The sequence below is a fragment of the Lepidothrix coronata genome, unplaced genomic scaffold (genome assembly GCF_001604755.1).
Source record: "Lepidothrix coronata isolate B3197 unplaced genomic scaffold, Lepidothrix_coronata-1.0 Scaffold73, whole genome shotgun sequence".
In the NCBI taxonomy this organism is placed as follows: domain Eukaryota; kingdom Metazoa; phylum Chordata; class Aves; order Passeriformes; family Pipridae; genus Lepidothrix; species Lepidothrix coronata.
The window spans coordinates 1,315,552-1,387,640 of record NW_016690253.1 but is presented as its reverse complement, the minus strand read 5'-3'; positions in this window follow the sequence as shown (position 1 = coordinate 1,387,640).

The following is a 72,089-nucleotide window of genomic DNA, read 5'->3' as shown; positions in this document are numbered from 1 at the left end:
CTCAAGCTGGGTGGTAGTTTTTCTGCTCTTAAGTCACAGTGTGCTGCTGTCAGGGCATGTTTTAAATTGAACTTCGCTTAACTATGGAAGGGGTTGTAACGTGGGGCTCAGTCATTAACCACAGACATGAGCATAAATATGAACACTTTTTTCACTTTAAAAGGTGTCTGACTGTTAAGATTCCTTGCTCTAAAAAGTATGATGACAGCCTGTGGCCTATAACTACAGTCTGTATATGCGCAGGCCAGAAAAGTTTCCTCTTTAATACAAATGGAAATCTGGAGTAGGCAGTCAGGTAGATTAGTCTCCCACCAATCATATTGATCTATGCTTTATATTTAGAAGTAGTTTCTGTTTTGCTTTGTTGCTCTTTCCAGGAAGATGTAAGGATTTCTTTTTGTCTTTGATGCATCACTGTCATTTAGATCAATGTGATGAATTACTTTAATTTCAATAAGTGTATGTATTTGGACCTGTTGCAGAACACCAGAATACATAACTGTATTATTTTTTTAAAATATCATCTTTGCCATTGGAAAATTTTGCTGCCTTGCCTATACCCATTAGAAAAACCAATTTCAGAGTTCTCTTTGATTCTCTGTTTACAGTACCCACACATGCCTGTATACAAAATGGTAGGACAGAAATATTGAACTCCAATAGAGAGCTGGGGATTTAGAGTGCAGTTCTTTACTAGTAAGTGCAAAATACTGCATGCAGGACAATTGAGTGACAGTCCTAAGGCCTCCTGGTATCCTTTGGAGACTCTGCTGTGCTCCATTTAGGCTACACAGTGCTTCTAAAGTGTTTGCTGATTTTACCAATAAATGTTTGTCAACACTCATGACAGGGTGTTGGTTAATCTTTGTCTACTTTTATATTTTACACAGTATCACCCACTGATTTTAACAGCCTGACTGTCCCCTCAAATAGGAAATCCAAATTAAACTACCCTGCATGGGTTACCTGGTAGAGCTTCACTGCCCATAGCAGGGTTTTTGATCCTTTCCTGAAGTGTTGGATTCATTTGGGTTTTTGAGCACTTCTGGGTAATTTTCAAGTTTAATTATTTTCCTCTTTCATGAGTTTATCACTGCCCATGTGCCACTAGGATTCTTCCGCCTTTCAATGCATTGCTTTTAATATTTATCACCATGCAGGTTGGCCTGCTCTTTTGTCACCTGATTGCTCAATACTTTGAGGTCCTTTTGAAGTATTTTTTTCAGTCAACCCTCATTTTTTAGTACTCTGAAACACTTTAGTATCATCAGTGTATGCTATTACACCTTTATTTACCTCTTTTTTGCCTTCTTTGATTCTTTCTCCATATTAAATACAACTTTCTTTAAACAGTAAACATTTTTAAATCTTAAGAAACAACCATCAACACTGACTGAGTTTCTGAAAAAAAAAAAAAAAAAAATCAGTCTCCTCAGGGCCAAACCCCTCTGTTGTTCGAGTATATCTATCATGGCTTTATAATGTTGGAAAACTTTTCTGAGGGTTGTATCAAGTATTTAGCCTCATATTCTCAAGTCTTCCAGCTCTCACTCAGTTCATTAACTACATAATGAAAAAATGTGAAGCACTTGTAAATACAGTACTAGTTTTTGCCAATTCTTAACTGCTGCTGGTCATGGAGAATAATTTCTGATTGGTGAAAATGGGAACACTGCAACCTGGATGCTGGAAGAGGCTGAGCTATTTACCTCCCATAAGACTTTGCTGATTAGGCCTTCTGGTATGTTCTTTGTGGATGTTACTGTGAAAGCAGCAAATAACTTCAAAGTTTCTTGATTTCAACTCAATAGTGCAAGCAAATGCAGCTAAATAGCTTCCAAATCAGTGGTGCTTACTACCTAAACGGAATATTTGGGCTGCCATCACTGAAGAATTTAATTTCATTCTTTGCTGACAAGTCTAGCAAATTTTATTTGGCACTTTTGACAGTATGTAATATGTAGGCAAAGTGTGCTGTGTTTGTAAGAGATGCCCCACATCATATGAAATATTGCCTGTCGTTAGAGCCTCCATCAGTCACGGCTGAGTGGCATAAATCAAATAGAACAAATTCCCATTTTTAGAATAGGAATTGTTTTAGCAAGTGCGCCATCACATATACATATTGTGCTGGAAAAAAACAGAAATAGAGCAAGTATTTGAAATGACAAACATAAAACTGCAAATAAAACTGACAATAAATGTCAGTATAACAAAGTGTACAGCCTATGTCGTTGCAGAAACCCTTAATATAAGCTGATGTGACTTACAGTGAGAAGAAATGTAACTGTTAATAAATATAAATACAAACAAACCCACCAAAACTTAGAGCCAATTTGGCAGCTGACATTAAGTTAATATTTCTTATGTATTAGCATGTGATTCACAAGCAGGAATCTTCTTTTGGTGCTCCTCACAAATAAGACAAACAACTTTCAGTTTTCCAGGCTTTTCAGATGACACACTGCAGGTTCCAGCTGCACTTCACATACCAGATTGTGATATTTTTGGGAAACACTATTTCAGTAGCAGCTCCGGCTAAGAAAGGATAACTATTGTTTATGTGATTCAGAATAAAATGTTGTGTTCTCAGAGAACTATAGCTGTTGAATCTTGTATGCCATGTTATTTGAGCAAAAAGCCTGTCAACATCTATGAGATGTGAATGTCCATCTAACTGCAAAATTTAGCTACTTAGACGATTTTTCTTTTCTTTTTCTTTTCTTTTCTTTTTTTTTTTTAAGCTCTCAGTGGGGTGTCTTGCCTTTCATGGACAACAAGCAATGGCTTTTTTCAGAGCCGGGGAAAACTTTAACCATTTTTTGCCAGCACAGGTAGACATTCTTTATATACAGATAACAACAAGACAAAATATTTCAGAATGGAGTTGTAAATTCTACTCATCTGTATTTTGTATGGAGCTGGCTGGATACTTTACATCCTCATGAATCTTCCTCTGCCATAATCATTTGTGAATATACTTCCATGTGAATTACTGGCATTTCTGTATTTTTCCAAAGGCAGTGCCTCACTGTAATATTTGATCAGAGAACAAATGACATTATTACTGAACTATTTTCAGCTGTGACAAAATAATTTGAGGGCTGAAGGCTGACGTTCACTGTCAGCTATTGATGCAGAATGCAAAACATTATGAACACTTCAGTTTTGGTCAAAGTGGTTTTGTATATAAGGGCTTCTGTGCTGTAAAGAGGTACAGCCATAACTGTATTCAGCCTATATGAAGAGTTCTCCTATACAGATGAATAAATTTTGGGTCTAAGACTAGACTTCGAATAAGATTGGTATGTTTACTGTGAATGTAAATAGTATGGCAGGTATTTACATGTTTATTGAGCTATTTATTAAAAAGTTGAAAGCGTGGAAGCACTGACAGCTGGCTTTTATTATTGCAATGCATTTACTCAATAGAAGTCAAAATCAACAAAAAATTATTGTAATAGAAATGCCATTTTATGCCATACAAAAACATCAGTGGGAATAATTTTATGAAAGGAAAACATAGACTAAAATTGTGTCTGGCTGATAACATTAAAATACATGCAAAACATTTAAGAATCAATGTTATTTTATACATTGAAGTATTTGTATTAGCAGTTACAAAGACCAACATTCTGATATCAAAATAGTAGTGATAGCTATGCACACTCATTCATGAAAACTGTTCTAAAGAAGTTGTGAAATTCCAATATATCAAAACAGGATGATTGCCAAAAAAAAAAAGAAAAAGAAAATAGGCAGTGCCTGGCCTATCATGTAATTGAACCACTGATTTCAGAATGACAAGACAAAATGCAGTGCATGGCAGCAAGCATTAGAAGTACATTATTAACATTATAGTCTCTCCTATGTAGAAAATAAAATATTAGTGTATATGTAAGAACCCTGATATGTGAGTTTAGGATACAGATTCAGAGTGCAACTAAAATCTTTGGAAAGACCTACATCAATTTGAGTCTGAATTTTGAAAACGTTACTCCCTAACTGAAAACATGGAGATCTGGAATATTTTTGGAAAGGAAAAAAAGCAGTTTAATTTTTTGGGTTGGATTTATTTTTTTGGAAAAGTCTTGTCTTTGTTAATGTAAGTAGACAGTGAAATAAACATTCAGGTCCACAATCACAATCTTTGACTTGGATCTTGTATTGGTTTATGTGCTGATTTTTGGAGCAAAGTTTTTGCAGCATAATTCTTCTGAAGCTGATACTGTCACAAGGTTAATAATTGAAAACCATTAACAATAATAGTTGTAGGAGTGGAAGAAAAAAAATCATTTGTGATCACAGCACGCTCCTACATACATTGACTGTCCAAAGAGGAAAAGAGATATTCAGAGACAAAAGAAACATGAAGTACCTTGGGTCTGTTACAAAATCAATTTAGTAATCAAATAATTGAGCCAAAAGATACAAGGAATGAATAAGCCTTTAAAAAACTTGGCTTTCCTGTCTAAATAGTGAAAGGACTTGGGATAGGCCCTTTTTGGGAGATAAATTTAGTTTGGCTGCAGGTAGATCCGTGACATCCTAAAATTATATACTTCTCTTCCAGTAACTTGCATGAGAGGTCTCCCTATTTTTGGTTTTAGAGAAAACTGGGACTAGTGAGAACCAAACAGATGAATGTTTTAAAATGCACTCTAATGCCTTGCCCTACATAGAGTCACAGGTGCACAGAACAGAACAACTTCCAGAGAAAAGTTGTCGGGCAATTTAAAGTATCTGCATCATTAAAACGTCAGATTTTTCTATGCTGTAAGACAGGAGATTTGAAAGTGATATCAAAGGTACAGGATGAATCGCTGGTTCCACAGGTTCTCTCATGCAATTACTAGAAGGACAAGATGAGAAAGTGGAGGAAGATGTGAAGGAATAAATATAGATGACATTGCAGAAGGTAATAGCAGCTGTAACTGGGGGCAGAAGCAGAGAGTAATGATCTTTTAAAGAAATGGTTGACTGCTATAGGCATTTTCTTTAACTGATTTAACTAAGCAACCTGTTTACTGAGCATTGTGACAAACTGAGCTACAGCAGTGTTCACAATTCTTTTTATATGCAGTGAGAGGTTTCCAGGTAGTGGTCTGAAACTATAAAGTCACCTATGTGTTATCCTTTTTAAAAGCAGCACAGGAAGTAACTCCAAGATATTTCTTGCTATCCTCAGGTGGAGTGCTGAGCCTGCAGACAGTCTAAGCCTAAGGTAGTTCAGGTCAGCCCCAGGAAAGGAGATTGCTATAACTCGCAAAATCTGCAAAATCTCTTAAATTCAGAAAGCTGCAAGAAAGTTGGACCTGGATGTACCTCTTATTTTCTTTCATACATCCTTATATCTCCCCTGTCCTGCCACTGCTCTGGATATCTCAGCAGTCTAATAAGAGCTCTCCTAAGAAAAACTGCTTGGCCCACAAAGATTTTTTTGTTAGGTCTATGTGCATGCTGCTGACATATGATTAAGTGGTAAAGTCATTGAGTTCCCCCTGCAAACCCAGGTTCTTGCACTAAGCCAAATGCATACAGGGATAGGGAGTGCACTGTTGTTTCAGCTTCTGGACATGGAATGAAGACTATCCATGAGAAGCCCCAAAACAAGCTTTAGACCACCAGAGTGAGATTCGCTGCTGTTCATAAGGAAATAGTTATCCACATTCTTCTTTTATAAATCCCAATGAAAGCTTATGTAATGTAATAAACAGAAGAAAAAGAATTCCTTAGGTGAAAAAACAAGGTTGAAAAGAGCTAATCTGATAAATATTCCAGGAAACCACACACAGATCCATGTATTAGTGAGATAAAGAACAAGCATCAGCAGCATGTTGAGCACATCTGTGCTCAGTTTGAACCACACAGGCACCTTGAAGCTAAAGCTCCACAGGACCTTTTACAGAAGGGAAGGGTTTGGCTGAGAGCCTGTATCTAGATGATGCCACAAGTTCCATTCAGTTTAATGAGCATTTTAATTTATTGAGTCCACCTGCACAATAAAGTAAAAGCACTGTGTAATAAATCGAGTCTGAGCTCCCTTTTCACAGGGTTTAAATTCAACGTGGCAATACATTTTCTGCTGTTTCCGTTATGGTCAAAAGAGATAAAAAATCAAAGAGTCAGCTATTTAAAATGGACAACATAAGAAAATCCCCCTAGTTTTCTCTTTGTAGATTTCAGTTGCATTTTTTTTTAATTTCATTAATTTAAAATAGTTTAACTGAATGAATGCTTCATGCACAGCAGGTAGGTAAATAACTGATTCCATAATAAAATCCTTGCTAAAATATTCTATGCATATGTAATATCAGGGGCTGCTAAAAAAAAAAAAAAGGACTAGTTTTAATCAATTTAAATGTATTAGCATAAAATATTAAGAAGTTTGTGATTTTTCTCCCCCCCAACTTTTATCTTACTTGTGTTTTATTATCAACCATTGGTTGATGAATATGTTGGTGATTTAGCACAATTTGGCTTCATAGCAGTGTTAAGGTTGTGTTACAATTTTGGATTTTCTGCCCTGTGTGACTGATAAAATTGCTTTAATGGATTTTTATGCCTTCAGGGACCATACAGAGTAAGAACTCAATTCCCTTACAATGACAGAATAAAAGAATTATTAAATGGCTGCTTTTGATTTCTGACATGATCAGAGTAACTCATGTTGTGCTATTACTATCATTTGAAGATTTTGCCAAGCTAAAGCATTCACCATAAATCCAGTATGCTTTGACCCCATAAAATTCATGTACAGAGCAGTCCTTCACATCTGAATCATGCTTCTGCCTACATCTGATGCTTTGGTTGTTTAAAAAACCCAACCCTGCCCATATCTGCTACCATTCCAGTGTGGAGCTCAAAAGCATCTGAAAAAGTCATGATGGATTTGGGAGATCAATGACAGGACAACAAAAACATGGGTTGTCCATAACGTTCAGTCATTTTATGGCAAATTAAAGCAGCAGAGTAGTTGAGAGGACACTGAAGATATCTGTACACCTCAGAGTTCAGGAGAGCTTTTGACCATGAAATAGAGATGAAAGAGTTAATAGGGAATACACAGCAGACCCATAAAACTCCACAGTGGCAGTCAGAGAGTAGGTGGGAGTCAACAGTGGTGTGATAAACGTGATCACGTGGAGCTGCACATCAGTCACTGGGGGACTCCAGCTGGGATACACTACTCTTGCCATGCAGCAGGAGGCAAAAGCTGCTGCCCAAACAGTGCTAGTTTTAGATCTCAGGTAGCTCTGAGATCTGTCTGCTTGTCAGACTCACTGTTAGACTTTATCAAATGTTAGTGCTAAGCTAAAACCAAATAATGCTGCTTTTGGTGAAGTGGCATGTTTTCTTTGTGGAGACAGCAAAATGAAAAATGACCAAAAATCATTTTGGTTTGTTTCACAGAAAGGCATGATTACAATACTAGTAGTGAGTTAGCAGGAGAGGTCTTTCAGGGTCAAGAAAGACTGAAATAATTGAATAACCAAAGTAGTCTTATTTTGTTCATGTAGGAGATCCTTATGGAATAGAGTTTCAGCCAGGTCACTGATAAATAATTTAAAAAAAAATAATTCTTATATTGATCAATACAGTAAATAATTAATTTGGAGTTTCCAGAAACAAGATGTATTTTTCATATGAACTCTGAAACTGTGCTTGTGTAGGAGAAATTTTGCAATGAGAACAAAACCGTCGGGGAGTGCTTTGGGTGTATTTTATAAACTGTTATGTCGCACTGTTCCATAGCAAAAAATTAGAGGTAGCACTTTCCATAATTTTTTTATTTTCAAGAATTGCATCAAAAATACGAAGTCATCTTGCTGATAGATTACAGCACTGGTGTGATACCTGTCAGAGGGGAGCTGGTTGCAGTGTTTCAATTGCATTACAGTGCAGGTGCTCTTGGGTGGTAGGCAGTTGACTGGCATGAAGTGTTACCTGGTTTATATAAAATAATCACTCACAGTGACAATAATTAATGAATCTTTGCATGTAGTAAAGAAAACAGTTCAGATGGAATGTAGTTGTCTTTCCAAGCCCATTGTAATCCCATGATCTTGTCCATAGTCCTGTTTTCTTCTTGTTAATGGTGCAGTTGGTTTGAGTTTGGCTGACTGTCTACACAGGACTGTTTTTACATTAAGGAGGTGTGACAGCAACTCTCATTTTTGCTTAAAACCATTCTTGATGAGGACTGTGCTCACCAATTAGTTCTCAAATGGGGCTTGCTGGGCAGATTTTGAATTTTCTGTTAGTTTGGCTGATGCTGGCTGGCTGTCCTTTGCCACAGTGCCACTTTTGCCAATTCTTGATGTTTTAATTTGGATCTTTAGGACTGCCTCTTTTCCCGCCTAAATCCTCATCTGAGACATCTTCACACTTCTTTGCTCAGTTGTGAGCTTTGCTTTTCCTTTCCTAGGTAGGCTGTCAGTAGCTGGGAGGTTCAGTTTGAGCAAACTTACTGTTTCTGTAGGCACTTCAATTTTATTAGAAGAGATTAAGTAAACCTATGATTCTTCCCTTCTTCCACTGGTTCTTAAATTTAGGCAGACAAATAATCCTGTTTATCAATATAGGTAAAAATATATATAGATATATAGAACATTTATTTTAAGTGGTTGTCAATGTGGCAAATCTGTGAAAACTGTAGACAGATAGGTCAGGTAACCACAAATGCAACAAAAGAGATCACATAAAGCATATTTGTGGGGGAGGACAGAATTAGTTCTTCCCATAATTACCAGGGAAGTCCTCAACATCTGCTCCATATTAAGATCCCCAAAGCCTTTAGGCAGCAATAAAGTTACTTATTATGGCAGATTGAGTCTGACTCGCTTATTGTACTCCAGACATTTAAATTATGTTTGAGCATCACATCTGCCTGTCTATTGACTACTATTAAAAATAAGGTTCATGTTTAATTACCTGAATTGCTTAAGTGTTCTTTTATTCTAGATTCATATGGTAGACTAAAAAAAAAAAAAAGAAGAAAAAAAGAAGATATTATTCAAACATAACTGAGATTTTAACTAGATCGAGCTCTGGCTTTCAGAGGTTTGGTTTTTCTTTCTGATTCTGCTCCTGATTCTGACTGGGACAGCCACTTTTTCTTAGTCAGGTAGCTTATATTAGGGTAATGACCTCCTTTCTCTGCAACCATGACCTTGATGAATTGAGAACTCTCTCTCACTGTACCTCTCACAAAGCCAGAGGCACAACTGTGGAACAGATTATTTTCATGAAGGGATGAGGATTGTTCTTTTATTTTTTGTTCTCTTCCCTCTTTTTAGCCTCTGATTGCACCTGCAGTAAGTGCAAAGTAGAACAAGCTCAGGGCAGCTTTGCAGAAAAGCTAATTCAGTTGTAGGCTCTCAGGAAAGAGCCAGCACAATTCCAGATCAGTTTGCAGAGATTCCCATTCCCATCTACCAGGGCTGCTTAGAGCTGTTCTTAAGTGACAGTCAGAAGGTTTGGCAGCTGGGGAAATCCTACATGTGGCTGGTGAACCTGTGGATATGCTGTGGTCATATTAATAGGCTTTGTGTCTGCAGTAAAATCAGAAGGACTCTGTTAATAGGTAAATCCTGATTTAAGCTGCACATGAAATAATGCCATGCCTTTCCTTTGGCAAAGGTGTGAGGGGACAGTAAAGGAGGGTTCCCCTAAGGAAATCACTGACTGTGATATTTGTATAACTTATCTGTATAGCTTTTGAATAATCTCTGGTATTATGGAAATTGCTGTCTGTATATCTGAATGTGACAGTTCATAAAAGACTGTCAGATTAGCTCTTGTCATGTCAGACCCAAGATAATTTGCACCATTAGAACGCATTCATGCCCTACTCTCATTTAACCTCAGGACAGTTGGTTACTTGGAGGAACTGAGAGAAGAGGAGAGGAGAAAAAAAATATGTGTATGTGTCTTCTTTTTCCCCAAAGAGGAAAAAATGGAGTAGGCAGGGTTTACAAGACATGTTTCCTAGAATCACATAGGAGAGAGAATGAAACAAGCACAGAGAAAGTATTAAACAGATTACATGAGATATTCTTGTGGGTTTTATCGTGTAAGAAAAATTAATTATTTACTCACAAGCCCTGAGCAACGATTTGGACTGTACCTTTATTTCATGTCACATGAGGACAAATCAAAGTTCCATGTAGCACCATACCCATCACGTCAAACCGTATTTATCATCCTCCCAGAGTCAAAAAACCCCTCAAAACTTTTGGCAGGACTGTGGTAAGAGCTGGTCTGAAGCAGAAAGACCCCAAAGAAAAGTGCAAGAACTGCTGGAAGGAGAGTTCCCAGAAGGTGTTGCTGGGCAAAAAGTTCCTGTTTCAGCAACACTAGCACAGTACCAAGCTTAAAATATCCATGCAGAAAGGAATTGAATCTCCTAATCACAGTGGGTGACAGAGGGGGTGTGTTTGGGCCCTGCCATATAAGCAGTGGTTTCAATTCACTCGCAAAGACAGTGTTCTCTCCAAGTCCAAGGTCTTCATGTTGGCATAATACCAACCTATTGTGCTTCTGTGTGTGCATGCATGCGGTGTGTGCAAGTAAAAAGAGAAAGCTGCTGGTTTTTGAATGACCAAAAAAAGATCAGTTACTTAGAGGTGGGGGTGTTAATGCTGCAGGAGCCTGGAAGGTGGAGATTCACAGTTGGAAACTGAGGTGGGTAATGATGGCATTTCAAAGCCATTCAGTGAGCTACTTAGCAAACTTCCTGTTGGTAATGATTTCTTTACAAATGGCCTTATCCTTTGAATTCTGTAAACACTTGCCTGTGTTACAAAACAATATCACCTGAGAAGAAAAAGTAGATTTAGTTATAAGCAGTAAGGATCTAGTTTTGTAGGAAGGGTGAGTTTTGGGTTTTGGAACTTTTTTTTCAGATTTTCCTCCCTGTCTATCATTGCTTCACACAGCATTCCCCAAGAGGAGAGGAGCGTGTCCAGGAGCTGTGGTGAGCTGGGGGAGGGTGCTTCCTCTGATCTCTGTTCTTACAATAAAGATGAGAGCTGCAAGAAATTGCACTAGTCAGATCTGTCAGTGGCTATGAGGAAATAGATGATCATTCTGTCAGCTCTTAGCAGCATCTTTGGTGATCTCCCATATTACCAGACTTTTGTACTGTTGTAAAAGAGAGAGCTGAATTGTGCTTTTGCTGGTTCACAATTATGGCAGAGGGTGTTTTTCTCCTCCAGAATATACTTACTCAGTTTCAATCAAGAGTACTGACCTTTCTGCTAAGCACTGAAGAGCTCTGAACAGGGAAACAAAGGGGAAATGGTGGATGTAGAGAGTTTGTACGTTGTAGAAAATGCAGTGTAAATCAAGGCAAGACTTTGATTTCTGTTATGTCGCTTTTCTTGCAAAATCTGCTATGAGACACAGAATAGAATAGAATAGAATAGACTGTTTCACTTGGATCATCTCATTCAACTGCCTGACCCATTCAGGGCTGACCATGTTGTTAAGGGCATTATCCAAAGTCCTCTCCAACAATGACAGTGTTGGGGCATCAAACACCTCTATAGGAACCTCTGCCACTGTTTGACCACCCTCTCAATAAAGAAATTAATTATATTAATATAAAGTCTGAATTATTTAAAGAAAAGGAAAAGAAAGAAAAGAAAAAAAGCTGTGATGCAGTGATTGTGACTGACATGTGCTTAGTGAATAGGGTGGTGGGAAGAGGTTCACGTGGCCCAAATAACAATTTGAGATTTTTGCCTTTAGTTTGCCCTGTGACCTGAAAAAATTCTCTCCTTTTTGTCTCTCTGTTTCTCTCCCAGCAGTTTATCTTCTCTAGTTAAAGATGTCTTTGTTAAAGGGAGTGGCTCTCATATTGTGCAATGATGAGGAATAATTATATTAATGTCTCTAGCTATTATTATAGACTAGATAACATCTAGTGGAAGTTTTTGAGCCTGGAAATTTTTTTGGAAGAGTCCTTCTAATAGTTAATGGAAGTTTTGTGTACCTCTGTCTTGCTGAGATTTTAGGCATACTTAAACAGCAGCATAGTTTTAATTACAACAGAATTAATAACATAGTTTTGTCCAGCAGTCCAAGCCCATGGTTGCATAGTGAGTTCTGGCTGTGCTGAGCATTCTGACCATCAGGTTTCTGTATCTATATCTCATAAGGCATTCTAAGAAACCAGTGGTAAAATGAAGGTACTTTTTCAGTAGCTCATCTAGAAAGAAAAAGAGTCCAACTGCTTTGAAATATGAAACAAAAATGATTTTATCCCTTTTGCTTATGCTCCTCTGCTAGTTGCCATACTGCAGAGATTCCATTGAAAAGTGCCACTGGGATGTGTTGTTTTACACAGCACAGCAGGGTGCAATCTGCTTGCCATGCCAAATGCATCTGGCAGCAGGCAAGAGTTTTAAAGTATTTACCCAGGAGGGACTATTAAATGAATGCAGTCAAGTACAGAAAAAAGGTTACTCTGAAGATGCAGGGTTAGATTGAACCCTTGCTGACATTAAGACAAGCAAGGCATGGGCTGATTTTGTGTGGAATAGACAGTCCAATGGGAAGGTGTAAGTGATGGTGTCCATCATCAACAGGGCTCAACAAATAAGCTATTTCTTCAGCTACAGATATTCACTGACTTTGAAAAGGCTTCCAGAATACTGGGAATAAGAAAAATGTTTAAAAAATTCTCCTGGTTCTTATAAAGGATTTTGAAAGAGATCTTTCAGCTTAACCACAAAATGCCTGGAAATGTAATGGTTAGCTGCATGGAGAAACACAGATGTCTGCTCTGTGTAACACCTGATCTGGTTTTTAAAACTTGGCACACCTTGAACTTGGTAAAGACATGTTTGTTGCTGCTGTTCTCTGTTTTATCTGTAGGTATTATGAGGATCTGACAAATTTATGTGAGCGTTCTTTTGCATGGCTTTGGCATTAAGTGAAAGGAGGCAAAGTTGTGTGTGTTTAAATAAAATTGAATAAAGGAGCTAATGGCTGAGAGGAATGTCAGAGGAGAAAAAAACCTGTGAAATTGTGGTGAAGATCAGTTAGAAGTTTGGGGCTGCTGGAACAAAACTCACAACATGGTTACCTACGGTGAAGAAAACCACTCTTCATAGAGATGCAAAGTGAATTAGCACTCAGCTAAAGCAATATAAAAGCAGGTTCTATACATGCAGTTAATAAGAGAGAGGAGGTTCTTAGGCTTTTCCAGCATAGCAGGTGTAACATTTTTCTTTTTATAATGCAGTGTTCTCCTCTCACATTAGGGATAGCTGTATTCTAAATTTGAAAATAATCTAGTTACATTTTGATTAGAAAATCGTCATAGTAACTTAAGGGCAATTATTTCTAACTTGTCCTGAACTTGTCTAAATTATGAGAAGATTAAATTATGTTTTCATGTTTATATTGTTCAAACAAAATGTTGCTCTTTGTCAAATTTATCACATTTATTTTATTACAACATTGTCCTTAATTGCTAACAGATGTTCACAACAAATTTTGAGTAAATAAAGTAATATATGTATTTCTTTTCAGAAACTAAGGTGAAGAGATTGCCTTCATTTATTTTATCAGCAGTGTTTCTGACACCATAGAATAAAAAAACCTACAAATTTCTCTTCCTTTTTTTTTTTTTTACAGATGAGAAAATGAGTTATGTATCCAGTCATTGGATCCAAATGGAGATTGCCACTCTCTAACTCATTCATTAAAAGTCACCTGGGTTACCTAGATTAAAACAGAGAGGTATCACTCCAAAACAACCTGTTGCACTGGTAAAGAAGCTGGATGCAACATACTTGCCCCTTCTGAGGTTTTTGGCCCCTGTAGAGCAAAATTCTATAAAAATAATGGCAACCCAATCATCACTTACTTTCCAAGCCAGATTCTCTATACAGAGAAAACATTAATTTGACATGTTGTTCTTGCATAAGAAATATCGGTGACTGAGATGCTGGAGATAAAAAGTATTTAAACTTTTCTTCTGATTTGCCTCAGAACCCATATAAGGAGTCAGTTTGCAAGAGTTTGAGGCAATTCCCAAGATTGCCCAACCCTCATCAAGACATGTCTTTGTCAGGCTCTCCAGACTTACAAGAGTCACTGCCACTGGAGTGTTTTTGGAGTCAGCCTTATTCCAGCAGAATATTCTGTCTCAAAAGTTGGTAAAGCAAATGGAAACGCTCCCAGAGATTTCAGTGGGAGCTGGATTGTGTCCTTGCTGATCACCATGTGCAGGCCTGATCCTTTCTGACTGCAAAGGAAAACTCTGTCTTGTAAAAGAACCCCCATAAGGCAGTGATGGCACTTTGGCTCGTGAATCATACATGTTTAGCTGTTGTCACTCTCCTTAATGTGACCAAGGCTGGTAATTATGGAGCTGAGTGCATGGCAATATTTAAGTCTAGTCTTTTAGCCCCTAAAAGTAAATAAGTAATGCAATGAAACAGGAGTGTATGGCTTAAACAGAAAAAAAAAGGTTCTTTACATATCCTTCCAAAGAAATCTTTGGCACATCTGCAGCAACTCTGAGCTTTCTAAATGTTTAATTTCACTTTTGACAATGCGTTTTAAGAGGGGAGAGAGTTTCTAATGATCGTCTAAAATTTATTAAGCAGCATGTTACAAAAGCCTTTCACTCATTTCCATCTCTCTGAGACCAAGGTGTGTGTTCATGTAAAATGCTTATGAATGTCAGGCAAAAGTACTGACACAGAGAAGAAGGAGGAAAGACTCTCCAGAAAGTGACTTAAGAAACAAAAAAAATGCAATTTTGTAACAAAATATATCACAGGCTGGTTATGTGATGTTGAATGCAGCTGATCTAGCTAATAACTGGCCCTCAATTTTTGGAAAGAAACTCCATTCATAAATATCAAAGAAATTTTCATTTCCTGTATAAGTAAGGTGATTATATTCTTCCAGGATAGGGGACACAAGGAAATGAGGAAAGACACGACTGCTGAGACAGCCAATGCAGAAACACAGAACACAATTTATATGTGCATTTATTTTTGTCTTTGAAGAGCTTTCTTTCTCTTTGCATCTGGAGGTGGTCACAGAAAGTGTCTTCAGCCTGAAACATAATTTACATCAATATCTTCTGCGAGTGGAATTAAAATACAGCACTTGTAATTTTGAAAGGCATTTTAATTATTGAAGAAAAGATTGAAATAATAGAAGTTAACAAAAATATATCATACCTGACAGTTGTTCATTATTAAAGTGTGAATGACCAACTAGGAAAGTAAGTAGCATTTAAAAAAAAATAAAGTTAGATTCTGAGAAGTTAATTAAAATGCTCTTGAATTTAATTGAAGGAAAAAAGTAATATGAGTCTGTGTGTTAATAACTATTATGAAATTTAGAGCAACATGTGATCCTGGAGGCCTGAGGGGCAAGCTGACAATTAAAAACTAAAATAGAATAATTAAGTTTTTATTATGGCAAATAATGTGGCAGAGTTTCAAATTATCATCTGCTACTCTGTGCCAAGGATAGATGTTTGAAAAGGATCAAAATCAGGTGGGAGATGGTTAAGAAAAGTACCTAGGAATATTAAAGGATTTTTCTGGCAGCTTTCCTTTCTGTGTGATCTTTTTGGTCTATATAAATATAAATATATAAACAGTCATGCACTGATATGGAGTCACTCACACTGATTTAATACTGTACTTTGTCCAAAAAGATTTCCTTTTTTTTAAATCAGAGGTTTCATATGGAAGCTTCCTGGGAGGCCAAAAGCTAAAAATGGCAGCAAAGATGCCATCCTAAGGCTTATTAGTTTCCCCTTTATATTTCTCTAAGAAGAGTGTTACTGACAACCTATGGAAGTATATTGCAAAGAAAAGTGTTTAAGAGATTGTGACCATCCACAAAGGGCCACACAGGTTAATGTGCAAGTTAAATAGTTGCTGAAAAGAGAAAAGTAGAGCAGCTTAATGGATTGGAAATTGGTTGAAGGGGAAAAAAAATAAAAAATTGAATAATCTTTAATGCAGCCTTGGGAGAGGACTTGCTATGATGTGTTCAGTGAAAACCTTGTTTCAGTAAAGTATGTATGTGCTTGGAAAATTCAGTTTAGAAAGGGTAAAGGTGTACAGAAGACACTGGAAAACATTTATGGGGTTGAGTGTATATTTTTATTCAGAGGATGTTGCAAACACCAGATAAATATATTCAGGGGGGAGGTTTCAGAGAAACTTCTTCGTGGTTGTGAGAGTGGCTACTGTCGTGATTCACACAGTTCTTGGGGGAGGTGTACAGAGACATGCAGTTTCATAACATTTAAGCTTGGAATTGATAAGGAGGAATCCTATTAATGTGCAGAGTCAGAGTAATCCTATTAATTATATAAGCACTAATCCAATTAGTTTCTGAGTCCTCAAGACATTCCACCAACATTTTCATCAACCTCCATAGCACTGCCATTAGAGACCACTGATGCTCCATTTTTGCTTCCCAAGAGTGAGACAATTAGTACAGTTATGAGTGCTCTAAATGCTATAACCCATGAAACCAAAAATGCCTATTTTAGTTTGCTGCTCCTTACCATTACTTGACTATCCCTCCTGACCTGTTTTATCTTGTTATTCTATGTGCTCCAGTGACAACAGGTCAGCAGATACCATGAAAACCCACAGGTTCTTTTGATTCACCAACTTTTCTCCAATCCTGACTTCCCTCTGACTTAACAAGGATTAGACAGGACAGTAATTAGTAGAACTGCATGGCACCACTTCTAATTGAGATTGCCAATCAGAGGCACAGTACTGGAAAAGGTGCAAAAAATAGGATTGATCCTCTGAGCTGACTTTTCTTGCCAGACCTTCCAGTCTCTTATTCAGGTGGCTGGGAGAAACAAACCTCACACCCCCAACTTTTTGATATCAAGACTTATGGAGCTTTAGAGTCCCACACAGTGTTACAATGCTTGTGGATATAAAGCTGCTGGGTGAATCAGTGATTCTTTACAGTGTCATGTAGGTATCCAGCTGCCTCTGGGCCAGCATGAGGACCTGTGAGGCAATGTTGAACCTTATAGCCCAGAACTGTTAGAGAGCCCTGCACCTCTGTGTCCTACAGCTGCTCACCTAAGAGAAGGGAGGTGCCTCCATGAGAGCTGAAGAGCTACACTGACTGTGTAAGTCAGAAACTGTGTATGCATCTGTCAGTAATTTAATTTTCAACTCGTTGCTTTCGCAGACTACACCATGCAGTGGAAACTCTCCTTGGCTCTCCAGCACTCCAGGTTCTTGTGGGTGGCTCTCATGTTTGATGTGACTAATGGTATTCTTATCATCCCTCTATGACTAGTCCATGTGAATGTTTTTCTGCTTTCTAAAGTTCTGTTTAATTTTGAGATGGTTTGTCTGAAATCAGGCTTTGAAATTACATTAAGAGGAAGGTGATAATTGCTTTCTTGCATGATAGAACAGAGCACATTTTCTCTAATGATTCCCAGGTTTTCTTGAATTAAGAGATGTATTTGAGTAATGGTTCACGTTCCAAGGTTGCTGTGGCTTGTTTGGCCATATCTGTTTCTTTTTATATGAGCTGTAACAGTCAAAACTATTATTTATCTGACTTTCTCAGATGCTGCTCCTCAGGGTGATTCTTCTGTGAGTGACCTGTGATTGTGTCTGAGAATTATGACATTTTTTGACAAGTTGAACATGTCCAGTGAGTGTAACTATTCCCGCCTGTGCAAGTGGCTTCATTCTCCTGTTTCCTCACACTGTGATATTTCCCATTGTATTTATGCTTTAATAGACACTGGTGCTCCTGAGCCTTGCAAGAAATGTTTTAACTGTTTACCTTTAATCTCTGTTGCTTTGATACAGCTATCTTTTACAGTGTCAATGATTTAGAGAAGTTTAGCTGCCCAGTGTCAATTTAACAGATTCCTTTCTCTTGTCTCTTTCTCCTTGGACGAGCACATAATGTAAAAGCAACTCAGATGGTAACAATTTTAGTTCTTGGCCTGATATATCAGTATACAAATGAAGTCAAGCAGATGTTTGCATTAACATTTAATTGAATTTATAACAGGCTACCACATGTTACATACATTAGTCATAAGCATTAACCAAAATAAAAGAAAACATTATGCATGTGCCCTAAGTGGCAGCATGACATGAGGAGGGGAAAAGATCCCTCAGCTGTTGAAATTGTTGCAATCAGTGCGACGTGAGGTGCAAACCAGCTGTAGCTGTTCATGCTTCATTTCCAAGCGGAAAGGGGATATGGCCTGTTGAAGTTCACTTCAAGGCTTGCTTGAGCCCCTCACGGGGTAACTGAAGCCTTGGCAAAATGAAGAATTATCACAGTGAGTCTTGGTGTATTTTGGAAAATTCAATTCAGAAAACCTTTCTGGGCTGGACATTTTCTACTGGCATCGCTTGGGGGCCTCATTAGAAGAATATTTTCTGCCATTAAAGAGACACACAGACTACCTACCATGGGTGAGGAAGACATCCCAGAGGATCCCACATTGCTAACAGCAATAGGGAGAGATGGTTTCAGTGTAGTCTTTGAGTGTGCTGGGATTGGCTCCCATGCCATGATTTCTCTCTTAGCTGTGTTTCCAATATATCCCACCTTTAATTCCTGCCTATATGAAGCGACTCCTCATCTACTGACTCTTTTTATTAACCACTGTACTCAAAAATTGCCAGCACATGTCAACAGGAGGGTGTTAAGCTTTTCCTGTTTCCTCTTTCTGTGCTGGAATGCTGTCTGCATACTCACTGATCCTTTTTTGGCTTTAATCAACTTTAGGCGTAGCATTTAATAGATCAAGGCAATTGGTATATCTGACATCCCAAGGTTTGTTCAAGATCAATTCAAATCCCACATCCCCCACTTTCCAGTTCTGCTGTGTAGATTATCCTGCTCTTTCTAAGGAATAGGACTGTTTTCAAATTAGATTCTGAATGAGTGTGACCAAATCCTAATGTCAGCCCATGAAATACAGTTACAACTGAAAAATGTCAGAATCCTGCAGCTTCCTGTCTGTACTTATTAATGTTCTGGATGCTCAGAACGCTCTCAGAATAGTATCTGTCTTATTATTTAAACTAACAAATTGTATCATATCAATAACAGCAGTGCTCTTATTTTACCTAATACATTAACTTAACTTTGTTATCAAGTTCATTTCTCTAAGTTGTCAATAGAATTTTTTCTCTCTGTCACTTTTGGAGCCTGAAAAGTGGATGTTAGTGATCCAACTAGTGTGAAGGCAAGGAGCAACTGGTAATAAGAAAATTATTAGAATTATTGGGCTGTCCACGACAGCCATAAGATCCATTTACCAGAATTATAGCTATTTATGAGGAGACTCTCAGTAATACTTCACCCTTTTGTCAGCTGAGTATTATCTATCTACAGGAAGGCATAAATACCTCTCATGTTGGTAGCAAACCTTAAGAAGAGATTATGTTCAGGAGTAAGTGGAATGGGGGTGTTTTATAATTCTAGGAACTGCGAATCGCCCTTTTATCTGAGTGAATTGTTAAATCACATATTTCAATACCCCATGCTGAGCACCAAACCTGTAACTCAAGCATCCTGGGAACTGATGAAAATTCTTCCCCCATCGCATTTATTTATGTGTTCTGGTTGCTTGGTTTTCTTCTTGTGTTTTCTTTGAGTTATGTTCGTGTCAGGTCAGCCAAATTCACAGGTTTACTAAAGAAATCTTTGCAAAACTATGAATCAACAAGATACATTAATTACAGGAAGTGCAAATAATTCACTACCAGCAAATTTAAAGCACATAACCTTGAACATTAGATACATTCACCAGGATCTCGTGGATATCATGATTATTGATGTGTGCATGACTGTTCACTTTCACATCTTTTTGGCACTGAGAAACTTCAGTACTCGGAATATTTTACAGTCTGTCAGATATTTTTGTCACCATGAAAAAAATCTATAAAATAGAACCTCAGAATCAAACCTTTTGTTCCATGTCTGATTTTTGGTAATGCTAATTTTAAAAATACACTTTTCTACTTGTTATTTGCCATGCTATTCCTCATTCCCCAATACGAAGAACGTGATGTCCACAGGAGACTCTTAATTTCAATTTGTCATTTATGTTTTACCTGGATAACACTTGTTTTTCAAGTTTTTTTTCTCATACACCCTCTACTTGCTATAAAACAATTTTTTTTCTTAAATAATTGAATAGAGTACGTGTTTATTTTTATAGATTTACCAAACCTAAAACTCCCTGTAACTGGAGAGGTTTGTGAAACACGAAAATATTTATTTCTCTGCCATTATTTCCATTGTAAGCTCTGTGGAATATATTTTGTTTGTTTGAAACCTATGTAATAATTCCCTATATCTCCTATTACTTATATTATTCAGATATAATTTCTGTGGAGTTCTTGTATAAAACTATGTAAGATCTTTTAGAAGTTTTACTTCAAGTTCTACTGAAGTGCAAAAATGTTTTTGTATGCTGCCCAAGTTCTCAAAAAGCACTAGAGCTCCTGATTTACTTGCAATCCTCTGACATATTGCAAAGAAACAAGACATAATGAAAATCTGCAAAGTGAGGCTTCATTCGACAAAGCACAAGTTTTAGAAGAGAAAGGGAGTATATTAATAAGTTTGCATATAAAATTGAAAAGGCACTGAAGATGCAACACAGCTAATCTTGTTTATTCAATTAATAGCAATCTGAATACAAAACTTATTCTAAGACCTAGAAAATGAACATTTTATGGACTTTGAATTGGGCATCTGGAGAAATTATACTGTGTAATGAGATACTTGGGTAATTTTCTGGTTCTTGGTTTTACACCATACAACTATTTGCTTAATAATCGTACATAGATACAATGTAATCACATTACTTATCTTTTCCTAGAGATTAAGCATTTCAGCTGCATTTCTGTGACTTCTAATTATACCATTGATATTAAAATTTAGATATGAGAGCTGATGGCTGGAAAGAATACCTCTGTAACAACAACAGAAAAAACAGTAGGAAAAATTAAATTACTTACATTTTTCAAGCCTGCACTGCTTTCCAAGCTTCTTATTTTTAATTAAAAAAGATAAATCAGCATCATTATATTCCATGATTTGTCTTTTCAGGCAAAACAAATAAAATAGTTGCAGCAACTATTTATATGATTAATTGAAGGCTGGAAATGACAAGGAGTTTCAGAGCATGAAACAAGTTACTGAACATCAGAGAAAATGATAAGTGCCAGGAAACAGGTCTGATTTTTGTATTAGAAAGAAGAGTTCCTGTGTGTAAAAGGGAACCGAAGTGAAAGGTAGTCCCCATATGTGGCATAGTCAGTGAATTCAGGAGAGTTTAGAAAATAGACAGAACTGCTGAATCAGTAGCAACAATTTGTTACTGTTCATTTTATTGATTCATTCTGGAGTTTTTTCTTTCTGCCGATACTTTGGTTTGAGGTAATTCCTCTTTGCTCTCTATAAGAAAAGGCAGTTTGAGGTTCTAGGAACTCCTTCCTCTTTGTGGTGATGAACACAGCAGCTGCCAGCTCCTTCTTGCCATCCTGCCACATGTAGATTCCTGGGTGAGGAGGGGAACAATGTTCCTAGAATTCCAATTTTTTCCCTTCTATGCAATGAAAAAAGTCACAAAAGCTTGATGGATCTGAAAGAAGCAGTTTGAGCTTCATTCCCATGGGCAAACTTACCTGGACCAGACCTGGATTCAGAGCTCTCTACTCTCTAAGATGTACAAGGTAGATGGGTATGTTGTACTGCAGGTTATATTACATAGGTGATTAAGAAAGCAGAACTTCCTTTAGAAATGTAATAGTGAGATGATTCTAGGACATGTTGCAGGGAGAAATATAGGAGTTCACCCAGTGAAAAGAAAAAGAGAAGCATATTATTGCAATGATTGATTTAATTTTCTGCTAAATTGAAATAAAAAAACCAAACCCAAAATAACCAAACAAACAGAAAAGAAAACAAACTGAAATAAAAACAGCCACCAGACTGCAAGGAAGTAAATCATAGGCTCCCTCAAGACCTAGAATTTGGCACGTCAGCCACTGATGTGAAAGGGACAGGTTGGCTTGAAAGATTGATGCCGTGTTCCCATTCCACCTGAGTTCCTATTGCAAAAAGCAGCTGTGTTCCTTCACTCAGGAGACTTCCCTGAACTGGTCTTTCCCCTGAAGAAAGCTGCCAAAGTCGATCTTGTCAAAGAAATTATATACTTATATTTAACATAATTTAGAAACAAGTTTGTCCTGCGTAACAGATGTATAATATTTCCTTCAAACACTTAGCAGGGTTAGTGTAACCAATAGATGAAATAAAACACTGTCTGACAATTTGAATTGTTCAAGTCTGAATGTTGGAGTTGTGTTTGTCCAGATAATTGCTTGGGTTAAAATTACTGTGAAGTACTCATTTTCTGTCCCAGAAAAAAAGCTCTGTTGCTTTCAAGTCAAACTTGAATGCTTTCTTCTTAAAATGAAATGCTGACCTTCTGTTTCATTATAGATTCATTAACCCACCATGTTTAATGATTTAGCAATAGAGAGATAATCTATTTCTTTCAGTGCTGAGCCAGTGATTTTTGAGAAGTCTTGAAGGTTTTGCTGAATGACCACTGAGTGTATCTGCTGTCCACATCTGCATTTTCTGGGCAATTCCACAGTACAGCAGCTACATTCCTCAGGTGCCATCCATCCACCCATCCAGTGCACATTCAACCTCCATTGGCACTGAGACCTGTGGAATTTATCACCATGTATTGAACCAATACATTTAAGTGAAAGGGTTTAACATTTCATTTTTGATTACAGAGTTCGATACAAAAAGGAAAAGCACACACTGAATAAGCTCATGTAACTCTTTGTTGTGTGTTATCTGAGGAGAGGGAGCAGGCAGAAGGGTCAATGTATACCCTGTTTTAAACTGGATATGTTTAGGGTTTATCCTATTTATGGCAGCATTGGACAGCAGTGACCTAATTCCCGTGGTATTACATGCAATAGAGGTATTTTATAGATTTTCTTGGCAGTGCCCTGTTCAGTTCAGTCCATTGCACCAGTGCTGTACTCTAGGTTAGACAGGTCATGACAAAAGAGAATAGCTCTTGTGTTGTTAAACTACCACATATTTTAATTATCAAGGAAAGTTCAATAGCAATTTTTCTTGCATTGGTGAAACCTGCCTCAGTGGAGTTTTCTGGTGTGAACAGCTTCAGTAATTGAGAGAAGTTTTGCATTATCAGTGCACTTGGATCTCAGAATAGACTAATGTTCCAACATTGCTTTATTGCCCTCTCATATTTAAAACATCTGTGATTTAGTTTCTATTTGTATTATTATGTGTGCACGGTTCTTGGAATGATGCAGACTATTTTCTTGACTCTGAAACTACAGCTTCTGAGCAAGATAGATATTTTATTATCTGTTACTATAAAATGCATAATGAAGCTATTATTCAATTATAAACCCTATGACCCTATTATTCAATTTAAAATTAATTTCATATGTCTTTTAAAAATTACATAGTAATGTTTCATGATGTACAGTACAAGAATTTATTTATTCTAATCCATTTCTGATAGCTAGTTGATCCACAATACTTTTCTTATAGTAAATGGAATAATCATATATTTAGAATTTTACTTTCTGTAGCTGGAGAAAAGAATCGTTAGGCTTAATTATGCAGTAGGACAATATTTTTTTAAATTAAAATTATTAGCTACATGTGCCCAATATTTTTTTACTTGATAGTTATTAATATTTGTGCAGATATACAGATGCTCCATAACAATAATTTTTTGGGAAAAAAAAAAAATCTGTACAGCTGAACAGTAGTTTTGATGGGTTTCTTTCCCATATGTAAGAACAAAGACAGACCTAAATGATGTATTAGGTTATGATCTCCTTGTCTGCAGACAAAGGATTTTCCAAATCCCTCACAGAGTACTGTTTTATGAGATCTGCTGTCCCAAGTCCAGCAGTGGACTTTGGGGACGCAGTAACAGTGTTATTGGATTTGTTGCACTCTGTGCCTGCAAATTACTGCCCACAAAGCCTTACACAGCCAGGGCAGCCAAGCCCTGGAGAGCTGGGAGTGCTGGACCTGCTGCTGTGCACAGGGTGGGGCTGCTGGCACAGGACCCAGCCTTGGGGCTCCTCTTCTGCCCTTTTGGCAGCAGTGGGACATGGTGCCACCTGGAAAACTTGCATTACTGGCTGGGGAAGGAGAAGGCAACTTCTGGTGCTCTGTTACTGAAAAGAATAATCCCAAGTGTCACCAGCACTGCTGCTGGGATGTTCCCAGCAACACCCCAGTGCTGCTTCTCAGCATCCCTGGGGTATTCCAGACAAGGCCAATGCCTGACATTGGGGAGATATGAATAAAGGAGTCCAAAAACCGTGACAAACTTCTTCCCCTGTTCCCCTGCTGTGGGCAGAAGGGTGGGCAAGGTTGTGACTAAGCTAAAATGTGTTTGCTTGAAGTGTAATGCATGAATTGTAATGCAATGAATGTTGTGCAGCCTCAGCTGTGAGATTCATCTTCCCTCTGAGATCAAACAGCTTCCCAAAATCCTACTCACTTTGAGAACTTTCTCGTGTTCATGGCCATATCAAGTATGATGCACACTTTGCATTTGCCAGCTTCCTTTTCCTTCTGCTTTCCCTTCTTGTGACCAAAGCAACAATCCATCCTGGCACCATGATCTCTCAAAAACTACCAAGGGTTTTACTTCACTGCTGCCACTTGGTGTGATTTTGGCTGAACACCATATTTCAGTTGACTGCATTTATTGAGTAGTATGATAACTACTTTGCAAGGGTTTATTTTCCTTCCAAAGAGAAAAGCTGTTCTCATTTGATCATGACACTCAAGCTGGTGAAAATTGCTGGATTCACTACTGTTTGTACCAGCTGAAGCTATGACTCAGTGCTTGCACTTTTAAATGCTATTGAGAAATACAGTTTATTTATAGTATGACACAGAATGTCCATAAAGGATAATTATCAAAATGTAGTATTCTTTTATCCTTCAGCTATATTACTGATAAGAAATGTGTGGAAAATATTATCATTTTAAATCATATTTTACACAGAGAGTTATCTGATTGCCACCAAAAGGCTTTGCAGCAGTTTTTAATTTAGCCTTATGTATTTTTAACATGACAGCTGGAGCACAGCATGCATATGGCATATTAATGGAGAAGGCTACTAGCATTTCTGTCTATCTGTTCTTGCAAAGAAAAGAAACAAGAAATAAGCAAAAATGTTCAAATTGCTGCTGGATAAAAGCAACAGACACTGCCTGGCAAACTGGAGCAGTGTGCAGAGATTACTTCATTATTCAGTCTCTGATTTGTTTTTCAGAGGCCAGCTAGCCTTTTTGTTTGTTTTCAGTTAAACTACTGCAGTGCTCATTGAGAGATCTATCATTTATCTATCAAACAGAAAGTTGTGCTTGGAACACAGCCTCACTGTAAACTCCATTTTCAGTTGCTCCTCACTTGGCAAACGAGAAGTCCCCTTGACTTGAAATGTCCTGCATTTGATCTTAACATTTTGGTGCTTGTTTGTTTCTGCAAAACTGGGTCTTCTTTGGCCTATTTAAAGTAGTGTTCAAAAGCAAACATGCACTAAGTGATTAAGAGCATGAAAATAAATGTTTCCTTTTGTTATTCTTTCATACTGGAAAAAAAAGAAGAGAAACAATATAGAGAGATCACTATCTTTAGAGAAAATAAGCTCATGAGCTTTAAAATATAATGTATGTTCAGTTCTCCCACTCTCTCATGATACTCTCAGTGGGATTTTTCTGGTAGGTTTCTTTTTTCAATCTGAATTTTAAAATGTATGGGGTTTATAGATGATCTGGTACATGGTATAATTTTTTTTGCAGCTATTCTGATGAATAGAGTGGATTCAAAATGAGCTCTTAAAGCTCAATTCCATTAAAGATTATTGAACTTCAAAGAAGTGTTAAAGACAACACTACAACCAACCTAAAACTATGCCAAAAATAACATTATTTCTCATTGTTCTTCTCTTTTTAAAGAGAAAAAAAGGAATCTTAATGTAAAATGCAAACAAAAAGCTTAAGAAGTGTTGGTCAAAAATAATTTCAATTTGGGGAATACAGGCTAGTGTTTAATAAATATGTTTCAATTATGGTCTAAATTTAACAGTAATTTTCCTCTTAATTTTTATTATTTCAAATAAGGAAAAGAGTGATTTACAGAAGCTTTCTGTTAGAAATTTTAAAGGTTATACTGGCCAACTTTCAACAAGTTTCTTCTTTCTTACTAGAAATAATGAACCTGAACTGTATTTGTAAAGTGCCTTTGAAATTCACATATGGGAAAAATGTTACATTGCAATAGATATGATTTATTTTGACTTGTGATAGAGTTCCTTTGCAGGACTATGGTAAATCAGGGAAAGTCAGGTTAAATAGCTCTGTAGCATGGCATCCCCTTTTGTTAAGCAAGCCACCCTCCTGAAACGTAAATATATTAAATGTCACTGTCATTAAATACACATCATGGAGCTATTCAGGAGGATTAAAAAAGAGCAATAGTGTTCATCTTACTCTGAAGAGCTGCTAATGGTCAATGTGACCCGGACTCCAATTTTTATTGAAGAAGGTAAGTAAAGAGAAAATTTTTCCTTTATAGGCTCAAGTTGCCTACCTTAAAGTTAATGACCTCTGAATCAACACTTGATGGTTAGCACATAAGAGATTCAGGCTGGGATGGAATACTTTAAACACCTATTGACATTCTGAAGGCATTTGCTTTCCGACCTTTCATGACAGAATGAGTTCAGCCAGCAAACAAGAGAATGTCAGAATCTGCTGCAGGAACTGACTGCAATTATGGGACTAGAAAAGGAAACAAATGCCTCAGGCAACATTTTTAGATTGCAGAAGGGTGGGACAGGTTCTGGATACAATGCTTAGTGGTGAGGTGACAGGCAGGTACCCTTTGAAGAGGTCGTGCCTGCCTGAGCTGGGAGTGGTTTGGTTTGTAGTGATGGCAGAGTCTCTCACTGAAGTGATTTCCCAGTGTGATGGCAGGTGTTGCCTGCAGAGTATTCCTGGAATACAAGATCCAGAAAACCAGTATTTCTGAAAATTGGATTGCTGTTTGGTATACTTGAGGAGATGTTAAATAGGGTTCATAAAATGATGGTAATTCCCAATCTGATTTCTTTATTGACTCTATGACTCTATGATTTTGAACTTGATCATCAGCTGGTGCCAACTGTTTGTTAATGTAAACCATTCAAGCTCAATCACCTTGCAACATATTTTAAATCGATATTGCCTTATCTCCTAATGTAATTGAAAGATTTTTCAAAAAATTCAAAGAGGATTTGCTGAAAAAAATTGCAGAAATACCCAGATTCTCTGTTTGCTTTCTCTTCTGCATACAGGACCATCTGTAAGTCCTGGGGAAACTCAATGAATTTGAATCAGACCTTTCATTGCCCTGTTCTGAAGGCTGATGCAAACACTTTGCTTGTCAATTGTTGTTCTTGGGAAATCAGAAAATCAAGTGAATGTTCATCTCTAACTTCAGTGCTCCTTTTATTTGATTTGTGTTCTGAGGAAAAAAAAAGGCTTATAAGAACTTTAGGAAATTTGTCAGATGAGTTGCATCCTTCACAATTTTTTATGTGCTTTGGATCTTGGTGGTGGTTTAGAAATATAATAGGAAAAAGATGGGGTTCTGACAAAAATTATGTAGGAATTTTTGTGCTGGGCATTGGGAAATGCATCCTCCTTGATTTAACTGACACTTGTGCAGTGGATTTGAGTCTGCCTGCCATGTGATTAGAAGGTAAATTGTGGCTCTGCCAAGTCTTGGTATTGTAGGACAGCTGGGGTTACTCCTGACTGGGAGCTGCCCTGAAGGACCATTCCATCATGTGTGCAGCTGCAGTGCCACAGGAGTTCAATCAAGCAGATTTTTTCAGTGTGAAAACTTGGACATGCAGAAGGGATCTTGCAAGAACAAGATTCACATATACAAACTGATCCCTCATCTCCTTAACTTGACTCAAGGATGCTTCAAGGATGTGAAAGGCAGGCCATGGCAGAGCATCTTCAGCTTCCAGACAGAACTGTCAACTTGAGCAGTCATTCCACTGTCATGACCTCAAACTTATTCACACAGGCAGCAGACATATGCAGGCTTTTGCAGTCTTTTGAATTTTTAAAAAATACTGGTTTAATATAATCAGCTAAAACAAATCCATGGTGCTACCCCAGTGATATGAATAATATCTGAAATCCAGAAGTAGAGTATGTTCAGAATAGCTGAAATATTTTAAGTTTCTGATTCGTTTTGAATGATGTTGTATTTATAGAACTAATCCCTGAGAAAGTTAGGCTTCTTGATTTTTTTCACGTTTTTTTTTCCCTCCTTAATAATTTCTGTTTCAGAATAAAGAGAAGTCTCTTGAGGCAAGGTACTTCTGGAGGATTATTTCGCTGATCAGGTGGTTCTGTGTACTTGACCTTCAGTCCCATGTGACACATACCTAGACTTAATCCTCTAAAAATGCACTATTTATTGGTCTAATGCTTTGAATATCATCTGCCTCCCTGCTTTACACAGGATAAGGAGTGCATTTAACTCTTATTTTGCAGAATGACAATGCAGTCACTATGTCTATGGCAGTTATTGTTTGATTCAGCACAATGGTGAGATTAGTCATTTTATGGCAGAGTGAAGGTAACATAAGACAAGGAAGAAAGTTCTTGAGGTCAGAGACAGAATCTCCTCATCTGCTGCTTTGTGGTGCTGGTGATTCCTCCAGCACCTGAAGGCAGCTCCCTTCCCTGCCCCACTGACTTTGTGCACATCAATCTGCCTGCTGGGCAAGAACTTTGAGTGCAGGTTCAGCCACAATGGGAAATCACAGAGCAATGTTTGGGTTGGAAGGCAAATGGCAGTGGAGTTTTCTAACTAGAAAGTTTGCATAGCAGATTTTTGTTCACAAGGTCATTTTGTCTGCCTCTGTGTGACTCGAGTGCCGTATCAAGCCAGCTCAGGGGAGTGTAGATGTCAGAGTTAAAGCTGAATTTCAGAGCCTGGAATGCTCAGGCAGTGTATAATATTTGCTGAGGGACTCTGGTGCTTTGATTATACGTCACAGGAGGGTTATGCATACTGGCAGCCTTGAGGGTTGTGCCACACATCTTCCCCAAATGGGATCTGTGTGCAGAGATTCTGTAAAGGGAAGGATGGCTCCCCAGCTGCCTGTGGACATTAGTGGATAGTTTTAAAGCATTCCTCCCCATCCAGAGAGCAGCAGTGCAGAACCACGAATCAAATCCTCCAGCACAGAAGAATTTCTCTCTTTGGAGGGAAGCAAGCCCAGCAGTGTGAAACCAAGTGAGCAACATGAACAGCTGAACATTCCCTGCTACTGCTCAATATCAAAGTGTGCAGGGGTTTTTCCCCTGTGTGTTTCTCCTGAGAAGAGTGTCTGATGCAGAACAAGAATATTTTTTTAAGGAAACCAAATACCACATTGCTGCAGTGAACAGCTAACTTGCACCACTTCTTTTTGTCTAGAACAAGAATCAAAGAAATTTTTTGGGATATTCATGCCTGTATTACTGTCATTGACATGTTGGTATTGTAATCAACAGGCTTGCTGTGTCCCATTAGCCTCTGTAAGACTAAAGCAATGGCACTGGAGTGTGACATATGCCAAATGACAGTCAGATAGCAAAATGTAATGTGTTTTTAAAAAGTTTGAATGGATAGAAGGTTTTCTCACGTACTGAACAGCTTCAGTGCACCACTTAGAAGCAAAGTGAAAAAAGGTTTTTGTGTCAGTTTGTCTTTGGGATGAGATATTTAGAAGCACAACTGCCTTTGAAGCCAGCTAAAAGGAATTACAATCCAGCTGCTGCTGAAGATGTTGGCTGCTCATCTTTGCACTTAAATTACTGAACCCCATTTGTCTGACCACAACCCACCATGGTCCAGGGTTCTTTAGGTGGTAGCAGTCTTTTCTCACCTTAGCCCACTAGTTAAACATCTTGCTCACAGTCAAACAGGAGCATGCTAATTAAGAGTGGAAATAAAAGTCTGTGAAGGATTATAAAGGGCAAGTTAAAATTGAAATTCTAACTTTATAAAAGATTGTCTGCATATCCAGAACTCCACAGATAGCTGAGTTTAATTCCTGTCCTTGGGTGAAGAGGAATCCTACGAGATGATGAGTTTGCTGCTAGTTGCTCTAAATCTTCCCAGATTTTATCGTATTTTTCAGTTTCTTTAGAACTGAAAAAATATGCAATGCATGATTTTTTTTTTAAAAAATCTGAAATAAAAGTAGCAGAGAGGTGCAGCGTGGCACCATTGTTACACCTATTACTGCAACTTTATTAATGAATTTATAAGGACAAAGATTAAATATTTGTAAGGTTTACTCTGACTTGGTGTGCTGATATTAATCGTATTGTCATGTGATAAGGCTGGAGCAAAAACACACATATCCATATACATTATCCATATGCCATTATCTAAAATTCTAATTTACTCAATAGCTTAGTAGATACAATACATTGCATAGGAAAAACTGAAGTAGGAAAATATGATGATTGGGAAAATCAAAAAGCAGCAGTTTCACTACCAGAGTTGTGGGGATGATGCTGGAATACTTTTATTCTTATTAAGGCTGTAACTCACATTTATACCTTCTTGTTATCACCTCTGTGTTTTTTTAATATATGTAATTTTACATATGCTGGATACCACTTCTTTTTTCTCTTTGTTATGCTCCAGTACCAGTTCTAGCCATCTCTCAAGGTTACATTCCTGTAATAATTGACCATTTGTATTTAGATGCTGGAGGGCTTTGGTTTCATTCTGTGCCTTGTATTTTCAAGGTCTCTGGTATCATCTGGTGCTTATACTCTCAGGATCCCTGCTTTGAAGTGTGGAAAGGATGTCATCAGTCTTCTTGAAATGCTGGTGGCTCTCTGCAAAGAGTCAATGTGCTGGTTTAGATGATATGCTGGACTGAAACTCAGCTGGTATAAATCAGTGCAGCTGCATTGACTCTGCGAGGACTCCACTGACTTGAACCAACTGAATATGTGGTCCTCTTTTCAGATATTGCTCTCCCCCATCAGGTGTGCAATTTGGTTAAATTTTTCTCTAGAAGTGGTATAATTTTGCACACTAGTGCTCACTGAATTTAGCACACTTGTTAGAATGAGCAATCTCAATTAGTTCATAATGAATATCAATACAGAGTTGTTATCGATTATCTCCTGTTTCTTCTGGGTTCCTTAACACCAAATGAGAGTTTCACAGTGTTGCATCTTGCCAGTGTCTTTTCATCTTCTGGAAATTATTTCAAATTCTGTTTTGGAGGGTGTGCACAGTGAAAACAGTGATGGTTTAAAGAGTGCTGCTTTGTTTGGACAAATAGCTGATGTCAGATTGTTTTATGCCACAGAGTACCCAGACAAAACTGCTGTTCTTATTCAGACTAGAAAGGTGTGGAGCATATTACTGATAACCTCTTATCATTCTGACTTTGAAGATGGTGGTTTATGTTTTCCTTTGATCAGAGACATTAAATTATATTGGAAATTATACTGGAAATTCGATTCTGCTATAGTTAGTTGATGTCAAATTGTTGACTTTTCTAAATGCTCTAAAATCTGCACATTGATTCTGAAGTCACCCTGTAAATTACTGTACCAGATCGAGGAACAGAGTTGAGGTTTGAATTTATTAGAACAAGGGACTCCTTAAACACATTCCCTTCAAATCAGTATTTTTTTCACATTCTTTCAAATTTATTTGTACATCTCCAGGGATCAAGTTTTCTTGTCATCCTATCTTCCACCCAGTTCATTTCTCCTGCTTGATTTCAGTGCCAGCTTTCCTGGTATGTTGAGCTGTTATCATGATATCCCCTGGCTGAGGCCAGGCAAGAGAGAGCCTTTTGCGTATTGAGTTAGAAGAAGTTAACCTCAATTAGCTTAACAAGCATTTGTGCTTGAGAATCAGTTCTGGTGCAGCTGTCCCTGTTGCTGGTTGGTGACTGCTAAATCAGGGCTGTCCCCAGCTCTGAACAGTGCCTAAGGGTTCCTAGGAGTGAAATGCAGACAGTGGCAGGCCAGTGTGCCACTGAAGTAATCCTTTCCCGTGTGCATTTGAACACTAAATTATACCCATCATTCACTTGGAAAGCAAGGCAGGTTATAAAGTGTGGTTTTCATCTCAGTTGCTTTGTGGTTTAAAAACTAATCTGCCTCAAACCAAAGCTGTTCTGTAAGTAGAGTCTTCTGAGATTTTCTCCTCAGTTTATAACCTCCCCCCTCCAGTGTGCTTGTCAGAGATTCGGGAGAGTTGATTGTGCTGTTGCACAGGCCCTGCTCCAGGCTTTGCCCCAAGTCTGCTGGATAACCCTCAGCAGGTCACTTGTTCTCCAGCAATTTGACTTTTCCTTCTGTTAATGAGAGTAGCAAAGCTGCCACTGCTGTAAGATCTCCTGGAGAAAACTGAAGTTTTATTTAACAGTTGAATACCACAGAACTCCTCAAATCCATCTGTATTACATTTCTTTCTACACTCTGATTTTGTTTTTCTGTGTGCATGACACTGAATCTGAGAGCATTGTAAGAAGCTGTGAGTAGCTCCTGACAGGCAAGCATCAATGCTGATTGGAGTCCTGACATGACATAAATCAATGGATTTAAGAAAGCTCCTCCAAAAGAGATGATCAGATACCAAAGGTGTATTTATTATTACCCTGAAAGCTTATAAATGGTTTATCAAACTGACACCTTCATATCACTAATCCTCAGGAGAATCTACAGTTTGTATGAGGCCTGACTGACAAAACTCAGGGCTAAGGATGTGCTCAAATGCTGTGTTGGCTCACTTCCCAACTCTTCTTGTTAGTCTTGGACTCAAGTAAAGGTCAGTACAGAGGGTGAATATTTTCCCCTCAATCTCTTGTTTATCTGTGTGCTCTTGTGTTTCATTATAGTAAATATTCCTAGTAACTCTGCCTTCTGATGAAATAATATTTGCTTTATGATTGTCTGAGAATAGCAAATGTGTTATGTATAATCACATTTGGGAGAACATAATTTGAGCTAAAGGGAGTTATTTTTTTTCCCACAGCAGGTGTATAATTCAATTAACATTAATGTTAAATCTAGATATCACTTTACCTCTGCTGTACCATAGAGGTAATTACTTTCTGGTTAACTTAAATTCCTTTGTAGTTGCAACAATGAAATTATTTTTAATTCACCTGGAGTACTAAATCTCGTTTGTAGGACTAGTGAATCCTGTGTCTGATTCTGTACATTCTACCACTGGACCACTTATGAAAATGATGTGATTCCCTTTACTGTAAATGCTCTGTTTAAAAACAATGTCAAAATGAATGGATTAAAATATTCAGCGTTAAGCAACTCTGAGTCAAGATTGGAACCTATGAACATTTTTTGCCTGTCCCAAAAGAGAATGTCTACAGCTCTAAACACAAGGAAGCTCACAGCAGTTTTGAGGTGTTACTCGCACTGAGCTAAGAACAGGTGTACATGTCTCCAGGACCAGGGTGTTGAACATGGTAATTCCCAGATACCAGTTAGAATCCAACACTCAATCTTTATGTGCTGATTTTGACTGGGATCGAGTTCATTTTCTTCTAGTAGCTGGTGTGGGGCTGTGTTTTGGGTTTTTGTTGTAAACAGTGTTGATAACACAGAGATGCTTCAGTTACTGCTGGGCAGTGTTTGCACAGGATCAAGGCCTTTTCTGCTCCTCACCCCACACACCTGTGGGTGCACAAGGAGCTGGGAGGGGACACAACTGGGACAGCTGAGCCCAGCTGACCCAAGGGATATCCCAAACCATATGGCATCGTGCTCAGCATATAAAGCCAGGGGAGAAGGAGGGTGTGGGGACATTTGTAGTGATGGTGTTTGTTTTCCCATGTCACCATTACACAGGATGTTGCCCTACTGCCCTGGTGATGGCTGAACACCTGCCTGCCCATAGGAAGTGGGGAATGAATCCCTTGCTTTACTTTGTGTGCTCAGCTTTTCCTTTCCTTGTTAATCTGTCTTTATCTCAACTCCCAAGTTTTCTCACTTTTCCGATTCTCTCCCCCATCCCAGTAGGGCAGAGCGAGCATGGCAGTCCTTTTTGGGAGGTTACTCACACTGGAACAGGTGCCAGTGTCTCCATGGCCAGGTTGGTGTGCACAGCAATCCCCAGACATCAATTAAAATGAGAGATTTGGTCCATGTAGTATTAGAGACTTTTAACTGGAATATAACTGTGTATGCTTTTATGTTCTAGTACTGTGTGTGGGATGGAAAGATGCATCTGTGAGCTTCATAGAAATCTGTGAGTAGTGTTCCACCATCTCTGACAGAGGTGAAAGAGGTTTGGTACCTTAGTTATTAATGTCCAAACTCTACATGAACTGTCATGTCCTTGTGCATGGGTTTAAACAAGGTTTTTCTTTGCTGAAACAACTTGCTAGTCATACCTAATTCTGCTTGTTATTTCAATCTAGCTTTTCTCAAAAGTTAGTCTTTCAACTGACAAGGTTCACTGGAATGATGTATTGACAAAAAGTCAGAGACTCTGCCTGAGTTATTTTTAATTTTTTTTTTTTTGTATTCTCAGAAGTGCTTTCGGAATGGAGAGCTTCTTTTAAAATACCAATTGATATGTAAAAGCCACAAAATATACACTTCAAGGTACAAACCGAGTTTATTCTTTGATAAATGGCCCTTCGGGGAAAATCAATTGCAGTGCCAGGAGATAGAGTTTAATCATGTCTTTTGAAAGGTCAAATGAAAATGAAAGGTCGTACTCAAATTTATCCCTTCTCAGAGGATAAATATTTTGTGTCTGAAACTATATTCAACCATACTTCTCCATATATGTCTACACCTATTCCTATATATACATATATATGTATACCACCACTCTAAAAAATATCCTGTTCAATGTTTTCTGTCAGAGCAATCTGATCTTCAGCTACTCAGATTTATGATTAGTGACATGTTGAAGGATATATAGATGTGTTCCTGTGAGGGCACAGCAGGATGACAGATCTGGCAGGAGCTCCTACTTTTGCCTTAAAAAGACCTAAAATTCTCTTTGAGGAAGAGAAACAAGAATGAGGTGGGAAAGTAACCTTGGGGCAGCTTTTTCATGGCAATAACAAATAATGCAAAATAAGTACATTACCTAAGCCTAAAAGACCTAGATTCATCTAAAATTGATTTTGAGAATCCTTATTTGCAACAACCCCACACTGTATTTTTCTGTGGAATGAAATTCTGATATCTCTGTCCTTTACCATGTAATAGAACATAAGGTTGTTCTTAATTGTTGCTCTAGGGGTAGGTTTGCAGATTTTCCTCACAAATTTAAATCTGTTCTTGCATGAAAAATGAAACCAAATGCTGAAAAATTGGAAATGCTCACATTTCTTGGTATAAAAACCTCAACATGAGAGACTTGGTTTTAGTTTTTAAGGTCTCCAGCTTCAGCTTCATATCACAGAGAACTTTCTTCAGCGCAGGGGTGGTTAGAGGATATTAAATAGTCAAAAAGTCAAATACTGACCATAGTAGTCCCCTGTGGCATTGATTTTTGAGTTCCTTAAAATCTATAGCACTGTGCAATCTTTGATGGATGTTTACCGTGCCCCTGCTCCTGGAAGTTAATCCACTGACAAATTTGTGCAGAATCAGGAGAAAGTTGTGCAACTGATGGTATTCCAGCTCTTGCAGATCTTCAGTCAAAACCCACTTGTTTTTGTCTAGACTGCTAATTTCATAATTTGAAGTAGCTTCCAAGAGTTTATAAGTTTCACACTAAAATTCTGTGGACTTTATTGATAGGACCTGCAACTTGTTCACTTGCTTATGTTTAATAGTGGATGTCTTGTCTGTTATGGGTCTGTGCTAATTAAATTTTTGTGAACTCTGCCCTCAGTGCCAGTGGGCTGACACTGGTTTGAAGTCTAAAGAATTTGTATTTGTGCATGGGTTGCTTTACAGAGTTACTGCTTGTACTTGGGAAGAGCATAGGCATCATTTTGAGGGCTTGTGACTGTTGGATTTACAAGCTCATTTCTTATTGTGTGCATGCTTGTCATTCCTCATCTACACTGATTCTTAGACAGGAATGCAGAATTATCTAGATGCTGTTTTCTGGTGGTTTTCTTCCTCTTATATGTCACTATGCACCAAGATAGACTGGTCTAGCAATGACCCCATAATGGTGCCTGTCAAATTACATCATCCTGAGAAGTGGATATGATGCTGTGATACATTTGGGGGGGATGAAAGAGATTCTGTTCAGTGAAACCTCTGAGCAGAATGCTAAATCACAGTTCAGGTGTTTAAAATCTAAGAGCTTCAGTAGTAACTCCACAAATCCTTCTCTCAAACTTTGGAACAGGAAAGCCCTTCAGCTTTTAGAAGGATCAGCAGACCCTGTCTTTCTCCCTTGACTCTGAAAACGGAAGCAAAGCTAGAGTGGTAGCAAGTAGAGAGTCTGAGGGGAATGGAAGGCTGCTCTTCTATTGCTAGATTGTTTTATTTAACATAAATATTCCCTGGCTAATCAGGAGATGATAAGGGATCCCAGATCACTGAAAAGTTTTGTCATCATTATCATTTGTAAAATCTAACTGGATATAATTTTACAGAGGAATCTTTTTTCCTTCACATAAAAAAGAAGCAATAAAGAACTCATCAACTAATCCAGCTAACACTTCATATTTCACTCCTAGACTGTTCTGGTAATCAGTTAACCTGCCATGTTTCATCCTCACATAACCTAACCCCTGGGCAAAGAGAAATAATCCATTTCAGTTTTAAAACCCTCCTGAAGGTAAGTGAACTTGATCCAAAGACTAGTGAAATAATTAAAAAGGGCTCCCTTTCTCCTTGATGTGGCTTTTGGATTAGACCATTTTTTGAGGAAAAAAATTATTTATTCCCATGAAGAGACTATCCTTTTTTATAGCATAGAATGTAAGAACTGAAATAATTTAATAGTGATTCCTAGAGATCATCAAAGGTCAAGGTATTCAGAGGTTTTGCTGGGCCAGATTTTCCCTGGACAATTTTTAGCTAAGGGGGCTGTGCAGTGTCTCTTTTTTTGTTCTCCCAGGTGGAGTTGCTCATTACCTTTGCTCTCTTGCAGCAGCAATCAAAAGAGCCAGCTGAAGGGTAAGGGTGGATATTAAAATGTTGGCCAGTGGCCAAGCTGAAGTGATATAACACTTTGGGGAAATAGTGCACGTTGGACAATTTAGGTGTGCATTAACCACACTGGAGGAAACAGCTACAGATGCTGAGAGGTTAATTACTATGACTGAAACAAAACAGCAAAGGTGTTGCCAGATTAGCCTACCTGACAGTGTCTTATGAGCAGCTGAACACTGATATGTTGTGGAAAATAATTAAGTTTATAATCAGCCATGGTAAATAACATGCCAATTATTTTAATTATTGCATTTAACCCAATTGGATTAATTAGATACATTTTAAAATTCAGTTTTATCGTGCATTATCATATCAAAAGTCACAGTTTTGTGAATAAACATATTAGTTCATTAAAGTATACGTTCCACTTCAGTGCTCTGACCAAGATGGAAATATGGGAATATGTATTTGATTTCAAGAAAGAGGGACTCAGAAGCCAAGCCAGATGGACAATGAGACATGGCAGAATCAATGTACTTAATTTCAAAGAGACGATCCTGCTCACTGTGACATAATTGACTCTGCAGACACTTTCCCATTAAGTTCTTAATACGTAGATGGTCACACCAAGAACTGTTTCACCTTTCTTGGGGATGATTATATGCAAATTCAGTCAATGCCCTGCTTTAACCCCCATGGAGGATTCCTGGAGGAGGTTCTCGGGGTTCATCTAGTAAAGGATCACAGATAAGCTCCAACTGCTCATTCTTTAATTTGCACCCTAAGGAAGATCTGTTGTCCTCCTTCCATATACTGGTGTACTGGGCAGAGGATTTGTGCAGGACATGGGAGATTTGAATTTGTTTTCCTTGTCTGCCAGAAGGATTTAAAGCCATGGCTTCTCAGGATAGAGCTATACTAAGTACAGTTTGCATGATGCTTTGAAAGACAAGTGTGTGCTCCTGCCCATAGGGCAAGAAAGGCAGAGCTTTCCCAGAGAAGGTGTGATTTCACACAGCACTGAGTAAAAGCTTCCTTCTCCTGTCTCTTACCCTCAGTGCAATCACTTCTGTCAAGAGTCTTTCTTTATTTGTTAGAATCCAGCAATTTCCAACTTTTGGATTTTGGATGTTGTTCAAGGAGTTTAACTCTCTACATAAAAGATACCTCAGTGATTTCCTACAGGATTTCCTACACCTACCACAGATGCAGATCTGTGACTAGCTCGGGCGACTTCAATCCATAACTAGATCTGCAGTTCGTAGAGTTGCAGCAATTAGTAAAGGAGGAAATTTCTAAGCAAAGGTGTCAGATTGCTGTGCACATAAGCAGATCGTAATGATCACAAGGAGCTAAGAAGACCTGTGCGTGCTAGACCCCTGTTGATCCCAGCCCCAGCTCCCTCCAGTTGATTTCACAACACGTGTGCTGGAAATTGCAGAGCAAAGCTCTGCTCTGGCTCTGGCTCTATCCCTTCTGTAAGCCCTAAGAGTTAGCTGACCTTTTCCATTCGTGGGTGGCAGGCATCCAGCTGTCCATCTCTGCTGCACAGTTTGTTTTATGTGACAAGGGTAAATGCACACCGAGAGAATCTTAATCTCAGAGGATGAGCCTTTACTAACTGTTGTCTCAACAAAAGCTTAGCAAGGGCTAGAGATTTATAACTGGACTGCACTGCTGACTTCATCAGAAGAGATGCATGAACCTCTTACAAGCTGTAATCTATGTGCAGTAAAACCAGGGCACTAGGAATTACTTTGCTATGTGACAGAGCTTCAGAATATCAAGATCATGGAAGTCTCTTTGATTGAAAGATTCCACCTTAGACGTTCATGAAAAATAAAGCAGATCAGGAAACTACTTTTGAGACTCTGATAGCAAAGTGGATGTGTAACAAGAAGTCGGATGTTTCTTTGCCTAAATTGTAATTCCCCTGATAAATGTTTGGATTTTTACACATAGGTCCTTAACCTCAGGCCATTCCATTCCTGCTGAGTGGCAACACACACTATCTCAGTGTGGGGTTAACGGAATTATGGCCTTTCTGAAACGTGAATAGTGTTTGCTGTTATCTGCCTGAAGTCCAGACAGATTTTTCCTGTGGCTAGCCATCCTCCACCAAATAAAAAGCACTTTGACATGTCTATAGAGTATTTTGCATTTATAACTGTTTAATCACTTTGTTGAAGATAACTCTGTAACACACCCCTCAAAGTTCTGTTGCCTGTCAGCTAGTGAAATGACCTAATTTTCTGATAATTTGAGATATTCTACAACATATATTTCCCCTTCATCAAGGTTTAAATTTTTAGGCTCTATCTACAAGTATCTAATCTGACTAATTGGACAGGATGTCCTAGTAGTCAAACTTCTACAGAGCTCAGGGGATAATTTAGATCTGAAAAAGGCTGTTATATCTCAATTTGAGATCCATTAAAACATAGGAATTTTGAAATCTTGCTTAATAAACCCATTCTATCTTTGCAACTAATCAAAGAGGATTTTTTTTTCCATATTGTTAATAAGTATATTCTCTATATTGCCTCTTCTGTGTCTTCAAGTCTTGCATCTTGTACATCCAATTGCACCGCAAAGATTCTGACAGAGAGGTATCTTGGGCTTTTTATGCTGAAGTGGAAAGAAATTAAGAACTGCTGGAAATCTGTGAAAGAAAATGCAGCACAACCAAAAAACACGGTGCTAAGTCAGGTTGCAGAAGTGTGATCCCACATGTGGGTGGAGACAAAGAGAAAGTAGCTTTTAAATTTACTATTGTATTTTTGCCAGAACCAATAAAACCAGGCTGTCTCCTCAAAGCAAGGTAATCACCACTGCAAAATCTGATGAAAGGTTTTCCTCAAGTGAGGCATTGCAGGATGAGGTCACCATTGTTGTGGAGGAAGGTATGAAAAGGTTGAAAGTCATTTACCCTGGACTTTCAAAGGCACAGAGATAACTGCCCTCGTTAACTCCGCTGGCAGTTGTGCTCAGTGCCCTTTGTGTTCTGTCGATCCCACGTTGCCAGAAGGACCTTTGGGGTACCCTTTTCTATGAACTGTGATCAGCCATATAGGTACAACTCATATATTTGAGACAGGAGCTGGCAGAACAAAAGGACCATGTAGGAAAGATATTTCATTTGCACAGCTAGGAATGTGAATATGACATTGCTGTGTTTCACTGTTCATCATGGAGAACACTTCAAATTCCTTTGTTTTCTGTGTCCTTGTCGACGTGCACAGAATTCTATTAGACAAGTGTATGCTAGTAAAATATTCCTTTTTGGTACTGTACACTGTAATTCAGTGCTTCCATTTGTTTTAGCAGCTGACATAATAGAATAATTTCTACTGTGATGTCCTCCAGTTGTCCTCCTGCTGAAGTCTAAGCTATTGTGCTGAAGGGTTGAACACAAAAGGTAATTTTCAGATAGATACATCTCAGGACACTTTAGACAAAACTTCTTTGCATGCAGAATAGATGCTTACCAGACCTGTAACCTGAAAACTTAGTTGTGTTTCACAACGCAGAAAACAGTTATTTATATTTTTGTCATGTTGCTCTATGTAAACATATGAAGAGTAATTTTTAGAATATTGATCTTTTCTAAGTAAAATGGAGATATCACTTCAGCCTTCAGTGTGCTGTGCATGTATATCTGCCTTGGTGTGTGTGGTTGTAGGTACATCTGCACTCTATCTCTCTCCCCCACCTCCTATAGACACACACAGTGTGGTTGTTCAGCCTGTAAAGAAGGAAATGCAGATGTGCTGTGTTGATGTGTGCATTGGTTTAATTTGGTTGTAACTGTCATTTGGTGCTCTGGGGCGACTTTGAAAATTAAAGTGAAAAGATCATGACATTTTACAAAAGAATAAGGGATTTTTAAGTTATTATTTTGGGTACAGGGCAAGATTGCTGCTTATTCTTATTACAAAACTAAGGCTAAGTTATAAAAAGGTGTTGAACACATAGCTTAGGAAATAAGGAACCTTTTCTTTTCTAGACCTGAGATTATACTTGCCACATGACAGCCATTTCACGTGGCTGAAATCTGTTCCATCACCACAAATCACATCAATAAAACAAATTCCATTTAACAGGATTCCTGGAAGCAAGAAAACATGGGTTATTTGACAAAGCTATGTTTCTGTTTTCTAATTAATTGCACAGAACGTTTGTGTTTGGGGTTTTTTTGAAAGATCCGTGTTCAAAGAGCAGAATCTGAGCAGAGTAGGTATCTTCATGTCTTTTAGAAAATGAAATAGCTTTGAAATCTCAGAATTTAGGTAGCACTGTGACACTGGGAGATCACACGTGGCTTCTGAAGGTATGAAAATAAAAGACAGAGCCAGGACACTCCCTGTGGTGCAACAGAAGGGAACTACTGCTCTATCTGATGTGCAGAAGGTACCTCAAGTACCCAGCCTCAGAGTCTGGCCTCTCTTAAGCAAAGTCTCAGCCAAAAGTGTAGTTTATACTGTACTTGAATATTCTAACAGCTTTCACGGATATACAGTGGGTACAAAAGAGGTGAGGAAAGAATGCAAAAACTTTCCTTTATTTATTCCTTGTGTAGAGGCTTCCTGCTTTGACTTTCCACCAGCATTAATGCAGATAAACAGGATCATTTACCACTTGGTTCTCCATGAGATTTTGCATACGATGAGCTAAAGCTTTTCTTCTTTCTATTTCTTCTTTAACTTTGAGGTTTTACAACCAAGAACAGAAAAGATAGAGGAGTGCATAGAAGGAGTGCATTACACACAGGATCAGAAATATATGAAATTGGGAATAAACCTTTAGCCAAGGAGAATTACTTCTAACAAACTGTGCGTAGCAGGTATAGCTGAGTCAAAAGAGGTTGCTTGTAAGGGAGAATGCCTGTGACCCCCTTTTGGGTCCAAACCTTCACAAAGGCATGCTGGAAGAAATGCTGCCAGCCAACCACAGAAATTGATACTCACAGATTGTACAAAGGGGCAAATGCCAGATATTTGGAGGGGAAATGCTTTCCAGACAGAAATAGAAGAAGAAAATACAAACTATGAAAGATGTATTGAACAAACCATTTGCTGTAGAGTAATTGTCCAGTGCTACTGTGACTGCTGGTTGTCTTTGTTACTCCAGACTATTTCTGCTAAGCCTGCAAATAGATATAGACAGTGTCTATAGGGTTGGTGAGCTTGCTATCATGTAAGGTTTTCTCTGATGTAGATGAAATGTCAACATGATGAGCACACTGAGTTTCAGTTTTGATCTTTGATAAAGACAACCAAATCAAGAAAGCAACCAACAGAGAAGCAGGCATGTAGTCAGCAGTTTTTGTCTTAACCCAAAAAGCATGCAGAGTGCAATGTTTGTGAGAAATATTTGTGAATGTTTATGAAATGGTGAGGTCATGCTTTAATTTCCTTCTTTTCACAATATGTACTCTGAATGTCTCCATAAATTCTAGTCTGCCCTCACAGAACAGCTGACTAAAAGAGATTTGCACCACCAAAAGCTCTAGATTTATGCTTACCAATTGCTGAACCCAGAAGCACTGAAAGATTTTCTGTTGTAGTTTGACTTGAATGGTTATGGCAGTTCCCATCAATACAACTAATGTTTGTGCAGTGTGAGCTTCAGCATGAACAAGAAGGAAGAACATTGTTTATTGGGGCCATCTGAAAGCCATTACTGTGGAGCAGGCGAGAAGAAACCGCTGTTACCTCTCCTAGAGAACTTCTGCTACTGTGTATCCATGTCATGGAACAAGGAATTCTGCTGAATTTGCTTCCTTGCACAAGGAAGTGGCACAGAGGCAGAGGGGAACAGTGGAGGAATGAATGGGCAGACACCTCAGGTCTGTCACTGCCAGGCCATTGACAGTGACAGATGAATAAAATCACCACTTTCTCAGCTGCTCTTCCCTTTCCCTATGAAGCACATGGTGGGTTTGTGTGAAGACAGGAAAAAGCAGAGGCATTCCTTGGCTGTGTGTCAGCTCTCTTCTTTGGAAAAAAGAGACATGAAAGTGCTAGATGCTTATGTTATGTGCTGCTGTGTACACCTGCATGAGATCCTTGTTTCCATTCCAGTGCACACAAATCAGATTCAAGTTGAAATCTAACCAGTATGGAATGAGTAGTAGATAGAATCATAGAATGGCTTGTGTTGGAAGGGACCTTAAAGATCATCTATTTCCAAGCCCTCTGCCACGGGCAGGGACACCTTCCATTAGACCAGGTTGCTCCAAGTCCCATCCAGCCTGTCCTCAGACACTTCCAGGGATGGGGCAGCCACAGTTTCTCTGGGCAACCTCTGCCGGGACCTCACCACCCTCATAGGAAATAATTTCTTCCTAATATGCAATCTAAACCTGTCCTCTGGACATTTTAAACCATTCTACCTTGTCCTGTCACTACACACTCTTGTAAATAATCCCTCTCCATCTTTCTTCTAGACTCCCTTTAGGTACTGGAAGGCTGCAGTGAGGTTCCCCCTGATCACCTTCATGGCCCTCCTCTGGACTCACTCCAACAGGTCCATGTCCTTCCCAGTGTTGGGGACCCCAGAGCTGGAGGCAACACTGCAGGTGGGGTCTCATGAGAGAGGGGCAGAATCACCTCCCTTGACCTGCTGCCCACACTGCTTGTGATGCAGCCCAGGACATGACTGGCTCTCTGGGTTCTCTCATGGCCAGCTCAAGTTCAGCCTCTCATCCACCAGCACTCCCAAGTCTTTCTCAGCAGGACTGGCCTTGATCTGTCTGTCCCCCAGCCCAGTTTTTCCTCTGCTGATCTGAGTTTAGTCTACTGCTCTGTTGTATTTCCCCAGCCTTTGCTAGTTAACATGGTTTATTTCATATTTTGGATATTCAGTATCCTTGAAAGCCACACAGTGATTTTCTCTAGGTACCTGTTACAAGCCATACAACAGCGATGAAACAGTGACTCTGCCCTTGGACAGCAGCTGAGATGAGACTGATGAACATCTGTATGTCCATCACCAGTGCCAGGACCTTGTAAAAGGCTCCTAAATTGCAGTGGGAACTGAGTGTGTTTCAGAGGATGAAGGCCCCTGTGAATTCAAATTAAGACACCATTTACTTCTTTGCTGTTTGCTACTGAGTAAAATGAAAAGTCTAGCAACAAATTTTAACTGATTTTAAAAAGGCAGAGATCCAGTTTTCATCTGAATTATTTTACTGACTCCCTACCAGAACAGGTTTGCTGATTCTTTACTGGCATCAACCCAAATAGTATGCAGAAATTAACACTAATTAGAGAGCTGCAGGAGAGTGATGTTGCTGTTGCTCACAGAGCAATCTCTACCCCGTTTAAGCAGTGCTACAAGGGGTTCATGTGGAGCTGAAACAGTGACTCCCAGTTGCAGTAATGTGGAAGTCAAAGGTAGCTACTCTGTGGACAATACCTTGCTTTTGTGAAACGTGCTTTTTTACTGCACAGGCACACTGATGAATTTCCAGGAACTGATGCAATATTTGTAATGGACAGTGAATAATGTAACTCTGTGGAAAGAACTCTGAATTAGATAATGAGACAAACTTGGATACAGTACAAAGACCTGTCTCCAGTGTAGGTGGTGAACTTAGGCAAGAGATTTTGTCCCTCCATATGTCTTAGTTTGCACATGCCAGCTCTTGCTTTTGAAGAACCTAGAAAAGCACTGAACTATATGAGAGGTAGGTATGCTGTGTACTGGAATATGGCAAACACATGATGCTTTATAAAATTTGTGCTACAGACTTTTTTCCTCATTTCCGGGGATTTGGGGTTTGGTTGTTGGTTTGTCTTTTTGTTTTGTTTTGGGTTTTGTTTGGTTTTGATTTTTTTTTTGTCTTGATTTTGTTTTGGGTTTTTGGGGGGTTTGTTTGCTTGTTTTCTTGGTTGTGTGGTGGTTTTTTTATTATTATTTGTTTTTGGTTTGTTGGCTAGGTTTTTGTTTTGGGGGGGTTGCTTGTTTGTTTTTATTTGGCTATATGGCTAACTTCTATTTTTTTTTTTTAATGTAGTATCAACTTAACAATGGTCATTTTGTTTTCATTATGTATAGGTCACAGCTTTAAGATTCTTTTATTTTTCTCTCTATAAGGTGGAATGACCCAGTGTAATTAGAGACAAAGCTTTGAGACAAATCCTTTCTCAGAGCTGAGTGATTGAATGCTTTGAATTCCTCAGATGTGTTCTGCCCTTTAAAAGGAGTACATACTGTCTTAATAAAGACCAGGATTCCAGAACATACTATGAAGACCTTTTCCTCCCCACAGATCAAGTCCTGCATGCAAAAGTCTGAAGCCAATATACAGCCAAGGATTATGGTTTAGGTGTAATTATTTCAAGCTTCATTGCTTTGTCAGAAAAAAAAATTATGGCACTTGCCTTTAGTGCATGTAGTACCTTAATGCATTTATAACTGCCTGAGAACACCCAGTGCTCCTCAGTGACACCAGTTTGTACCTACTGCTGCAACCCACCTGAGCAACAATAAATCAGTCACTTGCAATGTCTCTGGTGGGTGGATTAGTAGGTGTTAAGGAAGAGTTCATGTCCTTGCAGGTGTGAGAGCTTACAAAGGAGATTTCTCAACTGAAAGAGTGGTGAAGTACTGGAACAGTCTGCCCAGGGAAGTGCTGGAGTCACCGTCACTGGAAGTGTTCGAAAAATGAGCACACGTGTCACTTTGCGACGTGGTTTAGTGGTCAAAGGATGGACTTGGTGATCTTGGTGATCCTTTTCCAACCTTTAGGATGCCATGACTCTGTGATTCCATATGCTAACCCTATTCTTGTCCTCTTTCTCTGCAATCTCAGAGAGCCATTGTTGGAGTTGAGGGGCTGAGCTAAATTCCCCTGTGCTGCTGTTCTCAGTGACAGTGTCACATTGCAGGTGTGACTGCAGAGATGGTTATAGACAGCCACATATTCCTGCTGCTTGTTAGCATAGTTTTGGGAGTCCACCAGCCAAGGTGCATAGCTGTACAGTCCCATGACGGAATTAATAAGCCATGCTGAAGTCAGTGGGCAGAGAGCCACAGTGATGTGCCTGCACAGCTTCCAGACTGGAGCTGGGTTATGATCCACCACATTGAGCACTGGCAGAGCTAACGTGGGGTTGTCTGCACCCATTTGTCTGCACTGTTTGACTCTTGGCAAACTGAGGAAGACAGTAATGGACCGGTGATGCTTGGTTTACATTTGGAAGGTTCTTTTTCTGAACATGGCACACTGGAAATGCTTATTTCCTCCATCTCCCCCCAACCCTTCCAAAGAGAAAAAAAATAGGTTCTGCATAATCATGAAAACCCCTATATATACATGATGTAATCTGCTGTTTATCCATAAACAGCAGCATTATCTGAGATGCCATATCTACATAGAGATGAAATATTATAACAGGAGAGTTGTTTATAATGATCTAAGGGAACGAATGGGATTAAAATAAAGGTACAAATAAGCATGTAATGTGGTTGAAAAATGCAGGGCAACTTTTGACACATAAACACATCAACAGTTTCAACACCTGTTTATTTTTCAGATCTGGAAATAATTTGTGTGCCTAAAAATCTGTCTTCATTTCTGTGAAAATGTCAGCTGGTTCAAGATGAAGTCATAGTATACATTTTATCATTTACAAAGTGTACCTGGATCAGAACTGAGCATGAGAATAACCTCTGAATGCTTACATACAGGCAGTCCCTCAAAAGTGCTTCTGTAGGTATTCTAATTTCTACTGAAACTACCCATCATAAAGGCAAGAGAAATTTTAAACTTTTGTTATTTTGCTGTAATTTTCAAATTGCAAAATTTGTAAATAAAAATTGCAGATATTTTCAACAAATATGAATGGTGAAAGGTTTGAGCCACACTTGCTTTTGGGATTTGAATCACTGAATGTTTTAGTCATGAGATTTTTTCTTAATCCACGTATCTTTAAAATTTGCAGGATTTTCTGAAGTTGTCCTTATTCAACAGAGAATGTATGTGCATCAAATAGTTCATGAACGCAGATCATCATCAAATGAAAGGACAGAAAAAAGGACTGCTTGCTTATCTGTAAGAAATTACTGTGGACATTTCTTTTCAAGGTAAATTCACCTTTTCACACAAAGAATGAATTACTGTGGTCACACTACCAGGAGTTTGACTGTTACAGAGTTTTCATGTGGATAGTGAAACTGTCAGATATAAGACTAAAAGGACCATAATTTTAGTCTTACATGGAATATCTGGTGACTTCCATGGTGAAGCAGAATGATTGGATTCATGGTATGGCTATAATGTGGAGAGGCTTTTATTGCATCAAGGACATGGTGACATTCACAGATCTACCAGTAAGGGCTACCATGCAGCTCATGGAATAAACACATCAAGGAAAAGTTAATAAACCGTTTCACAGAAAAGACCATGTGGTGGAATTACCCCAAGGGACCTAAAAATAGTGTTCCACCAGATGGATTGCAGCAGAAACATCATCTGATTAGAACAATAGGCTTTTCTGCACAACTGTAAATGGGCATGAACTTGTCTGTCCTGGAATTTTTTTGCATATTTCTCACTGCCTTGTTTAGGAAAATCCTTCCAGATATATTACTGTTTCTGGGCTTTCTTTTTTCAAAGCTCATTGCTTTGAAAAGCTTAGTGAGAACTTCATTAATAGACCACTTGCAGCAGAGGGGAAGAGAAAATGTAGCACTGAAGTATGCTGGCTTGGTTTTTTTGTTTTGTTTAGTTCTTTCTCTTTGACTAACGTCACTGTCAAAGAAAATTGAATTTCTCAGATCTAAATGTTGACGTCATTCAGGCTTTACAAAGCTCCCTGGACAAACTGTAGAGACTGACTATAGTCTTCTTCAAGGCAGTCTAAGAACTTTCCTCATAAGAGTCAAATCTTTGACCAAAAGCACACTATGAAGACTACCCTCACTTCTTCTTGAGTTGGAGTTATACCAGATTTATTTTAATTGAAGTGTTTAAACTTGCAACCTGCTAATCTTTAAATGTATTCAACACTACGCAAAACAAGTGCAGAAAATTACATACCTATTCTTATGATTAAATTTGATTCTGCCTAAGTTATTGGACTAAATGAGCTGAATTTAATCTAATCTTTTCAAGTTCCAGGGACTTGTGCTCAAAAGATGAGAGTGTTTATCATGCATAATTGTTTCTCCTTTGTAGTGCTCTTCATTACCTCTCATTGCATTTTGCTTTTTACACTGTCTAAATTTCCTTATAAGTATCAAAATTCATTTCAGCAAGGCAGGGAAGCAGCAGTAAGAAATATGTTTGTTTTGTGATATGTACTTATACAAGGTTTACTTTATAAAAATCTATCAGTGAAATAAATAGAAGACCTTGGCGTGCAGAAAATTAGACACTCCAAACCCTTGGTATTTTTTATGTTTTTTGAAGCCTTTTGTATTTGAAGGACTAGAATTTTGTTGTTTCCTCTTGTGGACATTGAAAGCTCTCCTGTGCTGTCCAGCAATCACCCATCTCAGAACCTCCAGCTAATGGGATTTGGCTTCGAGCAGAGCATTCCCTTGAAGTGGGAACCCAGTGAAGCAGGGGATTGCTGGTCCTTGCACTGGGACAGAGCAGAGCTCCTGCAGCTCCTGCTGCAGGCACTGGGGTTTGCAGGCACCTGCCAACCTGCCAGAGGTGACCATTGCTCTGGTTTGATGCTTTGGGTTTGGTTGTAAATGCTTGAATGCTGCATGGCTTATTTTAATTAAAACACTTGCTCAGTGAGGAAAATTCACCCTCTGGCAGTGGATTAGTCTCAGAGATGCTATAAAAGTAAATATGCATTAGTCTTCTGTAGGGAGGGGATGTGCACAATTAACACCCTGAGGGGCAGAGCTGCAGACCAGGAGTCAATGGCAGGAAGTTCTGCTCTTGGGAAGTTTGAGATGTGGAAGTGTTTTTTTAGTGGATCTGGTTATGCAAATGATAATGAGCTCTGGCCATGCCATGAAAGCCCCTCCCTTCCCTCCATCCCACCTCCCTTCCTCTCTCCCTCTCTCCTTCCCTCCTTCCCTCCTTCTTTCTGTGAACTTGGATTCAGTGAAAAACTCAATTACAGTGCTTAGCTAAAGTAGGCTGTGCTTGACAGAGATCCTGCAGGAAGGCATCTGCTATCACCTTTTATGAAATCAGAATCAGTCTTGGTGATAATTCTGTTTCTATCTTCCTTTTGTTGCTTCACAAAAACCATAGATAAATTGGAAAAAAAAAAATCACTGGAAAAAAATTTACTTGAATTTTGCCAAAATTTTGTTTAAAAATATCCTAACTAGGCATGTGTATGCCACATTGTCTGGAACAAGAGGAGGCCTTGAACTTCATTGAACCAGACACTGTTCAGTGATTTACTACCTCTAGCTCATGAGGTTATTGCTTGAAATTTGAAATGTTCATGTGGATTTTCAATTCCTCTTGACCTGTTCAAAATCCCAATCAGTCACCTAGAGGTGAAAATTTCATTTCCTATTTAGAACGGTGCATTGACATCAATTAATCAGTATGAGGACCTTTAACCAGACCACTGTGAAGGAGAATATAATGAATATTCATGAATACCAATATAATCTAACCCTGCAAAACAGGAGTGGGAAGACCCTTAAGGAAGTTGCAGTCAGCTGTATTATCCATCATCTTTTAGATCAACATTAGATCACAGTTTAAGTCATTACTATTCTCTGTCCTATGTCTCAAAATCTCCAGTTACAGATAACTACAGATAGATAGGACTCCTCCTGCCATAATTAGTTTTTCTTTTAAGGATCACACATTACCTTTGAGGTCTAAACTGTGGGAGGATGGATGCAATCCCTCTAATGATTGACATCAAGCTCCTCACAGTTGCAGTGGGTTAATAAAGAGTTATATGAGCAGATTTAAGCCATGGTTATAGCAGTGAGTGCATTACAAGCTCACGTTCAAGCAATCAACAGGGTACTAAGGAAAAAATATTCAGTAGGTTGTGCCCTAAGCTGATCTAGGCAAACTTTTCCTTACTTTTCAGTTGTAATTTATTCTGCAAATTATGTTCTTTGACTAACAAAAAGCAGTGTGAGAGAGGAGAGGAAGTGTCTGCCACAATTCCCTTGTGATCCCTTCTTGGATCAGTTTGTCAGAATGACAAAGTGCAGACAGAGCACAGGCTCCTCTGCAAACGGGGAGATAAACTAAACACCTACAGGATTTCCACTGAAAGAGATGTTGCAAGTTGCCTGATGGAATTTAATCTTCTTGATAACTGATTATTGTAACTGTGAGACAATTTATGAGCTCCTGTGGCTACAGATAAGAAAGAGTTAATGGAACGACCACTTTTTCCCTCCACCTTCATTGCTTCTCCGCTGTGATTACAGAGCTAATTAGTGGCAACTCTCCTAAAAGGCAGGAGCTCAGCCACAAAGGGACAACTTGGCACTTGGCCAGAGAAATATTTCAGGCAGGAGAAGAATAGACCCACATATTGTCATATTTCCCTGTGAGAGATGATGGGAGGCAGAGAAATTAAGAGCAGCATTTGGCTGCCTGTTCCAGACCCCTTAGACTTGCCCCTGCTGAAAAGCCCAGGCTTGGATTCTCTCCTTCTTCCCCAGGGGTGGAGGGAACAATCTCAACACAAACGGATTAAACATCAAATGGGAGAAAACCTGAAAACTGTGCATGGAATTAGAGGCTTTTGTGATTTTTCTTTTTTTTTTTTTTCCTTTAACCCCAGAATCGGGGAGATCGGGGAGAGAGACGATGAGGTTTTGGGATGTGCAGGTGCTGCTGCGGGCGCTGCGGACAGCAGAGGGTGCAATGTCCCCTGGCTCTACAGCACCGGGACTCCGGGATGCGATTCCACCCTCTCCACGGAGCTTAAAAGAAGCACAGGTATCGTATCCTGTGAGATGCCTCGTAACGAAACACTCCGTAATGACCGTGTTGACAACAATACACTCGGAAAACTTTTTTTTTTATTACACAACTTGAAGCATCCTCCTCTGAATATCTCGCAACCTGAGTAGGATTGAAAAGCCAGGAGAGCTGGGCGGCTTTCTGACACATCCCAGGCAGTTCTACACTGTTTGTAGCATGGCCTCCCTGGTTGTTCACGCTGTGCAGTGGAACTGTTGGAAACGTGCATTATGACGGAATAAATTAATATTAAAAGGTTCTTAAATATATGTTAATATTAAATATCGTAGGGTTATTCTCCAGTCTCATGCTAAATTTACTGCAGTGAGAAATCCTTTCACATTCCTGTCAGGATGCAGCTTTCCATGCAAAATCAATTCTGATGATAAAAGTAGCACTTAGCTGATCTCAGAAGGCTGTTCCATTGTGCTTGTGAAGTCAACCCCTTATGGCTTGTCTGTAGAAATTCATATACAATATGCTGAAAAGTCTGCAGATAAATAGCTCAGTATATATAATTGCATCTCCTATTATGGAAATTGCTGTGATCATTTAGATGCCATAGATTTGGGACTTTCTAGTTAGCAACAGATTTTCTGTGGAATGAATGAAAGGAAAATATTGATAGGTAAACTTGGTTCAGCAAAATGAGAAGAATAGCATAAACCACAAAATAAAGTGAGGCTGTTCAGTTAAGAAACTAATAGTAAAGGACATACTGTTTGTAGAAAAAAACCCACAAAACAAACAAAAGAGAATTTCAACAGTAAGTGTCGACAGGCAAATTGAGTAATAAATGGGTTGAAAGGGTTTGTGTTACTTATCTTGGTCTAAAGAAGCAAGTACATAATTGTAATTGACCACAGTTTAACCCATTTACAGTTCACTGTTCAGTGAACATTTTTAAGATACCTAATTTCAGTTATAAAAACAAAAATGAAATAAATATGATACTGCTTGCTTTAGATATCTGGAGCATAAAATGTCTATCTTCAACCTATAACCTCTTAAAAATAGACCTAATATAAGTGAACATGATGCCATTCATTAGCATGTCAATGGTGATTCTCTAACACGGTGCCATTAAATTACTGTGGTGATAATTGAGACATTAAAAAAAGACAGATGCTAGGTCTGTTTCTAGGCTCTTATAACCCTTTAGCAATTAAATTTCAATGAGCTAACATAACACAGCTATAGCAAAAATTAACAATTGGGAATATTTTTCTGTGCAATTGCATTTCTCTAACTGGAATATTATTTTTAAAGGGCAAAGTTTTCAATGCTTGTTTGATGTGACTTCACTACTGTTAAATGGGCCAAAGGTTGGCCTGATGGGGCTGCTCAGGATTCTCATAGTGGGGGTGGATGGGACACGAGTGGGAGAAGTTGTTAGATGCTGTAGATTCAGTGTATTCTCTGCCTGCAAAGGATGGGAAGTTGGAGAATGTGCCAGGGCCAAACCTGCAGTTAAAGAGGAGGTGCAGCTGAAAGCAAGGAGGAGCAGAGTGAGAAGGAGAAGACAGAGGTGAGGGAGAGAGAACAGGGGTTCTCAGTTTGTATCTCCATAGAGTAAAGTAGAAGAGAATTGGTGTGGATCCTGCTCCTGTCAGTCTGCTCTGGCAGCAGTGACAATCTGGCCTCCCTGGTCACTCACTGGGTGCTGCCAGACTGAAGGGAGAAGGGACTGCTTGGGTAAAGCTGCTCCATCACATTCTGCACATGTGGGAGGGGGAGCAGGACAGAGGAGCAAAAATCAAGCACATGTGAATCCCACTGACCCTCTGGAACCTGAATGTTCTGTTTGAATAACTTCATGTGTTATTTTCATCACGCATTTAAAGGGTTGTTTTTCTTTTCCACCTCTGACTTTCCACACTGTGAGACAATAGTCAAATTTTTCTGTATTTAGTAACATCAAGGACAGGGGCTACTGAGTACCAACTGCAACCCCTTGTTTTCTCAGCTAGGTCAGTAATTGCCTTGTAATGAAGCAGTTTGATACATTGACACAGAGTCATTGAATGCTGTAGTGCAAATATGGTACAGTTAGAAGCACTGGCTGCTACTAAAACCACCTGCTGTAGATGCTGCTGGCCCCAGGCATCTCTTTTGGCTTTCACATTCTTTCCCAAATGGTACTGGGAATCCAAACACTGGGTATTTTGTCCAGGGAACTGAAAATAATGCAACACAGTGTGCAGTGCAACACATCACTGTGTTCCTAAGACAGCTTCTCCTGTAAATCCCACGTGACTGTCAAACCTTGTGATATACACTGCAGTTTGTAGCAAACTGGCCTGTCTGAATGGCAAAGAAAATTACAGCAAATGTCCGGTTTCCTTCTTGGTCATGTTGGATTGTGCAGTACCAGCTGTACTTGCTAAGGTCTGAACTCACATGGATGAACTTTTTGTTTTCCTGTGAGCTTGGAGGTGATAAGTTCTAGGAACTTTCTGGGGAGATGGACAGAGTAGGACTGAAGAAGAAGGCAGGAAGTTCTCTTCCTTAATTCCCTTTCATCCCAGGTAACCTTCTAAATGCTGGAATTCACCTTTTAGAGGCTACTAATGACATTGTATGTGAGGGGTAGTCACAATTCATGCACTGGGAAAACCTAGAGTTTCTTTCTCTTGGCTGGAATATTTGCATTATCATACAAGTCAAGCTGACTAAAAGCTGATGCTTCCCAAGTCACTCAGAGGGGGCAGTGGTCTGTCAGGTGTCTGTGCAATGTGTTGTGATGCCTTCCAGTGATGCCTTCCAGTGCATCCAGTGTTACAAACTGACCACAGCAGATTTTATAAAGAGCTGTCTGACAGCTGGGGTATCTCTCTTATAGTCAAATGAAACCCCAGGATGTAAGAGCAGCCACTTCCACAGGTTAATAGTTTTTCAATTCATCAGGAATGAATTGCTATGTAAAAGATCTTCTTGCAGACTGTGGTTCATCCTATTCTATTGGTTTCCTTTGAGGTGATGCCTATTTAGACCAACGAATTTGAATAGTTGCCCTTATCTGTATAACACTGATAGCATATGGCTTTTAAAAAATTCATGCTGCTGTACTTTAAATCTGAGTGATCATTAGCATCTCAAAAAGAACCATGGCATGGATTGAATTATCTGTAATAGCTTCAATATGGCAACACCTGGCTCAACAGGTGTCTGAAGTCACAGCAGACCATCTGTTAGTGGTCCAGTTGGATGCTTTCTAAGTACTTCTAGCAAGAAAACAAGGACCCCGGGGAATAAAGTTGGAGAGAGGGAATCCAGCAACCTGCACTCAGAATGCCAGGTACAGAAACAAAGGGGGAATGTGTATTGTAAGTAAGAGTTTTCATTCTGTGTTTCAGTCTGCTGGGAAGGTTGGAGGCACTGTGAAGTTTTTAAATAAAAGTTAGATATAAACTTGGAGACAATTACCAGCTGTTCACTTCTCTTCTGGAGCGTGTGGAGGAACAAAGGCACATTATAGACCAACAAAAGGATTGAAACAGCATAGAGCAGCATCTGTGTGGCATGACTCCCACAACCACAGGGGCCTGTGTCTTTGCAGATGAATTCCATAACTGTGATAAGAGGGACAACTGGGTAATGTTATGTTAAAGATTTGTCTGGTATATAATTCCTTGTGTATGTCTATACTAAGTCATGCACTGTTCTGAACATACATAACTATATCAGGAGGATGTCTGCTACAGAACTGTTCCACAGGTCTGTGAGGAAGGAGCCTTTACTCAGGCAACGTTGGCTGTAGGTCATCTAATGCATAAAAGCTGCTGCTTGTGGTGTTAAAACTGAACTTTGATGTTTTTGCCACATTCTTGTGGATTGGCAGCATGGTCCCTGGCATGTAATCATCTACCAATTAAACACACTGTGCTGGCAAGAGAACAGCCCAGACAAGAACACAGAGCACCAAGAATCTGAAGGTTTGAATGGCCATTAGTATTGGTATCAGCAGCTCTGGCAGACACCCTGCATTCTGTTTGTTGCTAGCACGGGGGTTCTTTGCGTTTGTTGGTTTGTTCATGTGTTTGTTGGTTTGGTTTTAAGGCAGAAGAGAGCAGAGGAAGGATTGTCCCTGTGCCCCACCTGGGCTTCCTCAGCACTCTGGTTCAGGCTGTCTCAAGGTGCTGTCTTCCCCAACCATGCATTCCACGTGGGAAAGGTTCTGGTGCCTCATTAGCGTAGCTTGTGTGAGACAGATTCACTCAGCACAGACCTTGAGCAGAAGGGCAAGCTAGGATACTGCTGAGAGAGTCAGAAGCAGACATCCTGCCAGGCCCCTGAAGGCAGGAAAGAAAGAGACTTTTTACAGAGAACCTGTGATATCACACAAAGCTGTTGTCTGCAGGGGTGGTACTGAAAGCTCCTTGGTCTAAGAGCAGGCCCAGAGAAGGTTTGCCCAGTGAGGACATGGGCAGAGTGATTGGTTTTATTGTTTTCTCTCTGAGCTGTCAGGTCAGAGCTTTTGCTATACTGGAAGTTTGTTTAATTTATGTTCTAATAAAATATTAGAGCAGAGATTCAGAGCTTTCTTCATCAGCTGCTCCCCAACTTGGCATCAGTAAGTGATACAGCTCATGTGTGTCGTTTAGTGAGTATCCTTCCCTTTTCTAGCAAGTTCAGCTCTGGAGAGGACTAATTCCATTTCACAGGGAGCAGAAGGAAAGTGATATCCATCTCCCTGTCTGTAAGATGAGGTTGCTACCCTTCCTTGCAGCATTCCTGCTGCTTTCAGTTCCTCAAGCAATGTCAGTGTGGCACATTAGCTGGAAAGTGATTCCCTTTTTGTCACTTTTGGCTCCACCTCGACTTAAGGGAATCATTCACAGCCAGTAAGTTTTAAACAGAACCTGTTTCTCTGTCCTGTAATGCCAGAGGGAGTGGTTATTGCTAATTGAGAAAATAGTTTTTTACTCATGTTCTGAAACACCTTTAATGTTGTAAGCATAGAAAAGCCATCCTTAACATGCTGTTTTCGTATATGTTCTCTTGATATAAAATGAATTCAATAACATCAATTTTATTATCATTAGGAAAGGCTAAATTGTAGGCTTTCTACCCAGAATGTCCGTGATCTATATATAAAGTGCTTGAAAGGAGTTTCAATCCTGCTTCTCCACGTGTGAACACACGTGCCCAGTTTTGCCATGTGTACATTATCCAGGGTAGCACAGTGACACAGGAACATAAGTGAGTCCAGTTCTTTTTGCCCAATTATAATTTGGATTAAAAACAGTAGAAGTGCTGCCTACTGCAATAAATAATGGAAAGAACATTCTTGTACGTGAGCTTTCCAATTGCCTTGTCGAGGAGGAGCACGCAACCTCATCACCAGCACAGCATGAACAGCTTGGTCTGCTCGGGCTTTTCTGTCAAATGTGCAACCACCCTGCCTGGGTGGAACTGAGAGCCTTTACACTGACAAATTTCCTCAGTGTGTGCAATGTTGTATGATGGTGGTGAGCTTGGTAGGTAGCTGAGACACCACGTTAAGAGGTGAAAGCTGAACATGTACCTTATAATCAAAGGAGAAAAGAAAAAGCCTTTTTTTTTTCTCCTTGTATTTTTTTTTTTGGCATCCATGCTAATGTGATCCAAGCTTCTGAGCTTTACATTTGCATTTAGTAAAAGCTTCCAGGCCACATCCTTTAGTCTGAAATGAATCTGTCCTGATGACATAGGAAGGACTGAAGGGCAGCTGTCTCTGCAGATAGAGCTCATCCTTGCACTGTAGAAGGTGCCAAAAACTGATTACAGAGGTTCTGGATTTGGCAGCCCCCCTTCCTGCAATAAGTATCCCTGAACACAGGATGTGTTCATGAATAGAGACCTGTCATTCATTTCAATATTTTTGCTTATTTGCTGCAGAGATCCTAACATTCACATATGTTTACCAAATGTATAAAAGTATACTGTTGTGGTTATGCATTGAAAACCATTTGCTTTTGTGAGGAAGAAAATGGAAACTACATGAGAAAAAAATGATAGGACAGCTTAGAATTTATCTGTCCTCTATCAACAGGGCGTTGATCAGGATTTTCATTTTTGTTCTAAGATATGTTCTGATCTCGTGTCAGGTTTGTGTTTTGCCTGCTAATCTTGCTAACTAGAAGATTATGTTATGTTTCCTTGGTGTGGGACTTAGCAGGCATATGCCTATATTAGAATTATAGAATGTGATTCTATCAGGACTTCAAAGCTTTAGTTTTCACAACCATCATTATGTTCTCTCTATGGACCATGTAGATCATTTTTTGTGGTCTTTTCATGTCTTATATGAGAGTTTGCTGACTTTCAGAATCTAATAAAAATATTAAGTTAATAATTGATAGATTAAAGCTTTTTTTCATGGTAAAGAAGAAGGAAATATACATTATGGGGAATTTTAAATGCAAGTGAAACTTGTGTGCTCAATTTTAGTCAAGAGTTTGCAAGAAATATTTCCATGCAGGGTTACAGTTGATCTTCATGTCTCCACAAAACACATGAAAGCCATTTTTTCATTTGAATGAGCTTGGGGCTTCACATCAAGTGTGTTTCAGGCCTGAGAGTACTTTTATTATTCTTTGTGTAAGAAAGCACAGGGTTTGATGATAGGTTAAAATTGTCCATCTGCTAGAGAGCAGTGCAGTCCTCTCTTACCCAGCAATGTCAACCTCTAGATTCAAAGCAGTCACGTTGCCATGAAAAATCATAAATGCTTAGTGGACTGTGAACTAATGGCACACAAGTCTTTCCAGCTGACTGAGAAGGAGAAGAGTTCCATGGGTTAGGTTTCTTGGGCTGGTACAGCCCAACCATGTCCTTACTCAGGCTTCATTTTTATGGAAAGCTGTCATGGTGCAATGATAACCAAGTCATCTTTTGTGAAAACACTCTTACTTTGGCTGCTGTTTGCCAAAGATTTGTTACAGGAGAAAATGAAAAGCATTGGTAAGTTGTCAAGTGTGTGTATAGTCATCCTGCCAGATTCTGTGTGTGAAAATCATAAGGAAGTAAAACTCCATGTGTCTTACTCTGACTTCCCTCTGGATGGTGTGAGGGAAAAAACTCCTCTCCATTTAAGGATATATGTTGTTTGTTTTAATGAAGGAAATATGGTTTTCCCTTCTTGGTATTTATATTTTGAAATCAAAGTACAAATTTTATATTATGTTTAAAGCTGATTATCATTTAAACCTGTATTGTCCTGCACTTTATATTCTAATTTATGCTCTACTGAACATGTACATGGTGTTATCATTCCAGTCGAAGTGCAGTTCCAGTTCCTTAATGAAGCATTAATGTAGGAGGCAGTAAAAGATGCCTCCAATGCTTGCTTAATTAGCTTTTTCTCTACCACTGCTTCCCTGCTACTTAAGGGAGCTGTAACTTAGAAAACAGATCTATTGGCATTTGCATCACAATATTGCTGATAACTGGAGAAGAGCATCCCGATTTACGACCCAGATGCACCCGCACTCCAGTGTGGGAGGATTGTCATTGCACTCCCAGCACAGACAGGGACTGTGTTAACTTCAGTTCATTCCCCAGGAGTGCCAAGGTCGTTGGTTTGGGAGCTGAGCTTGTTGCAATGAATGCCTAAGTGGGAATGAAGTGGAATATCCAAGCTTGTGCCCTTTGATTTCAGTAGTTCAGGTGAAAATGGACCCAGACCCAAACCACCTTTCTTTCTGGGGGAGGAGGAAGTGAAATCCAGCAGCTGAGTGACAGGGTTGTGCAGTGACTGCAGATCTACTTATTTCATAGTGGAGAGGAGTCAGACGCAGCCAGAGGCAGAAAGGAGCACGAGCAGCAGGTTAATCTGTTGAGCTGGGAAACACTGCTGCTGTCTTTACAAGGGTCAGGAGAGCAGCAGCGAGGCTGTTCTGCCCCCCAGATTGCTGGAATGACAGGAGTCGTGAGTTATGGAGTGCAAGCGTTGAGTGACAGCTGGAGATGGGGGATTTGATCTCTGGCTGAGAGGAAGAATCTGCCTTCCTGATAAAGCATAGCATGGCTTTGGTTACAGTGAGACAAGCCTGAAAACACTGAAATACAAGGAGTTTTATGGCTTGGAATCAGATTAAACATGCATTCATATAAAAGTCAGAGCAACATAGAGGAAAGGAACGTTTGAATGTTTGGGGTTCTATGACGTTCGATGAGTGTTCTAATTGTGGTAGTTTGTGGGTGGTTGCTTGTTCAAATGAAGGGGGAAATGCTGGTGGAAAAAGCTAAAAAAAAAAAAAACCCAAACAAAAAAAATCCAAACTGTCACAAAATCTTGGTATTTTTGTCCCTCCTGGAAAGATACTGAGTAACTTTTTCTCCTATCCTTGACTTGAGTTTAAATATAGATGTCAAATTTCAAATGGGAAAAAGTCAGACTGGAAGGAAAATTAAGGAGTGGTATATAAAATATTTCAAGGTCCTTTAATTTTTTTAGATATTGTAACAGAACAGTTTCTTTTAACCTTGTTTGGATAAGACTGAAGAAGTCCATCATGGCCCTGCTGAAATATATACACTCTACAGGCTTTTTCCTGCAGAATGTTTTTTTCAAACGGAAGGGTAGAAGGAAGAGAACTGTAAGGAAATTACATTTTCTTGCCATATCTTTCCCTCTAGTCTATTAAAACCTGTGGTGTTCTGTGCAAAGTGAAATGCACTGAATTGTATTCCAACTGGGAAGAACATTGGCATAAATATGTGCTGTAATTAATAGCTCCTCGTTCAGTATCTGCTGGACAGAGCAAACACCAGGGCCCCAAAACCACCATTGCTGGCTCTGAATGGGCAGCTGCTTTTTTGTCAGCCTTGGCATAGATTATCCCAAGCTGGGGGCTTCTTGATCGGCGTTGGTAGCTTCCACTATCCTGAGAGACAAATGCTATCTGAAGCTTGCTGGAATATTGCACTGCCTTTCATCGACAGGCAAGAGAGCCTCGCATGGAAAGTACGATTTTTGGCTCCATCTGCTCTGTATAAGGTTGAAATTGGAAGGTAACTTTAATGTTTATTTGTTTTGTGGGTTGGGGATTTTTTTTGGCTTATGCTCCCTGTAGCATTGCTAAGATGTAAGGAAAGGGTTTTTCTGTAGGATGTTCGGTCTAAAATAACAATGTAGGTACAGGGTTTTAATAAGAAGTAAGGGATTTACACATATCTGTGTGGGTATGTGTGTACTCACCTTGAAGGTTTAGTATTAAATATTTTATGGTTTTTTTTATTCTAGCCTCTGGTGTATTCAAGTGTATAGTAGAGGCATGGTAATTATAGCAAGCAGAACAAGGAACATATGCCAACAAGGAAGAGAACTTCAGTAGGCTTCTGTAGTTGGTCTGCACCAACACAAAGGATAATTCTTAAATTTTCTGCAGAGCAAACTCAAGGACATTACCAATATTTCATTATATAAGACTACTGGCTTCAGTGAATATTCTTTATTACAGAATTTCAGCAAGGCTATCACTGGGCACTGCTCAGTTAAAACAAGTACCTTCCTAAAATTTAAGTAAGTCTGCATTGTTTTTTTTGTCCACTCTCAACATTTTTAGTGAGATATTGCAATAACACAGTCTCTCTCATGCTGTTATTTGGTAATGTATAGTAATTGGCAGTGTATTCAAATAACTGCAAGGAACTGCCTATAAATTAAAATATAACTTGATAAATACATCTTGTGACTGTCCTTATCAAGGAATCAAGATTTTTCCTTCTCCCTCTAGTAACCAAAAGCAAATGAGGATACTGTGTCTAAACATGCTGCAGCCCTGTGCTACTGTCTATGTAAAGTGTTGTCGTAATTCCTTCTCTTTTAAGTAGGATATTGCAGAACGTGGGTATTTTTTAACCTTCTTGGTGAAAGGAGACTCTTTTTAGGATTCTTAAAAAGTAAGGAATAATAATCCCCATTCTGAGGGGATGATGGCAGTGTTCTCAACCACGTTTCTATGTAAATATAATACTGAAACAAGATGAAATCTTCAGGAATCCTAAACCGCTGGATAATCCACTGTACTCTCAACAGGAAATCAGGTTGGAGGCAACACTATCCTTTACCAAAGCTTATTGAAGCCAGTAGGAAACTTTCCACCTTTTTCAGTGGGTTTTGGATTAGACCCAAGTAGCTTTTGAAACCATACACTCTGTTCTCTGGGAAATCAAACCAATATCCAGGCAGCCTCCTCACTTACACACTTGTTTTGTGTTCACAAACACATTAAGAGCCTACATTTCCTTGGCAGGGGTGTTGTCACCTAAGTGCTTCGTGTTTCTGGGTCACACATATCAGGGATTTGCATCTTGCCTTTCTCTCCTCAGTGAAGCAGCGCAACAAAACAGATAAAGCCACAGTTACCAACATGCACTGGGACTGTGTGAGTCACCCTACACGTGCATTTCCCCGCACTGCAAAACTACTCGCCTTGAGGGCCTGAATGCTCACATCACCTAATTTGATGCTATTACAGTTTGACACTAATAGGCTGCTCTTACAAAGAGCATGTGAAGCACAGCTTAAAAAAAAGAAAAAACAACTTTGTGAAGAATTGCAACATATAAATGAATGAACAGCCTGGTGAAATTCAGGTTCCACTCTTTCCCCTTGCCTTCAAGAAAGGCATTATTCCACCTGCCTGCCGCCTTCTTGTAGTTTCCCATCAAGCTTATCAAAGGCAGGAAATTAGTAAACTGAATAAAGTACTCTGCCATTATTCACATTCCAGAGAGAGATCTGACATCAAGAAAACACTAACAAACTCTTAAGGGCAAAATATTTCTCATTTTATTATGCAGTTTTCTCAGGCTTTGATGGTAGAGGAGGAAGTGTTTGCTCTTTTGTTGTTATTTGTTTTATTCTTTCCCCTGAGGAAAAATGAAGGAAGATCTGGAAATCTGCTGAACTGTAGAGGGACTAAAATGATGTTTTGTGAAATACTTTGAATGAGTACTGAAAGAATCCACAATGTTGAAAATTGTATTACTGCTGCACTTCTGTTCTTTCAGATGCAGTCTAAAATTAATTAGGATTTCAAATTATGTTATTTTTATTTCAAATTTATATCAGTATACAGGTCCAATGCCTATATTCTATGTATTTCTAGATCCCCTGGAGCTATGTTTCAATGAATATGTAGAAATGTCACATTCAGTTTCCACTTTTTACCTCTACAAAACTTATTCTGCTTCTGCATTAAAGTGATGTGTTTTTTATAGGGGGTAGTCCTCATACTCTGTATGTAAACACCTTTCTGGTAAAAAGTCAATAACATTAACATTTTGAATTTCTACTGTTTTATTTTTTTCTACTTTAGAAGTGTCTACAGGCAAACAGCAAATGTAAATACCTTAATATGCAGAACTGCTCTCTCTCAAATATTGCCTATATTTGTCATTAATCTAATACAAACAACATACAGGTATTTATTACATAGACCTGCCCAGTAGCATTTTCTGTTTCATAAATAAATTATGCATAATACATTTTTCACTCTTGAAAAGGTAATTAAACACCACTTTTGAAGCAAAAAATAACTAATGGAGATATATTTATAATTCACTTTCTCTTTCTCTTAATCAAATAGGATTGGAGCTGTTGCATTTTTCGTGGTTTTTTTTTCCTAGACTTACAAACTTTCCATAAACTTTACATCTCTCCAGATAAATACCTTATTGTATCTATGTAAAGGATACCACACCTACATGTGATTACCAGCAGCACAAGAATTTCTTAAACAACTTGTTTAGATGACCTGCTTTTGGTTTGTGGTAACACCTTTCTGTGAGGCTGAGAATTTTGCTGTGACTTCACCACCAACTTTTCCATCTTTTCACCCTCACTTCTCTTAATATAGCTCATTCTTGGCAAAGTAGCTATTATGGAACTTAGTTTTTCATTGCTCCATATTCCAATATTCCATATTGGCTGGTGTGAAATATCTGTACACTTAATTTCCTCTCTCCCCTACCTTTGTTTCCTTATTGTGCCTCTTTTATTGATGCCTTTTATTTTTCCATTGAGTCTCCAAACTTATGTATAAGTCCCTAGAATGTCTCTTTTCACTCTTCTCCAATCACAAATTTGAAAGAAGAGAGTCTAAATTTTATGTATTCTCCCACCCAATGCTTTTTACTTACCAGGGAACTTAAACTGGTGACAGAACCAATCCCCATCTGAAATGTTCAGACTGAAAATTAGCATTTCTTTCTTTTTAATGACCTCACTTGCCTGAACACAAACCTCCTGGATCTGGATGTACCCCCTATCTTTGTGTCTAATAACTTCCCTGGCTCCTTCCTGGACAAGCTGGTCTCCAGGAAGGCCTGGGGTGAAAACTATCACATGGGTGTTGTTTCTCTTTTATGTTATGTAAACAACTTGCAGCCCTAGTTTAACTAAATATTTTGATGATGCACCATTGACAAACATGGCATTGTTTCCAGGGTAGAAACCTTCTTCAACAGATTAAGGTAGATACCTGGAATAGTATCATTCAGATTTTGCCTCAATTTAGTGCCTAGTTGCCTGCAAAAGTCCTTGTACTTTGAGTAACCCCATTGAAAATAGTGAAACTGATAACAGATTAAAGGACTGCTCAGTAGGAAATTATGTGAGTAGGAAGTGGGACACCTTGAGAATTCATTCATAACAAAAAAAAAATCTTATTGAAAAGAAAAATAATTCAGCTGAGACCAATGATGGGCATTTTCTTTTCTCACTAACCGGTGTAGAATAAAAAAAAAAAAAATCAACATTCTTCACTCAGCTGGAGACTGGTTCTTATTGCAACTGTTTTTTTATCACTGTTGCTTGTGTAGTGGATGTGTATTGAATGAGGCTTAGCTCCACAACAGCAATGTGAGAAATAGTAAAGACATATATATATATATTTAAGTCTACATTAATAGCACTTAAGCCAGTATGGCCCTGGATTAATTTTCAACCCTATGTTTGTTTTGGAAGAATAAGGGGAAAGCAGAGGAGAGAAATATTTGTTTGTGAGAGGTAATTGCCAGAGGAGCAGATTGTGCTTTTGGGCATTCCCCAAAGCCTGCACCACTCACTGCAAATATTCCCGTAGCCTTCCACGAGCTACAGGCTGGATCAGGTCTCAGCAAGGAGGTGCTCAGAGCACTGGCCTAGCCTTGCTCTCTCCATAGCCCCCAGTCCAGCATCTGTAAAGTAAAAGGAAGAGGAAATCCAAGAGAGTCACAGGAAGCTGCTTGAGAAGCCAGTGCTTGACTAGTTTTGTGCAAGCATTTTGTTTTTAAGGACTTGTACTATGGAACCTGGGGAAAGGGACTGGGAGTGTAGAGGAGATTGATTTGACAGCATTTCCAGCGTGTCCATCTCTATAATTCAACCTGATGTCTCAATCTGAACACGTTTTACTGTTGGTGTTTGGGAGTAAGCTGTCACCCAAAGCGCCTGCTAGGAATTTCCTAATTAACATGCTAATCAAGATTCGCCTCAAGGTGTTGTTTAGAGTCATTAGTAATACAAAGAAGTAGCTAACAGACATTTGCGGCAAGAACTTGAGGAAAAGAATGTGTCCTGAGAATACTGTCTGCTTGTACCAAAGCCACCAAGGAGGCGAAAAATAACAAATTAATCGAAGTGGGTTATAGCGAGTCAAGAGGCCACACGAAGTGTCCGCCCTTAATCAGTTAGTGTTGGATTGTGCTTTGAGGCGAGAGCCCTGGAAGAGCGCCTTAGAGAGGGGTGGAGTGCTGGAAAGTTTGTCTTGTGGTAAAGGACAGCAGCCTGGCATAGCGGGACAGTGCTGATGCTGGGTTGTGCCGCCCGCAGCGGGTGCTCCAAGTGAGCAGCTCTCTGCTGGCACTCGAAGCCACGTCGTTCAAGGTCGATACCCTCACCGGCCTCCCTGTAGCACAATGTGAATGGTTAAATCAGCACTTTTCACTCAGCTAGAGACCAGTGCTTATTGAAAATGTTTTATCATTGTTGCTATCAGGTCCCTCCAGGCAGGGCTGCACGCTAAGGCTTTTCACGCTGGGTGTAAGTTCTGGGTGTGTGTTATATGTTTGAACATAGTGCTGGCAAGTTAGTGTGGAGGAAAGAGAATTTCCTCTGGAGGAGGTCATAAGACCCATAGCTCAAAATTCAGGATCCTCTCCTGTCTCACAAGATACTACCTAAACAACAAAGCTCTCAAGTGAGCCAGCTCCACAGATGGGGACGAGCAGACAACCAGCAGCATTCACAGTTCTCTCTGTGGAGTTACAAAATGTTTGTGATGTCTTCCACATGTTAGCATGAGGCACCTTAGAAACGTGAGTAATAAATGGCAGCACCACAAATTATTTCTGTCATAAGGAAGAGCCTTTGTAAGCAATAATTCTGGCACCTGTATCTATTAGCAACAGATTAGTAGGAAGCTTGAAAACAAGACAGAGTGGCATAATAAGGTTAATGATCTCACTATGCACCTAAATACATTCATCTGGGTGGAATTTATATTGCTAATTGACTTGGTAAGAAATCCTTCAGTAGGTCACTGCGGACTCAAGGGGAGTAACAGCTTTCTGGTTTGTCACCTGGAAAAGAATCGGGGATTAATCTTGAATTTACTTTGATTTGAGTTATAAAACCAGAAATCATAAGGCTTTAGGGAGTCTTTTAGGGAAGGCAGTCAGCTGCCACTTAAGATTTAAGGCTAAAATTACTATCAGTTTTGTATATTGCAATCAAGTAATCTGACAACATTGTAAAATATTGAAGTCTTCCTTGTGGTTGGATTACAAGGGTTTCTTATAAGTGTTAGTTTGTGTTTTAGAAAAGGATGGTTTAGAATGAAAACTTCTTTTATTTTTTTTATATGAAGAATCTCTTGAAATTAAGCTGTTTACCTCTACTACTTAAGATATAAAATCCAACTTGATAGCCAACCCTTATGATTGTGCAGCTTTCTGAGATTTTGATGCAGGTTAAGTTACATGTGTGGGCATTAACAGATGTTCGTGTTCTAATTGTGAGGGTCTATTCTAGTTGAAATAGAACATCACAGCCTATTAGATAAAACCCTATGTATTATGGCTGGTCTGTGTGTTTTTCTTTGCTGTGCAGCCTGTTTCTCACAGCGCCAGGAGATTGCTGTAGCAATCAGTGCACACAAGGGGACCTGCACAGCCTTGGAAGCACAATTGCTTTATTCTTGGCCTATACTTTACTGTACTTCTGTGTAACAGCAGGGGTTTATATTTTGCTTTTTTTGCCTAAGAAATGTTAAAAGGAAGTTACATTCCTTCTAACCGTGTGGCTGTTAAAAGTTTCTGGCAAATTGTAACTGTTTGCTTGGAAAGAAGCAGTACTGATATAAACTCATTTTATTAGCCTATGTTTGAGTTACTGTGAGTCACCAGGGTCACAGACATTTTGCCTCATCAGATCATTTTAAAGGGAAATAAACAATAATGGCTGTAAATTGCGTGTGTACAGATATGGGAGGAGAAGGTGGGCAGCTATGGAAGAAATGATTCTGTATCCTGTGGCCTGTCTTTGCCTTGGTAAACAGGTACATGATAGATAATCAGCATGCATTTGCCTTGCTATGTCAAATTATATAAGTGGAATGAGAATTACACTTAAAGCTAAAAGTTACAAAATTGAAGCAATTTCTTTGAACGAGAGGACTTCATAAATCTGTATCTGTAATCTAAACTCAGGGCACTAGAATATGGAAGGATTTGCAGATTTACACTTTCTTTTTCTCGCCTTGTGCAGAGCAAGATGTAATCTTGATACTCCTACCTGTGAGTTTAACATATGAGTTTAGGAGTGACACCAGGCTGGGTAACACAGTGAGTGCTATGTTAGAAAATAAATACCATAATTGCAGATTAGAATCAACAGAGAAGCTACAGACTTCATTGAAGATGTTAGGTCTGCTAATCATGGGCACTGTGTGGCTGTTTATACGAAAGTCCAAGTTGAACCTCTCATTCTTCAGTGTCCTGGAATACTGGGCAAATTACTTCCAGACCTCTGAGACTTTGATCTCAGTCCTACAGGTTACCTGTTCTTTCTTTGACCAGGACATGTGCTTATGTGGGAAATGTTATTACTGTACCTTTTGATTCTACTTTAAGTGAATGACAGAGATCTCTCTTTTGTTATGATAGGTCCTGGTCAAAGAAAGAACAAGTCCTAGAATATCTTCGAGTAAGCTACAACACTTGATAATCCTGTTTTGTTTTAATTAATTACAGGAAAATAATCTGCTTGTCTCTTCTATTGTTTTCAAAGTAGAAAAAAACAACAGGGTCTAATTTCAGTTAAATCTTAAAATGTCAAAAAAAAAGAACCTCAAACCAAAACTGAAAACAACTTTCACAGTCGTTAATATTTGCATACAAACTAAAAGTTTAATTTAAATAAACTATGTGGCCTTAAAACATAGTTTGCAGCTTAATCGCTTAGTGACTGAGTTCCTTTGGGAAGTCTATTGTGGTTTACAGTGACTGGTGAGAGACTTGTGTTCACAAGTCCCTCTCTCCCTCCCCTGCCAGGGCCACATCTGATAGAGCTCTTTTTGTTGTTGTTTTCTGTTCCTCTTGAAAGTGCTCTGTTGAAGCTGCTGCATTGTTAATGAAAACTCACTGTGTAGTGCCCAAGATACTCTCCTTTGAAAAAGAAAATTAAATTTTAAAAGCTTAATTAAGATAATGCTGAAGATCTGGTTTACCTACAAACAAATGGTATCAGAGTCGAGGGAGTGAATGTTGCCATGCCAGAGAGATTCTAAGACAGACATCTTTCAGCTGATCTGGTGCTGGTTTATTTGTAAGCAATTGTATAGCTTTCTTAATTATTCCTCATCACTACTGAGGTAGCAGATAATTTAATTTGTGATATTGCTGACAGAGAGGCTTCCTCATTACCATCAAGTTAATTTGTGCTATTAAATATCTGTTACCTTCCAACTCAAATGATGAGCCATTGTAGGATGTGTCCTGTTGCAGAGCAGCACATTCCATGAAGACTTGCTAATTAGAGAAATGCAGCACAGCCAGTGATTAAAACATCTGAATTTCAGTGTGTTCTGAGTGATTTTCATTTATGGGATTTTTGATTAGTATCCTCCATTCCATTAGGACTTCTGCTGGGTTTGGTCTGGCGTGTGCACACTGATGTGGTGTTAGTGGTTTGTTTATGATGCCTGGTGTCACATCAGGAGACATTTCATTTTAGACTTAAAAAAAGAAATTCAGGCCTTGCTCCAGGCATTCATCTCTAACTTCTCAACAGATGAGTGTCTTAGTCCAAGAAGTCAATTAAGCTTAATGACAGATCCATTGGTTCTTCACCTGTTGATTTACAGAATTAGGGCTGTCTGACAGCTACCTGATAAATCTCCTGTATATTGAAGGACCTAAGAGTCAAAACTTCTTTTACTCATTAAAATAACAAAGTACAGAGATTATTTCTGTTTGAGATAATGTTCGAATACAAACTATTTATTTTATCTTTAAGCTATTTTGGCTTGTAATAAAAGTATTGCTTTCTCTGTTTTTAAAGGATAGATTAGACCTTGTAAATAGCATTAAAAGGCGGGATAGAAGAAATTTTGGGTACTTGATACCACTTACCAAGATCCAAAAATAAAAGTAAGATGCACATGATTATATTGAAGTATGTAGAGTTTGCGTGAATGGATGTTCAAATACGTTTACTACCAGACTGGAACAGGAATAATAATTGTGACCTCTTTTTTCAGTCCAGAAGATTGCCAAGTGTAATTTTATAGATCAGAAGAAAACACAAGTGAATTGGGGACAGCAAGGAGAAAGAGCACATTCTGCCATTCACCCCTGCACTCTGTACTGAATTTAAGCACAGAAATATTTAGGGCCTCTCTGCTTGTCAAGGCCTGTGGTTCTTGTCTTTAAGTCTCTTAGCATTTGATCTCTATTTCTCTCTAATCTTTAAGAGGAGTTAGTCACAAAACAGCTCCCTGAAATAGAAGTAGCGGTGGGTGGGAATAGTTGAGCCCACTACAGTAAGAAAGGAAAAACGTATGTTAAAAATATGCAAGATGCAAACCATTTTATGTGACACCTGAGATCTGTGAAAAGATCTGTCTTGGTGGAAGCAGGTGCAGAACTGGGAAGACGAGTAGGAAAGGCTTGGTGAGGCTCCTGAGCACATTGTTACACATCACACCTGTGCCTGTGTCAGTCAGACACTGAGGTGTCTTCAGGGAATACGGCAGAGTGACATTCCGTGACAACACCTGGAAATAGTCCATGTTATTAATGGTAGGCAACTCTCACAGGGTTGCCTTCTTTCCCTGCCTTTTCTCAGCCAGGAATCCTCTCTGAAAGTGGTCACAAACAGGAGTCTAAACCTTCTTACATTGAAAAACGTTCTGTGTCAACATGTCTCAGCCAGATAAACGGTATCAAAGAGAATTAATTTTAATATGAGGGAAAGCTACAGTCTCTTGTTGTAGGAAATCAATGCAGGCTCTGAAGTTTTTACTCACAGGGGCCCCATGTTCAGTGAGCACGACTCTGCTCCATTGGGCATACTCCTTTCTGTGGGGAAAGCCAGGGTTCCAGACCCTATTAAGTTATAAGTCTCTAGTGAAATGAGATTTCCACCAAAAAGAAACCTTTTCCCCTGCTTGCTTTTTTCTTCAGGCTAAATTTAAAGTCACAATTCATTTCTCTGTCTTTCAATCACTCTTCTGGAGTCAAAACAATCTCTCAGTTGTAAATGTTTGGCTCTAACAGCCGATAGCAGATGTGTTTCCCGATTTAAAACATCTCAGAATTTGTCCCTTTAGGTGCAGGAGCACACAGAGCAACATGAAAAATGCAATACTAGTGCTCAAGGGAAAAAAAAATCCTCAGATATGAGTCACAGTTCATGATTGTGTGAGGCTGTGTATGGATGGCAGTCTATGAAGAAAGCAGTTTGCATGTACCAGCAATGACTCAAGCAGGAAGCTTTATTTCCATGTGCATGATGAGCACTCACATGCACACACACAGAGTTTCCTGCAGGTTCACCAAAGCAATGGCTTTGCAATGGTGTTTGTTTTCAACATGGCATTTAATTCAAGGCTGCCTAAGATCAGAACTCTGTTGAGCCCTCTGAGATTCCTTCTACTCTGCCCTTCCCTGGACTCCTTCCCTGTGTGCTGGACAGCTCACAGGACAGCAGAGCGTGGTGTGTCCCACACAGGCACTCCTTCAGCAATCATCTTCCTCTCCCCCTGCTGTAGCTTTCACCTGGAGACTCATTCATTCATAGCCACCTTTGTTCTTGTACTTGGGCATGGGATTTAACCTTAAAGGAGTCAGATTTTTGCTTGCCTAGGCTTTGTTAGTGATGGTCTTGCTAACTCTCTGCACACCCTCCCTAGGGAAATCTCTTATGGTGAACAAGAATCATCCTTTATAGTAATGAAACAGCATACTCTTGAACTTGTATTTATAAAATACTACTGGTGTTTTTCTTCATTTGCAAGTTTTGGAGGCTAGGGAAGAATTTCTCATGCAAGTTAGTCTGACAAGAGGCTCTGTGGACTCTCTCACTTTAGGTTAATTAATTTGGGACTAAGGGTAGGGTTAAAGCGCAGTTTGCCTGGCTGTGATTTATTTCTAGCTCTTGGCTGATATGGAGTCAAGCTGAGGGTCAGAAAATGACCACTTCCACAAATAAGTCCTTTGTCCTACTTAGCATCCTAAATAGAAAAGGGAAATCTGAGATTCTCACACCCACAGCCTTCAGGACACACATATGCCCCTTTTCAAGAAAGTTTTTGAGGGTTCCAATGGCTAAGGGCAGCCAGCCTAGGCAGTTTGGTAGTTGGTAAACACAATGCAAAATAAAAGAAGCAGGGTTTTAGCCATCTCACTGAAAAAAATAGTTGTACTTTTCATTTTGAAGTACACCCGTTTGTCTAATTCTCTTCAGTCCACTGTTCTCTGCTTTTATACATTACTCAATTATTTGTAGACGTTCCAATTTATATTTAAAAGTCAGTAATTATCAGTCATTCAAAAATGCTCAAATGCCCTATTATGAATTTTCATTTAAAGAATGCATGTGGTAACTTTCCTGCCCTCTCTTCAAATGACTTATAGCTGAAAGCAATGTGAACCACATATTTGAGTGTACCATTCCTCATTTTCAGTTTGATCAGACCATATTAAATCTTTGCAAAGACTTGTGCTAGGAAAGCTTTTTCACTGGAGTATTTGGGAAATGCAAACAAAAAGGAATATGAACAAAGCAAATTGATATTCACATAACATTTTTAAATGTGTTCTGCAGGCTCTCTGCAGAGATTAATTTTTTCTGTTTCATCAATCAAGTATATAATAAGAAACTAAAGTAATGCCTGACACTAGATCAGATTTATTTATGTCTAGCCACTCTTGCAGGTCTTGTGAGTAGATTTTTTCATTTTTCTGGTTCCAGCTGAGGATTCTGTAAAAGTGGAGGAATTCCTGGTGACCAGAAGCAGGATGTCATCTGCAACATCTGGAAATGGTTTTAATTTCCTCACCCTTTATCCCTTTTCTAAGTTTAAGATCAATTGTGAGATGTCTGTTGATGCTTGCTGAAAGTGAGAGCAATGGCAGTTTGCTCTCTGAGCTTGACTTTCCCTGTCTATAGTTCTGCAAGTGTCCCCTTCAGTCAGGCAGGAACCTCACTGTGGGGGAACACAAGATACTGCTGGTGACAGAAATGTTGATGTACTTTTAGTTTCTGCTGTCAAGTGAAAACAAATTACCTTGATTTTTTTTTTTTTAATGGCAATCCCACTTACCCAGAGGTAGGTGAGAGGAGAAATGACGTTATTTTCACTTGCATGTTGTTGTTTGTCACTTTAAAATCTGCAGTCAGATGATAGCTGAGACCCCGTGAGGCAAGAGCTTGCCCCATTTTTGTAGTGTT